Below are 72,089 nucleotides of genomic sequence, written 5' to 3' on the forward strand. Positions count from 1 at the left end.
AGCCAGAAATAACACTCAGTGGCTACAGACAACTACTGTGGTAGGGGTAAAGTCCATAAAAGTTCCTTGAAGCCACAAGTCCTCGATGGCATCAAACCAGTCCTAGATGGAGGAGATTCTTGGTATCAGCCACTGGTCCTGTAGCAGGGACTCTAGGAAGTATTGGAGGTGGCTTGGTTGAATCCAGTAATGTTAAGGGTGACAGACCGCTTGCAGCCAGTGGAAGTGCAATCGCCTTGACCCATAAACTGAGAGTTGGTGGTGTCATCCTGGTGTTATGTCGCTTGGATGTAGAAGCCAAGCCGTATCTGTGGTTTGAGATAAAAACTTGAGAGAGAATAATGATTAGTAAAAGAAGAAGAGGGTTGGAGAGAAATTTTGAGTTTGGTGGGCATGGTGGAAGTCCAGGACTGGACATTTGGAACAAGTGCCTTTTTAAGGTGGGAGACATGGTGGTACCAGGGGGAGTTTAGGTTTGATGCTTCCTTGTATGGATACTGTAGAGCAAACAGAATAAGCAGAGTGGACGTGCTGGAGAGTAGTTCTCATTCCTAGGAAGTGAAAGAGGGGTTGTGAAAATTGGAAAAAGGGGTTAGAAAGGGTTTTAGATGGGAACAGAGTCTCTGGAGCCAGAGGAGTTGGTCATGAGTCGTAGGTGTCCATCTTGGGCATCAGGGATGGTAGTCTTAAAGAAGTAGTTGATTGAACAGCTTGTTGATGAATTTGTGTATCTGATCTTGCATGAACCTCTGTAGTCAATTTAATAGACATGGTTCTATTAGGAGAAACATAGAGAGAACTAATAGGGGTCCTGTGAGGGGGAGGAGCCAAGGCCATACTTGAGTGAACATTCCCCATGGAGCCTGTTGGCTTAGTTGCTGTCTCCTCTTTTCTAGCTGTTCTTGTCCTTCATTACTCTCAGGAATGACTGGTTTTGGCTTAACTGGTTTTGGCAGGTGTTTAAGATCAAGTTGGTCAAAATTGACTTTGTTTCTATCTATTGTTAAGAGTCAGCTGAGTTCCCATAGGGGTAGCTCATGGGGGAACCTGAAAGCAGCTTCTTAGTTCTGCTAGTGCCATTTGTGCTAGGATGGGTTCAGGTCTTGCTTGACCATGTGGCTTCCCTTGGAAGCATCAGGGATGTCTCCTGTCTCCAATGACCCTCCTATTCACAGCAAATGCACTGATTGGCTTTTCATTCTCCAGTAGTCTCATTAATCTCCCTGATCAGGAGGTTATGTGGCCCAGAGTTGCAAAGCTCTTTAGAGAAGTTCCTTGTTTCCTGAATTCAGACTGACTCAGAGGGCCAGAGCCAAATATTGGTTTTCTTGGCCAATTTAGTTTAACTTTAAGTCTTGATCATAAACATCCAGCAAAGTCAGTTTCACCCTAAATTAAGAGTATTGGGCTTTAGCTGAAGTCTGGCCTACTTTGGAGTCATTCTTACACGTAGTAAGATGGGAAGCACAGCCTTATCTCAGGTAAGGCTAAGATTTATAAATCTTAGGTAAAGTGTTCTAGTATTGAAGCTGATCTCTTTTTTTTAATATTATTTTATAAAGTTTACATATATTGTTGCTTGATGTCACATGAATACTAGGTAATACAGTATATTACATTTAAATTGTACCCAGTGTATAGAACTTTATATTAATCTTATTGATAACGGGTCCAGTTATAAAACATTAAATGATATAAATAAATCTCCAATATGTTATTTTTATAAGCCTAAAATAACCATGCAACCATTTGGAGAACACTAGATTGATATACTTTTTTTAAAGCTTCTATCTTAATGACATATACCTGGAAAATACGAAAATATGAACACATTTAATATACAAAGAAGAGTAATAGTACCACAATTATTATTGATGTTTTTATATTAGTCAAGTTTAGCTTTTAGAGAAATAACATATTACAATATTGCAAAATAACAGTTGTTGTTTAACCATAGTTGTATATACAGACCTTCTTTAGCACTTACTTAAACCCTCTTATTTACTTAACAGACTCTCTTATCCAGAAACACATTTTCCTTCTATTAAATCCATATCTAGAACCTTCTAATTTCTCTTTCCTATTTGTTAACTCTTTGTTTTTTTTTACATTTTTAAATAATTCCTGTAAATTTCTGAATTGAGGCAAATTATTTCATTTTAATAAGATATATTTTGTTATTTGCAGTACACAATTAATCACATCTGTTGAACATTTCATGAAAACATGAACAATGTTTAAGTATATACAATTATACCGTTGTAGGAACGGACAAGGCAAGGCACCTAAGATAGCACTGAAGATAGGGAAACAGTTTTATTTGGTTGCAGCCGGATTTAGAGGGCACATCTTCTGCTATAATCAATTAATCCCTGAACCCCAAGTTTAGGTTGTTTCAGAATTTTGTACCCAACATGTAAGGGTAGGGGCTCAGAAGTTCACAGTCCCCAGAAGTTCACAAAAAGCAGTTTTTTTTTTCCCTCTGTTCTGGGCAAGTTAACCCTTCAAGGACATTTGGGAGGGGGAGAGCTTTTTCTTCCCTTTCTCTCCTCTTCCCCCCACCCTCCCCACCCCTGCCAGCTGTTATCATGGAGCCCAGTTGGTAACCTCCTTATCTTAGACATGTAGCCTTCTCTGTGAAGCCCCAGCTCAAAGCCAGAGGCCTTGTTTTACATATTTTGTGAAAAAACTAGTAAGGGGTTGTCTAACTTTTTGAGTGCTGATTTTTCCAGCCAGTGACCAAGTAAAACAGGGCAACAGGAAAATAGGAAGTTTATCTACATTGAACTTTTTGTAGAGATTCTTTTGCTGAAAGTCATAAAATCAGCCATGGTGAAGATTTCTGGAGAAGGTCAGTTAAGCCTTTTCTGTGGACCTGGGTAAGGAGGGGAAGATGGGAAGGTGGGGCTGAGAGCAGCTAGGTGGATCTGAGAATGAGGAAGGAGTGATGTAAAGGAATAGGATTTTCCCTAGCAAGGAAAACTTGAGCAGTAGAACAGGTAGAGCAGAGGGGAGGATGGGAGTGAATATCACAAAAAGCTTGTAAGGGACAATTCTTAGTAACCTGTTTTCAGTGATGACAAAGCAACTTTAAAGGCCATTTTCACCAGATCTCTGATAGGAGTCCAAGGGCTCTCCTCAGCTGACCTGGTGACACCTGGTATGGGCGCTGACAGAAGAAGAGAGGAGTGAGTGGGTAGAGGGATTCCTTCAGTACTTGCTACCTCAGAAAAGAGGCAATGGTTTGAGGAAAGACAGTTGTTTAGGTTTTTGATCTAGTGAGTGGAGAGGAGAAGTCAGGTTGTTCAGGTGGGGGAGACAGTGGAGGGGCTGGGGCAGAAGGTTGAGGGTGAGGACCTATTTGAGCCGGGCGATAGGGTGGAAATTCATCAGTAGGGTCAAAAGTAGTGGATGAGTCCGGAGGAGGAGGAGATTGGGGATCAGTGGTTGTGGGTGTTGGTTTGCAAGCTAGAAGAATTTGCAGAGGTCTGCAAGAGATGCAGAGAGCACAAGCAAGAAGAAAGCTTTGATATAGCAGCTTTTTACCCATTTTTTCAAATGCTCACAGTAATTGTAGAGATCCCTTAGAATGGAGGGATCCAGGGACCCAAAAGGGGGGCCATCTGCTTTGGTTGTCTAAGGGATAAGTGGGCCAGGCCTGGGTGCTATATTTGATCAATTTTGGGGGTTTGATGTCTGGTGTCAAGGAGAGGGTTTTGAGGTTATCCAAGAGGCATTGTAGGGGAGAGTCGACCGGCAGAGAGGACACATTACCCAAGTCGCAAAGTAGTATAAGGAGGAGGGAAGGAGACGCAAACAGTTTAGAGGAGAAGGAAGAGGACACAACCGTAGTATAAGAGAGAAGGAGGAAACTGATTTATTGGCAAAAGGGGCGTCCCCGCTAGAGCCAAAAATCAGGAGTGCCTTAGTGGCAGGTTCGAGCTGCAGAGATTGGTCATCACCGAATCCTGACAGTCGAAGCTCTCGTCCTGGACGGAGCTGGAGAGACCTTGGCCAAGGCTTTTCTTTTCGGCACCCCTCCTGGAGAGGCCGGAGACTTGCAGGGCCAGAAAGAGGGGAAAGAGAGAGACAGGGGAAGAGGGAGGAAGGGGAGGGTAAGGTTATCTCTAGCAGCCGAGTCTTGAAGGTGTGAGGACTTGGATTTTAGGAGAGCCACCAAGATGGTGAAGGTCTGGGTGGACTGTGATGTTCAGTTCTCTGTTATGTGTCCCTGGAGGTTACACAGTCCTTTGAGGGAGACCTACAAAGCCTATGCTGGTAACTAACAGCTGGGAAGGGAAGGGAATAATTTTGAACCCAGGAGTCTATTCTGCCCTTGGAAGGAGTCCCTGAGGGCCACCGTAGCCTTAAAGGCTGTGGTGGGGTGTTTTCCTCCCCGCAGGTGGGCAAAGAGGTTTGCCGGACAATCAACGGTCAAATGCTCCTGACACCACCATTGGGTTTAGGACTCCAGGAAGGGGAAACTCACCAATCGAAGGCTGGTGGTGGATGGAGTTCTGGCAGTCGAGAAAATGGGTTCAGGCCTGCGTTCAGGCCATCTGGTGAGTGGCACTTCCGAAGGAAGAGGGACCCAAAAGTGGGTTTTAACCCTCTTCCGGGTTTCGGCACCAATGAAAGGAAAGTGACCACAACACTCGGAGTGACCAAGAGATCTTTATTGCAGCAGTGCAACAAAGAGAAAAGAAAGAAGGAGAGAGAGAGAGAGGGAGAGAGAGAGAGAGAGAGAGAGAGAGAGAGAGAGAGAGAGAGAAGAAGAGAGAGAGAGAGAGCAAGAAAGAAAGAGCAAGAGAGAGGGGGGCCTGGCAGGAGGGAGTTTTTATAGCCCAAATCTAATGGGGCCTCTGGGTCGGCAAGCTGCCTTGTTGGCCCAAGGGGGGGTTAAGTGTTCAGTCTTAAGCAGGGTTGAATGTTCAGACTTGAGGCAAAGAGGTGATAAAGGACCAGATAGAGGGGGGTTTGAGTGCGTGGGCTATCTTGCAGCCAACATCTGTTCAGCCTGCCCTGCAGACAACACAGTTCAGCCTGCTCTGCACCCAACAGCTAGAGATGGTGAGCATTTTTTCATGTACTTGTTGATTGATTGTATGTCCTCCTCTGAGAAGTGTCTGTTCAGGTCCTTGGCCCATTTCTTGATTGGGTTATTTGTTATCTTATTGTCTAATTTTTTGAGTTCTTTGTATACTCTGGATATTAGGGCTCTATCTGAAGTGTGAGGAGTAAAGATTTGTTCCCAGGATGTAGGCTCCCTATTTACCTCTCTTATTGTTTCTTTTGCTGAGAAAAAACTTTTTAGTTTGAGTAAGTCCCATTTGTTGATTCTAGTTATTAACTTTTGTGCTATGGGTGTCCTATTGAGGAATTTATAGCACCACCCCACAGTATGTAGATCGTAGCCAAATTTTTCTTCTATCAGACGGCGTGTCTCTGATTTGATATCAAGCTCCTTGATCCATTTTGAATTAACTTTTGTGCATGGCGAGAGAAAGGGATCCAGTTTCATTTTGTTGCATATGGATTTCCAGTTTTCCCAGCACCATTTGTTGAAGATGCTATCCTTCCTCCATTGCATGCTTTTAGCCCCTTTATCAAATATAAGATAGTTGTAGTTTTGTGGATTGGATTCTGTGTCCTCTATTCTGTACCATTGGTCCATCCGCCTGTTTTGGTACCAGTACCATGCTGTTTTTGTTACTATTGCTCTGTAGTATAGTTTGAAGTCTGGTATCGCTATACCGCCTGATTCACACTTCCTGCTTAGCATTGTTTTTGCTATTCTGGGTCTTTTATTTTTCCATATGAATTTCATGATTGCTTTCTCTATTTCTACAAGAAATGCCGTTGGGATTTTGATTGGCATTGCATTAAACCTATATAGAACTTTTGGTAATATCGCCATTTTGATGATGTTAGGTCTGCCTATCCATGAACAGGGTATATTTTTCCATCTTCTAAGATCTTCTTCTATTTCTCTCTTTAGGGTTCTGTAGTTTTCATTGTATAAGTCTTTCACCTCTTTTGTTAGGTTGATTCCCAAGTATTTTATTTTATTTATTTTTTTTTTTGAGGATATTGTGAATGGAGTGGTTGTCCTCATTTCCATTCCAGAGGATGTTTTGCTGATATACAGGAATGCCTTTGATTTATGCGTGTTGATTTTATATCCTGCCACTTTGCTGAATTCATTTATTAGCTCTAATAGTTTCTTTGTAGACCCTTTTGGGTCTGCTAGGTATAGAATCATGCCAACTGCAAATAGTGATAATTTAAGTTCTTCTTTTCCTATTTTTATGGCTTTAATTTCTTTCATCTGTCTAATTGCTCTGGCCAGTGTTTCCAGAACTATGTTGAACAGAAGTGGTGAGAGAGGGCATCCCTGTCTTGTTCCAGATTTTAGAGGGAATGCCTTCAATTTTTCTCCATTCAGAATGATGCTAGCCTGAGGCTTAGCATAGATTGCTTTTACAGTATTGAGGTATGTTCCTGTTATCCCTAGTTTTTCTAGAGTTTGGAACATAAAGCGATGATGTACTTTGTCGAATGCTTTTTCCGCATCTATCGAGATGATCATATGGTTCTTATTTTTAAGTTGATTGATGTGGTGAATAACATTTATTGATTTCCGTATATTGAACCAGCCTTGCATCCCAGGGATGAATCTTACTTGATCATGGTGCACAATTTTTTTGATATATGTTTGTATCCGATTCGCCAGAATTTTATTGAGGATATTTGCATCTAGGTTCATTAGAGATATTGGTCTGTAGTTTTCTTTCTTTGAAGTGTCTTTGTCTGGTTTATGAATCAGGGTGATGTTGGCCTCGTAGAATGAATTTGGAAGTTATCCCTCTTTTTCTATTTCCTGAAGTAGCTTGAAAAGTATTGGTATTATTTCCTCTTTAAAGGTTTTGTAAAACTCTGCTGTATACCCATCTGGTCCTGGGCTTTTCTTAGTTGGTACTCTTTTTATGGTTTCTTCTATTTCCTCAATTGATATTGGTCTGTTTAGGTTGTCTATATCCTCCTGACTCAATCTGGGCAGATCATATGACTTAAGAAATTTATCGATGCCTTCACTATCTTCTAATTTATTGGAGTATAAGGATTCAAAATAATTTCTGATTATCTTCTGTATTTCTGAAGTGTCTGTTGTGATATTGCCTTTTTCATCCCGTATGCTAGTAATTTGAGTTCTTTCTCTTCTTCTCTTCGTTAGCACAGCTAAGGGTCTGTCGATTTTATTTATTTTTTCAAAGAACCAACTTTTAGTTTTGTCAATTTTTTCAATTGTTTCTTTTGTTTCGATTTCATTAATTTCAGCTCTGATTTTAATTATTTCTTGCCTTCTACTTTTTTGCTGTTGTTTTGCTCTTCTTTTTCTAGGATTTTGAGATGAAGTATGAGATCATTTATTTGTTGTTTTTTTTCTTTTTTTAAGGAATGAACTCCAAGCAATGAATTTTGCTCTTAGAACTGCTTTCAATGTGTCCCATGGATTCCGATATGTTGTGTCTGTGTTTTCATTTATCTCTATGAATTTTTTAATTTCCTCCTTGATGTCTTCTATAACCCATTGATCATTCAGGAACCTATTGTTCATTCTCCAAGTGATGCATGATTTTTCCTTCCTTCTTTTATCCTTGATTTTCTGTTTCATTCCATTATGATCAGATAAGATGCATGGTATTATCTCTACTCCTTTATATTGTCTAAGAGTTGCCCTGTGACATAATATATGATCTATTTTTGAGAAGGATCCATGTGCTGCTGAGAAAAAAGTATAATTGCTTGATGTTGGGTGGTATACTCTATATATGTCAATTAAGTCTAGGTTATTAATTGTGTTATTCAGTTCTATAGTTTCCTTATTCAACTTTTGTTTGGAAGATCTGTCCAGTGGCGAGAGAGGTGTGTTGAAGTCTCCCATGATTATGGTATGGTGGTCTATTAGACTCTTGAACTTGAGAAGAGTTTGTTTGATGAACATAGCTGCACCATTGTTTGGGGCATATATATTTATGATTGTTATGTCTTGTTGGTGTATGGTTCCCTTAAGCAGTATGTAGTGTCCCTCTTTATCCCTTTTGATTAACTTTGGCTTGAAATCTATTTTATTTGATATGAGTATGGACACTCCTGCTTGTTTCCGAAGTCCATATGAGTGATATGATTTTTCCCAACCTTTCACCTTCAGCCTATGTATGTCTTTTCCTATCAAATGCGTCTCCTGTAGGCAGCATATTGTTGGGTCTTGTTTTGTGATCCATTCTACTAGCCTGTGTCTCTTGATTGGTGAGTTTAAGCCATTAACATTTAGGGTTATTATTGAGATATGGGTTGTTCTTCCAGCCATATTTGTTTATTTCTGTTACTAAACATGGTTTGTTTTCCTCTTTGATTATCCCCCCTCCTTTACTGTCCTACCTCCCACTGTTGGTTTTCATTCTTATTTTCCATTTCCTCTTCCTGTAATGTTTTGCCGAGGATGTTTTGAAGAGATGGTTTTCTAGCTGCAAATTCTTTTAACTTTTGTTTATCGTGGAAGGTTTTAATTTCGTCTTCCATCCTGAAGCTTAATTTCGCTGGATACACAATTCTTGGTTGGAACCCATTTTCTTTCAGTGTTTGAAATATGTTATTCCAGGATCTTCTAGCTTTCAGAGTCTGTGTTGAAAGATAAGCTGTTATCCTGATTGGCTTACCCCTAAATGTAATCTGCTTCCTTTCTCTTGTAGCTTTTAAAATTCTCTCCTTATTCTGTATGTTGGGCATCTTCATTATAATGTGTCTAGGTGTGGATCTCTTATGATTTTGCACATTCGGCGTCCTGTAGGCTTCTAGGATTTGGGATTCTGTCTCATTCTTCGAGTCTGGGAAGTTTTCTCATATTATTTCATTGAATAGAGTGCTCATTCCTTTTGTTTGGAGCTCTATACCTTCCTGTATCCCAATGACTCTTAAGTTTGGTCTCTTTGTGTTATCCCATATTTCTTGGATGTTCTGCTCATGGTTTCTTAACAGTCTTGCTGAGCTGTCTATGTTCTTTTCAAGTTGAAATACTTTGTCTTCATTGTCTGATGTTCTATCTTCTAAGTGTTCTACTCTGCTGGTAGTATTCTCAATTGAGTTTTTAAGTTGGTTTTTTGCTTCCTGCATTTCTAGGATTTCTGTTTGTTTGTTTTTTATAAGCTCCATCTCCCTGTATTGTTGATCTTTTGCTTCCTGGATTTGTTTGTGTAATTCATTGTCAAAGTGATCTTTCATTGTCTGATTTTGCTGTCTAATGTCTTCCTTGAGACTCCAGATCATCTGAAGCATGTATATCCTGAATTCTTTATCTGACATTCCATCTGCTGCAGCTGTTATCTCTTCTGAAGTTGAGTTGACCTGCATTGCTTGTGGTCCTTTCTTTCCTTGTCTTTTCATACTGCTTGTGTTTCTTTCTGCTTGGTGAAACTGTTGTGTTTTTGAAAAAAATTTCCCCCTATATATTTATATTGCTCTTGTATAGTTGAAAAGTCTCTCTTGCAGGGTCAGGCGGCGGTCTGCCTATCTTGCAGGCGTGGGCGCCGGCTCTGCTCTGCCCCTCCTCCAATTGGTTTGACATGTCTACCACGCCTATGGACCCCTTGGCCTGTTCTGCTGGTCGGTCGCAGGTCTGCCTACCTTGCAGGCGCGGGCAGCGGCTCTGCTCTGCCCTTACTGCAATTGGGGTGACGTGTCTACCACGCCGGCAGGTCGCTGGGCTTGTTCCGGGCGCGGGAGGCTGCTCTGCTCTGCCCCTACTCCAATTGGGGTGATGTGACTACCGTGCCGGCAGGCCGCTGGGCCTGTCCCGGGCACGGGCGAAAGCTCTGCTCTGCCCCTACTCCAATTGGGGTGACTTGTGTACCATGCCGGCAGGCCACTTGGCCTGATCCGCCGGTCGGTTGCAGGTCTGCCTACTTTGCAGGCGCTGGTGGCGGCTCTGCTCTGCCCCTCCTCCAATTGGTGTTACTTGTCTACCACACCCATGGACCGCTGGGCCTGTTCCCGGCACGGGTGAAAGCTCTGCTCTGCTCCTACTCCAATTGGGGTGATGTGCCTACCACCCCAGCCGGCCGCTGGGCCTGTTCCACCGGTTGGTCGCAGGTCTGCCTACCTTGCGGGCACAGGCGGCGGCTCTGCTCTGCTCCTACTCCAAATGGGGTGACATGTCTGTTGCGGCGGCAGGCCACTGGGCCTGTTTCGCTGGTCGGTCACAGGTCTGCCTACCTTTTTGGCCCGGGCGGCGGCTCTGCTCTGCCCCTACTCCAATTGGGGTGAAGTGTGTACCACGCCGGCAGGGTGTATATTCATGCTATGTTTCTCACTGAGTACAGAAAATTATAAAAACTGAGAAGGGACTGAAAGGCAGGTTGACCGTGAAGGGCTTTTGTGGCCACAGAGGGCCAGGTGGTCTTTCCATGGTAACATCTTCTTTAGGGGAGAGAAAGTTTTTGGTGTGACTGAGTGAGTTTATAAAAGAGGATAGTGTGCATTCAAAATTCAGTTTAGATTAGGTTTGGCTTTCTCAATGTGTGTTCCAGAATTGTTCTGAGATGAACCTTTCTCAGAAATTACTGATGAAATACTAGCCACAGACAATCTTTTGTAAATAGCTGATTGGTTATAAAGGAGACTGCATTCAGACCTGAATGTCCATTCTAAAGTTCACAGCTAGGCTCTGCCTTCAGTTGAGACTTGTAGCAGCACAGAACAGAAAGAATATATTCCAAGGAATAGCAGCTGTGCTCAAGGTTAGGAGCATTCTCAGAACTTCCTCACAAACCTGTGGGATGAAGGCAAGCAATGGGTCTTACTTATGAGTCATATAACTATGTACCTATATAATCTATATAGCCATATGACACAGTGCTAAAGAGCTTCCTAGCCTTTGTGATAAAACTTTAATTTTTGTTCTGGTTTTGCCAATTTGTATCTTGGTGATCTGGTGAATATTCCCAATGCTTCTAAGCCTCAGTCTGATGTTTACAAAATGGGGATGATAAATGGACCCTTGCCTTTGAGTTCTGTGGGGGATTAAATGTGAAGATTATGGAGAAGAAAATATGCCCTCTGAGCAGGATCTGAGATGCTCCGTTTGAGGAGCACATCTCTGTGGCAGTGACTCCTTGGATAGTGGTTCCTGAACATGTAACCCCTTTTCGCTGGTCACAGAGCTAGGTAACATTCCTCAGCTTCTATGACAGTTGGATGAGGCTATGTGCCCGAATATTAGCTAATGAGATAAGAGTACAATCAAGGTAGGCCCCATCCAGCCCTGTCCCTCAAAACCCCACCCACACTTTTCTGTCACTTCTCCTGTACTGTGTGCCTCAGCTGAGCCTGGCAGACATGTAGCTGCTTGAAGGCAGTGGGTCAGTGACCGGGAAAGAGACTGCATAAGTGACCTGGAAGAGAGACCTTGTAAGACTAAAGCATCAATTCTAATTCTACAAGAATGATAACTACATCTTATCTTGTTTTAGCCAGGACACCAGTCTCCATGCATTTGGAGCAACATCTCACTTTATAATACAGCACCCATTGCTCTGATGAGGAGGGCAGGTGATGGATCTTTTCACTGCTGAGTGGAGCCTTCCCCACATGTCCAGTTGTGTCTGTTTATGATGAGGCCTGTGTTATGAAAGTTCTCTGGCTCCAACTCAAAATTCAATATCAACACCTCAGGGCAAGTGTAAGCCTCATCCCCAGTAGAAGCTGGAGACTACTGACTACAGTGGTAGATGTTTAGGAGGCAAAGCACCAGCCATATGACTGAACTTTGAACAGAGACAGTGATGTGATCTACCTCAGATACACCTCTTGTAAATCATCATCATCCTCATCATCATCATCACCATCACTGTCATTGTTATGTAACATTCATCTTCCTCATATTCATCATCACCACCATCATCATCACCATCATTACCACTACCAGCAGCAGCAGCAGCAGCAGCATCATCATCATCATCATCATCATCATCATCATGACTAAATCTATACACTTGTGTGTTCACTCAGTAAACAGATTTTGAACAGCTACCAGGAACAAGAACATGGTTCATGCTCTGGGGGAACCTATATTAGGGAAGGGAAATATCAATAAACACATAATCCAGGGAATGTGAGATGAAGGTTTTTGTTGTAAAAGTGATATAAAGAAATAAAGCAGAATAAGGGTATTATGGAGGATTCCATTATTTTAAATAGGGTGGCAGGAGGGGATCTCTGAGCACAGATCTGGAGTCAAGGTAAAGTGCAGCTCTAGCATGATGGACAAGCATTTTGACATCAGTACTGTCAAGGTGTGGGCCATTTCTGTCACCACTGTTGGCAGTGATCATGCTTTTATCTTATACCTAGGGTAGAAGTAGGTTTATTCATTTTTACGCTCACCCCATTGTAGTGATTCCATCAGTGTGTCTGGTTTTACATAATCATCTATCCACACAACTCCACATATGTTAAGTTTATGATCTAACCCAATGGTATTATGCATGATTGGTTGTCTGTAAGTCTAATGTGTTTTTCATGTGTATTGCAGGTATTTGGTCACACATAAAGAATACAGATAACCTGGATTGCATTTTTTTGTCACCTATACTATGGGTTGTATCCAATCCATAAGTTTTTTTTAACTTTTATTAGTTCTTTTAAAGACATGACCAACAGTGTATTGTATGTTTGGGTTTATATTTGGGGATCATATTGTAGGCTATATGGTGTTATGAATAATGCATTAGGAAGTGCTGTATAGTCCAAGAATGTCACTATACTCTTTTCTAGAAGCATGGAATGTGGCTTAGGTGAGTCTCAATGTGTAACATTGTGTGCCCAATTCCAAAAAACTTTATAAGTTAAGTGTTCTCCTGTTGTATAGTTTATTTAAAGTTGAGTTTTATTCATGCTGATTCTAGTGTATAGTTTTTTCTTCTTATCCTTGCAAAGATATGATTTATTAGCATAATGCGTGAAATTATTGAAATGTGTGAAGGTGTATCTTGTGCTATTTTCTTGAGAAATTATATTTGGTGTCTATTGCTTCAAGCACATCTCCAAAGTTGTTTGTTTTTATGTTCCTAGACATTGTTAAATTTTAATGATTGTAATTAAAGCAAGAGTTTCCTAAGAATGCTTGTGAGGTTCCTCTTGTATAAGGCTGTACACCAGTGGTGCCTGAGGGTAGAAACTGTGCAGTGTACCTGTCAATTAACACTGTTTTGAAGCAGAGGTAATCCCAATGTAGAACTCCCTATTTTGAAGATGGCCAAATTTGTTTCACCATTTTATAAGGCTGAGGAATGGAATCTGTAATAATTATAGAAAATTTATATGTTTGTGTACCTTATGGTAATTGGATCTGACCATGTCTCAGCTTTTGGAAATAAATCATTATCTCTCTAAAAATCTCATGTTACATGTACTAAGTCAAATTTACCATATTATGGGATGTTAAAAATATCTATTACACACCATACTGTGGTGTTTTCATTATAACCCCCTGGAATGAAGTTCCATACATCTTCAGGAAATGAGAACATAAACGCTGAATGATGGTAATGATGAAATTTTGCCTCAGGATAATAGGGTTTGATTATGTAATTGGTTTGTATAGGAGGTTCTTGGAGATTTTCCCCATTGAGGTATGTGTATGTTAAAATACATTGCTTATTAGTGATGTCTATGCATGAGGTTTGTGGAAACATGGGTGAAAAGAAGAGTGATAGAAATTTTAATTTTGTAGCCCTTTTGTATTTTAATTCTGAAGGCCTTTTCCCCCAGTTTCCAGGGTGCCAGGCCAAAGCTCTCCTAGGAGAAAAGCTGGTTATTTCTCAGGGTTTGCTTGGTCCATTCCTTGGCCTGGTGTGGGGGCAGAAGTCTGCCTCCTTGTTGCCCCTCTCCACATGTCTTCACAAAAAATGAGTCATATGACTGCCAACAGGACTTATTACGGGGCTATACTGTGCTACCTGTGGCAGAAATTGGTGGTGACACAACCCTAGTGGCCCTTGTCCCTGGGCAATGGAGAGCGCACCACCTTCATACTTCAGCAGGAGATGGGGAATGGCAAGGGGCACATGGATGGTTGTGCTCTGGGCCAGACTGGGCTTAGCTAGGTGCCAATGTGTGTTTTAGCTTCCTTGAAGTGAACCAGGCTTCTATGTAATGCTGAAAGTAGTGGAAAGTGGGCACCAGGATGTGAGCCATAGGCCTGAATAGACCCAGAGATCCTGGGAGCTCAAGGCAGAGTTGTTTATAGCAGGGTGGCTCTCCATATTATGGCAGTAGAGGGGCTGTGGTTTATCTGAGAAGGCCAGGGTCATGGCCACTTCCTAAGCCACAGGGTGGGGTGGGATGAGGGAAAGGAAAGTAGATGTTATGGTACTCAAAAAAATTATGTGTTGTAGGAGGGCTTAACATAATATTCAATTATGTAAATGTACATGAAAATTTTATCAGGATTTCATCTCACTCAAAAAAGAAGTAGTATTATGCAAACCAACTTATATAATGTTGGTGGTTATATAAATATTTTTAGTCAGAGTGGAGAATATATATATATATATATATATATATATATATATATATATATATATATATATATATTCTAGATATATATCTATGTATATATCTTTGGGGAAAAAGTCATCATACAAATGAGATACCTTTATAAACATGTTTATTCTGGTACTATTCACAATAAGAAACACAATCAACATAGGTGCCTTTCAAAAGATAAATGTAGAAAAATTGGGGCGTGTACAAAGGTTGGCCTATATTTTGTCATAAGGAAGAAAGAAACATCTCATTTGCAGGACAATAAATGGAATTGGATATTACTGTGTAACATAAAATTAGTCATGGGAACATTTGTACCATACAAATTTTCTCACTTGTGGAATCTAAAGAAAAAGCAATAAGGAGAAGAAGGATGAGACAAATTATTTGTAAAATATAATGGGATGCGTGTGTGTGTGTGTGTGTGTGTGTGTGTGAGAGAGAGAGAGAGAGAGAGAGAGAGAGAGAGAGGGAGAGAGAGAGAGAGAGAGAGAGAGAGAGAGAGAGAGAGAATGAAAGTATCAGAAGAAGTGTAATCATTCAAAGCTTGATATATGCATGTGTGCAAATAGAATAGTCAAACCCACTAATCTAGAATTGATGTAATTGAAACATTAATGTAGAAATATAAATAAAATGCAGATTCAGAAACTTTAAGAAAAAAACTTATATGCAAGAACTGAAACTAAAACTGGTACAAAAAACATACTTGAATATTTTAATAGTAATTATATTGATAATGATTTCTGGGAAATGACATACATTAGTTAGTTGCACATTCTACCATAAAATACCTAAAGAAACCATTTTATAAAGAAAAAGGACTCAGGTACCTCAGTTGTTTGCATTGAATTCCATGGTGCCTTTCTTGCTCAGTTCTAGAGAGGGCTCTGAACTGTGACACACCCTGACAGGAAAATGTGTGCAAAAAAATGGTCACACCTCAAACCAGGAAGCAAATAGAGAGCACAGTTAGGTTACACAATCTAATGGGCATGCCCACCGACCTATGGGCCTATACATGAGCCCATCCAAGGGTCTCACCATCATCCATTTGCACCACTGGGAGATCAGACATTTAATAAATAGGCCTTTAAGGGAAATTCAACATTTGGTATTTAACATTATACCAAAATCATGAGCCATAATACAGAAATAGACAAGCAGGACTATGTCATAACTTCAAGGTCCTGTTCAGCAAAGAATACAAGAGTGAAAAGTCAAAAGAGTGAGGGAATAAATTCCCAAACCCGATATATGACAAGGAATTAATAAGTAAAATACATGATAGGCAGTTCCAACTCAAGAGAAAGTAATAAATAAAAACCCAATTGAAAATGGTCAAATAATCTTAGTAGATATTTCTCCCCAAAAGCATAGAAATGGAAAAATTGTATAAAAAGATGTTCAGTATTAAGAATCATCATGATAATAAGTATCAAAATGCCAAAGACAGTAAGTAAAATCTGGTAGGAAGGCTATCATTGTAAAACAAGTGTTTCAGGTTTTGGGGAAGATTGGACACTTCTTTACTGGACTTTCAGTTTTGACCAGGAAGGTATTTACATATTTATGTCACATATACTTTTTAAGAGGACAGATCTCATTAAAATAATTTTACAATGATGAAAAATTACAATCAATAATGTAAAGTTAAGGGAATATATCCTCAGGAGATAGATCAGATTGTGATTATTGTACAATTTTAAATATTTACAAAACATGATTTTTTGGGGCTGGGGATGTGGCTCAAGTGGTAGCGCTCTCGCCTGGCATGTGTATGGCCTGGGTTCGATCCTCAGCACTACATACAAACAAAGATGTCGTGTCCGCGGAAAACAAAAAAAATAAATAAATAAATAAATATTAAAAATTCTCTCTCTCTCTCTCTCTCTCTCTCTCTCTCTCTCTTTCTCTCTTTAAAAAATACATGATTTTTTAGATTGTGTAAATATTGGGATGTGTAAATTTCAACTCAATAATCTGTTTTAAAATATTTAAAACAACTTACTCAACATTCCTACTTCCAGTGGAAATAAAAACATGTTTGTAAAAGAACATATATATGTACAACTATTCATAATTATTTAAATATTTTAATTTTAATTGACACATGCATTTCTTTTTAAATTTATTTTTTAGTTGTTGATAAATACAATACCTTTATTTATTTCATGTGGTGCTGAGGATTGCACACAGTGCTTTACACATGGAAGGCAAGAACTCCACCATGGAGCCATCACCCCAGTCTGACACATGTACATTGTTATGGTACAATATAATAATTCAATACATATATTGATAAAAATGGACTAATTAGTATTTTACCTCCTCAAGTACTTATAATTTCTAATTGTTGACAATATTTACTTTTTTCCAGTAAACTTGAAGCATATCATAAATTGTTTTAGATATACAACAGAATACCAGAACTAGTCACTCCCACCTGTGTTTGTGCTCATTTTAAAATTTGCCTAAAACTGAAGTTTCCAAATGTTTAACACATTTTTTTATATATATTCATAAAATGTCAATTTATTAAGACATAAAAAAGTGATGCTTGTAATCTTAGCAGCTTGGGAGGTTGAGGCAGGAGGATCATCATTCAAATCTAGCCCCAGCAATTTAGCAAGGTCCTAAGCAAATTAGAGAGACTCTGTCTTAAATAAATAAATAAATAAATAGTCTAGTAATGTGGCTCAGTATTAAGTGCCCTGGGATTCCATCCCTGGTGCAATGAAAACTAATTATTTAATTAATTAAATAAAATAAGTAAATGGCTTTTCCACAGAAAAATGAAAAAATATCAAAACACTATTCTAAACAAAAAAGTAGACATCAAAGTGTATATCATGAGGGGCTGGGTTTGTGCCTCAGTGATAGAGTTCTCACCAGGCACATGTGAGGCACTGGGTTAAAACCTCAGTGCCACATATAAATAAAATAAATATATTATATCCACCTACATCTAGAAAATAAATATTTCAAAAAATGTATGTCATGAGTTTTTCTAGTCTGTTTCATAAGTAATTAAATTAATATGTTGATCAAAATCAAAGCAAAGCTGCCTATGGTCAAGGCAGGTGTGAATTATACAAGATTTTTTTTTTTTTCATTAATGAATATGACTCTTATGGTGAGGATGTTGAATCCTGCAGAAGAAGAAGAGTTACTGATTGGGTTAGGTTCAAGGTGGAATGCTGGAATGTTCGCTTGGATTTATGTTGTAGCTAGTGGATCCATGGTTAATTTGCAGAGTCCTGTGGTGAATAGATGCCTTAGAGGAGCTAAAATTTTCTGTGAAGATTGAATTTAGGCTAAAGTATGACAAGCTTAGTAATGTGGGGCTGGAGTTATTTTTTCCCAATAACCTGAGGCCACAACTCAGTTTTTACAAACTTCATAGAAGATGTAGGTAGACCTACCTATCATCACTTTGTTGGTAAGTGTTTTATTTTCACTCAAAACTGCTCCATCAGTTAGAAGTTGACTTGTAGGTAAGATGTGAAAAGCATTGTGAAGAAAAGTAAAAACCTCTGCATAGATAAAGAAAAATGCCAATTCATCGACAAGCTGAATGCTGCTTAAAAGAGTGTGAAGGGGCTGTCATCTTGAAGAATGGCAGGATAGAGGAAGTGCTTTTCAATATCCCCAGTCTTACAAATGCTTATAGAAAAGTGAAGATCATCAAGTCAATGCTCATGGAGGAATAGCCTTTCCTGGTACAAGGACTAAGTGAACAAATATCGAAATATAAAAGATGTGGTGATGAAGATGTTAAACATACTGACATTCATTAGAGGTCAGGAAAGTTTGAGGTTTCTTCAAACTTTCAAAAAATACAAGTGCTATGCACCGATGGTTGTGTGGGCCCTCTCTCATCAAGCAAGAAGGTCCATGGAACAGTTTAGAAGAGACTGTAGTTGTGAATTTGCTAATAGAGACCTCCGGAGGGAGACCGAGCAGAAAGCAGGTCTGATTTTATTGTGCAGTTACCATGTATGTATACTCAGGCACCAGCTAAGCAGATTACAGGCAGCCACCAATACAATTTCTGGCCAACTATCGATGCAGTGACCAATTGAGGTGTGGGCCATGGAGAAATAGCAGAGACTGCAACACATAGATTTATGCTCAGAGCTGTGCCTACAAGTAAGTGGTTTGCCACTCACACACCTAGCATGGGGGAGTTGTTTGCCACACAGATGCCCTTAACATATGCCATGTATGCAGTACTCCAAGCACTTGTCCTCACAGATGGTCTCTAAGACATCACTGTGGCCTTACCTCTACTAAGGTTTCTTTAGGTGCCAGGCTGTGCCCCTACCTCTGGTCTCCTTCAGATGAGATAATTGTGGTCAGGTGATGCAGGAGTGCATCAACCTCATGAACAGGAGATTTGCTACCTTCACATGAGGACACATAATTGATGCTTGAATTCTCCTTTGACTTGTATTCTTTATCATAGAGCATAGAGTTATCACTCTCTGGCAGTAAAATCTCATCTTTCTGGCAGTAAGATAAATATGGTGTATTAAAGTGTTAAACATTTTCATTCAAAATTAAATTTAATTAAACTATTCAAGACAGCATTTTGTAATTATTAGTTGTATTAGATGTATAAATTGGTAATTTATGATATATGTTTTTTTCAGTCACAGAACAGCTGGTCCAATGACCTCATGGGCCTTCTTTGCCTCAGGAGGATCCAAGTTCTGTGCAGTTCTGACTTGAGAACATGTTCAGCAGGAGGAAAACTCATGTCTGTTCTTGAAGTCTGTGGGGGCTCTTTGCTACAGCTTCATTAAAAGTTTATCTTAGTAATCTAGCAAAAATATGCTCACATTCTGGACTTTTTCCATGTGTGTTGCTCTTTACTTCCTCACAAAATATTTCAGAAAATCTTCTTTTATAAATATATTTATCCTTTAAGATAAATGGGTAAAAGCCATATGGTGATGTGATAATTTTTACAAATTCAGGGTCATTTTCATGGAGAAATCCCCATATAGATGCATATGGTAAAACACATATAATATGGAACAATATACTAATACCAAGATTGTTATTTCAATGAACTGGAAACAGGCCAGTGCCACCTGAGCCATGTTGGGGTATAATATGAATGGCAAAAATATAAATATTTTGTAAATAATATGGTATAAATTTTAAATGAATGATTTATAATTTATTTTCTCTATATATTACAATTATAAGATGCATGATTTCATCAGTAGTTTTAGTAGCCAAGGACAAAATTGTTTTTCTAGAGTTGTTTTCTCAATGGTCACAACTCCTAAGTTAAAGCAACACTTTTCTATAAGAATATATGATTGAAGAAAAGGGGGGCAATAGATGTTCTTTAAAATGAGGTTTAATATTTCTTAAAGGTCAGTCATTTCTCTCTTAATATACTAGTGGATAATATTAAGACATAACAATATGTGCATTTATTGGTGGTGGATTTGTTTTACTACATGATTACTGCAGGGAGATATTTCTGCTCAAAGGAAACTGCAGAAAATCACATCACTTTGCCTCATTCCACTGTCTCAGCACCTGACACCTCTCACAGTTAGTGAATGGTCTCTGAAAGTTTCTCTCACACACTCATAATATTATTTGCAGAATTGACATGTTTAGGCTTAATGGTGTCTCCTATTTGGGGAATGAGCAACTGGTGGTTATTATCATGATGAAAGGGCACAGCAGTTGTGAGTGCCTGAATGATAGGTGGCACAGTGATGGAAGAGGAGTGTATTGGAATGGGGAAGTTGAATGCAATTTTAAGGGAGGAGACTTGAGAGAGCAACAATTTAACTGGAGTTTAAACACTAAGTGTGGTGGAGATCATAAAGATCTGCAGTTGAGGGCAAGCAGGGCTTTAGCTAAAAATGGACTGGGTCTTCGAGGGGTAAGGTTATTGTCACAGAGCTTTCCAACAAGTTGTTAATTTCACACAATAATACACTGGGCCCAATAATGGAAAGAGCACTCAAGATGCATTCTCAACCATACCAAAAAACTCTTCCATGGTGACATACCTAATTCTATCCTCACATATTGTGACTTTCATTGTGCAGAATCTCCATGATACTGTTTTTATAAACATGGACAAGAATACCTCAGATGGCCCGTGACAGAGCTGAGGGGTTTGATCAGAATTTCCTCAATATCACAATGCAGGTTGGAGTGTTCCTGTCCTTGACTCTGGGAAGATAAAGTCAACAATTATTTGACCTGAAGACTGGCACTGCAATTGAGTATTTAATTCTGCAGTCTGTTTAATGCATCTTATGTTCCTCACTATTGGAATACCTTGAGACAATTAAATATTTCATTAAAGCAAAGGCTTCTGCGGTTCTTTCTCAAAGTCATCATCTTAGAAACCACTGACTTCAAGATCCAACATGGGAATCAACCCTGGTGATGCTCATCCCATGGCACTTACTCCCTCCCTGGTCATCAAGCTCACCTTCCAAGATGTGAAATGTGTCAGATACAAAGTCTTTCCAATGCTTGCATCTCCCCCAAATTCATGCATTGACACCAAACCCCAGTGAGGTGGCCTTGGAGGTTTGGCTCTTTATGAAGATAATTAGGTTTAGATGAGGTCAGGAGAGTGGGGCCTTCATAACAGGCTTAGTTCCCACACAAGCGACAGCAGGGATCTGGCTTTCTCTCTCCCCCAATGTGAGGACAGCAGAAAGGTGGCCATCTGAAACCCAGGAAGAGCACCCTCACTGGGCATCAAGCAGCCATCACCTTTATCCTGGACCTCCAGGATCCAGAACTATGAGAAATTAACATCTGCTCTGTGACCACTCGGTCTCCGGTGTCTCCTCACAGCAACCTGAGCTAGATAAGGTGCGAACCAGCTCAAAGTTGAACATGGTCTGTGACCTGCTGGGGCCTGTGAAAGGAGAGTAGAAGAAACACATCACCCATGGCAAGAAGCATCCAAAGTCGGTGGTTGCTCCGCAGATCTGTCTCCACCCAGCAACACTGTTCAGCTATATGCCCACTGACAGTTCATCCTCAGCCTGGGACCTGGAGTGAAGGCAGGCATAAAAAAATCCCCAGTCCATTATATTCTAAAATTAAAATACTTTACATATATTTTCTTTGCAAATATACAATATGACAGATGTGGTGAGTTTGCAAGTTAATACTTCCAATTCCCCAGTGAAGGCATGTAGGCAAAGAGCTCAGCAATGGCCTCAGGCTTTGGAGTGCCCTGGCCATAAGTACCAGCCCAGTTAGTTTCCACTGCTTCCCTCTGTGACAGGACTTTTTGGTACCCTCATTTTGCAGAACAAGAAATGAAGATTCAGACAAATTAAGTCAGCACAAAATGTCACAAAATTGATCCATGGCAGAGCTGTAAATCCTACCCACATCTTGTAGAAATCTGTAACCTAACATCTTTATCCTCTTTTGCTCCTACCAGAGAGCTAAAGCCACTCAAGGTCCTGCCTGCACATTCTTGGCAGTGGCCAAATATCTTAGTCCATTCAGGTTGCTAGAAGAAAATAACAGTTCTGTAGGACATAAAGTCTGACATGGAGGGGCTAGAAGATTGGAGTTTAGTGGGAACCCACTTCCTGTTTCCTAGGTGTCTTTCTGTTGTGTCCTCACATGCTGGAAGGAGCAAGGAAAATCTCCAGTGTGTCATTTATAAAGGTACTAAACCCAACCATGTGGACATCACACTTATGTCACAATCACCTCCAAAGACCACATTTCTTGACACCATCACACTGTGGGGAGGGGGGGGAAGATTTCAACATATGACTATGGGGGCCCCACATTCAGATGACAGCCTCACATCAGACCTCAATTTTACCATCTATGAAAGGTGAAAGGATACGTGATACTAAGCCTGGATAACCTCATCATGTGTAATGGTCACCATGGCAACCAGGTTGGACCCCTCCTCCAGACTTCAGCCCTGGGGTTTCTGGAACCATTTGTGGACATGCTGATGGAGGCAGAGTAATTGAAGGACAGTGGCCAGGGGCTGATGATGGCATGGCTACTTCTTTCCTGGCACAGACTCAGGATGTCTCCCTTCCAGGACTAAAGAGCCAGGCAGCATTGCACTGACCCTTTTGGGCCCCATGTGGCAATGTGGTAGAAAGAATAGCCTGCAGAGCCAGAGATGGGCCCTGGTGCTCTCATTTCCACCTATGAAAAGCAGGTGGGAAACTAAATCTGTCTTCTTGTCTGTAAATGGGGTGCCCACAGTATCTACCCCAAATGCTTAAGAATAAGAAACTAAACATGGGTGTTCCAAAGCACCTGGCACCATGTAAGGGCTTATTACCACAATCAGCTTTTCCTGGTGGCCACAGGCCCATTATGAACCTCAGCTCTTCCTCTGGACAAATGGCCAATTCCCTCTTTGGCTTTCCAGTTACACACTCAACATGGGGCAGCTGCCATCATGTCAATTCTAAACCAGCATTAATTAATGGGTACATGGAGACACTGGTCCACTCACCAAAGTCCATGTGAAAGGATGGAAGTGATAACAATTTGTTGGCATCTTGTCCTCTCTCCCTCTTTCCACTAAACGCTCCCCGCCCTCTAGTCCTGATGCTTGGCTCCATGCACTTTGTGCTGCCTGTATTTCTCTCCCACCAGACTCTCCAAAGATCACTGCCTCCCACACATCCTCAGTGATCTTACTGACCTTAAATAATTTATTTTCAGTCCTCATATTTGTCTCTGAAACTAACCCACCAGGATATCATCAAAGTGTGCTTGAATGGGAATGGGGTTTAGAAAGCATCAGCCACACAGTGAAATTCAAGAGTGGCCCTCCAGGGTGGAGCAAACCACAGGCATGGTTTTGATACTGTGCTGCAGCAAAGAACTTGGTTGGTTTTGCTGCCATTTGTGGCTATTTCCACACATGATTCACAGAGCGGGTGGGAGTCTCAGACTACAAGTTCAGAAGTGTGCCGGGCACACCGCTATATTCATCTGCCACAAAACCTTTCCCCACTCCTCACTCAAACGTGAAATACCTCTCCTTATTGGGCTACCAGAATTGTTTTTGAAGTGGTGAAATATAGCCCTCACACAGAGAAGAGCGATCACGGGCTCCCTCACCCAACACCCAACACCAAGTTCCTGTGCGGCACATCCCCAGCGGCTGAGCACATATTCAGTAATACAAATGCTTTCTACAGCCTTTGTGGTGAGCTTATTGGCTTAAGAAAACTTGGTTTTAATTCTCTTCCAATGCTCCCCTCATAACTGGAAACACTCTGTGTGGCTTACTAGTTAAATGTCACGATAAGGTAATAAGAATGAGGGAGAAGGATAAGTCAAGAATTACTTGAAAATAACAAATTCTTAAAAAAATTCATCCTGTTATCTACAATTCCCCTCTCCAAGTTTGCAGCCCAGCTAGGATGCTCAGCTCAGCTGCAGTGGCTGCTACTAGGAATGATGGTAACAATTTGCTCTCAAAGGGAAATCTCAAGGAAGATTCAAATACCTTAATGAACCTTTCTGGACTCTACCAAAGGGCTCTTTGTCCCGCCACCCCACAGTCTGCCCTGCTTACCAGATGGCCTGTCGACCAGCCCCTAGCCCATTACTGCTCCTGTGTAGGGGGCCCACCAGGCCCCACCCCGCCCTTCGTGCCCTCCCATTGCGAGCACAGCCTCTGACATGAGCTAAGCAGGCCTCAGCTGAGTGGTGCCCTTGTTGTTCTGGCCACAGACGCCATGCCCAGGCAGCACCAGGTCCTCAGGGGACCCAGCATGACTCCAGAGAGACAGGGGCAGGACGTCTTTACTCCCAGGCCTGAGGCCCCTAGGAGTGGGGCAGGTGGACACCGAAGGACACACACAGATGCACATGGGCTGCCGATGCCTGGAGACTCTGTGGACCCATGTGGACCAGCGGGTGGCCGTTGTGGCCCAAACTGGACCAAGCATGAGTGGTGTGAAAACCGGGAACCTGGAAGCCCACTGCAAGCATCAGGCATTCCTGATGGGGAACAGGCCGATGACCCTGGTGCTCTGCACTCCCAGGGGCCACCAGGTGCACATAGTGTCTGACACTATGCATCTCTGCCAGAGGGCTCTAAGGTCGAGGCCACCTCCTGGGCTGCTGCAGGGGCCTGGCTCCCACTCTTCCCAGAACCCAGCTGCAGAGCCTGAGGGTTCCCAAGTAGAGGCTGGGTGAGAGCATCGCTGGCGAGAGGAGGTGGACACAGGTTAACCCCCATGCAGTGGGAACACTGAGGCAGCCTGTCCTTCCACCAACTAAATTGCTAGGGCTCCCAATGTGAGGATGATTGCCAGGTCCTCCTCTCCATTGGCTCTGAGACTCTCCAAGTGTAAAACAGGAAAACAACTGATTCACAAACAGGAGATCACACTGTGGGACCACACAGCACTGCCCAAGAGTTTCAATGAAAATGGTGCCGAGTTCTAAACTCTTCCTCCTGCTCTTAGGCCTGACTGACTCCTGTGCACTTACTCATCAGGCCTCAAGCTCCCCAGCTCCATCAGAACAGCCCTTAGTGCATTCTCCATCATGTGCTGGAAAATACTGGATGAGGAAAAGATCGTCCAGTATTTTCCAGCACATGATGGAGATCCAAGAATATGGAATTATTATTTTTAAATGTCGGTTTCTCTGCTCCTCATGTGATAGGCAGGCTTGAGTGCAGGGCAGACCTCTACACAACTCACTTCATGCTGAGTGTAGAAAGACCCAGAATGGTATAGCCAGGAGCCTCACAAGCAAATTGAGGGTGCCTTGACCAACCAGAACCATTAATCCACTTTGAGAGAAGGAGGCATATGAAGGTACATAGGATAACAAGGTGACTTGGAGAGAAGAAGACTTAGGGAACACAGAGGTCAGAACATAGCAATTTCACCTCTGCTCTCCTTCATCCCTCTGCCCATCTGTGAGGTGAGAAGTGGAGCCTTAAACATGATGATCATGGTATCAGGCAAAGTGCAAATTGTGATAAATTGCCTTCTACAATAAATGGACTCATCTAACTTTAACTTTGCTTCATTAAAAACTAATAATTGTAGGCTTTTATGCCTAGTTAATTTTCAGTTCACTAGAACATGCTGTTCTCTGAGCATTTCAGTTGATTAAATTTAACTGAAATGTTCACATAATTGTCTCCTCCATTTTTATACTTATGAAAAAATAAACCTGGTGTCCTTCCAACTCAAACATGTGGTGAAGCAGAATCAACATTTCACTAGGAGACTGAATAACAGAACTTGAAGTCCTCTGGTATCTACCATCAATAACAATCAGCAATGTTTTCATTTCTCTGAACTTCCATATCTACAACTATAACATGAGTTTAGACCCTCCCTATGGCTAAAATCATCATAATAAATGGTTTTACACTGCAAATGAATTAATGTACATGAGAGTCCTTGAAACTAGTTATTTAAATCTGCCACTTATTAGTTGTGTGTGCTTAATGTGACAACAATAATAGTCAATAATTATGGGGTTATGAAGTACCATGTTCCACACAGGTTTTGAACATAGAAACTCATCTAACTTCAAATGAATGACAACAAAGTGCTATGAGATGGATGTTGTCTAATTGTACCGATCAAGAAACTGAGTCATGGGTTAAGTGACTTACCTTGACAAGGACATGTAATTTACTTAATGGTGGACATGGAAACCAAGCTGGGTAATCTTATTTCAGCATGTATAAATCAAGGTCTATAAAATATTGAAGTGTGCTATCATTAAATGATTGCCAATTATAGATGAAACACTTTGGATGTGGTATTTTATCCTATGTGAATTTTTACACAATTAACCCAATTATGAAGCAGACTGTGTTTTGGTCAACATATGTCCTGTTTTACATACAGCTCTCTCATCAGTGTGCAAGAGAAAGCTCACCCAATGATCAGATCAACATTTTAATTAAAGTGCCCTGTCATAAGCAGTCAACTTAACAGAAAGCATTCAGTACCTGTGGATTGAGGGTCTCTGGCAACAGGATTCCATAGATCCAGATTTCAAAGCAGATGGACCAACACATTTGGAAAGAACCCATGGGATGTACTGAGGGGGGAGACTCAAGTTGAAGAGGGTACCTCAGAAGTTCATCACTTGGTGACCTGTTTTGTTGGTGAGGAACAAACTTTGATTGGCCTTCTGTGGCAAGTAGGGAATTCACTTGGAAGACACACGAGTGGACCACACACTCTAAAACTTAAAGAGCACCTCAATATCCCACAGCCTGGGTTCAGAAAGTAGTGTTCACAGTGATCATGATGGCTCCTCACTCCCCGGTTCTGTGGGTTCCTAGTCTCTGTGCTCCACTTCCCTCTGGCTCCAGTCCCTGTTCTTACCTTTCTGTGCATGTATGCTGTCTCTGAGCCAGTGATTCTGACCCAATCATGGCCATCCCCAAACCTAACTTTGTGATACATTTATTTGTGACTATCCAACAGAGGCTGGACGAAAAATCTGAGTCCTCATTCATATTCCAGGAACGAGCTTGGGCCTAGCCCAACTCTAGCCCAAGTGTTCACTTTGATCTGATCACCTCAAAACAAAACCAGAATCACTGCACAGCAGCAATCAGCAAAGCAGGTGGTGAGTGACTCTGCGCAGACCACTAGGCCTCAGAGGCAAATGGCTAAAGCTAGAGTGGCACAGCGGGGCACAGTGGCCCATGCCTATAGCCTGTACTCTCAGCAATTGGGGGCTGAGACAAGAGTATTGCAAGTTTGAGGCCAGCCTCAGCAATTTTGCAAGACCCTGTCTCAAAATAAAAATTTAAAAAGGACTGGAGGCATGGTGCAGAGGAAACATACTCCAGGGTTCACTTACCAGTATCCTACCACCCCCAAAATAGAGCAGCACAAATACCAAAGCACCTGTCCATCAATGTTTCTACCTGTGGAGGGGTGTCATGAAACTCCTGATGAGCAAGAGTCATGATTGGGGCCAGTGAAGCTCTACATCAATCCATGTTGGTTCAATCACTTGAATCCCCAGCCAGATACCTGACAGGATAGTTTATCCACAGCCTGGCTGCCAGCCAGTCATCTAGAGATTGTGTCATGCACAGAAGGGAAGGGGCAAGTCATAGCTTTTAGGAATGTGTGCTTATTTTTTTCACATATTCTTCAAGTAAGGGGGCAATAGAAGACTTGCTGGGTTGATAGTTATTATGCTTCCCTTACACTCAGAAATTGAAATGATTTGATGTGTATGGAAATACCCATTTTTGGTGACTTTAAGATGACAAGCATTTATTATTTTTCTGCTATATCTATTCACAATATCTCCTGAACAAAAATGTTAAATCCACATCTAATAATAAAATTAAAGAAATATTAGGGCTAGAGGCAGATCTCAGTGAGAGAATATGGCATTTGCAAGGTCCAATCTCCAGGACCACAAAAAAATTAACATCATTATTTTCTACTTATTCCTCAAAACCCCAAGAGATTTAGACTCCAATACAAAATGTTGACTGAGAATCTACTCTGTGCTAAAAAGAGCTGAGTTCAGTTGCAAGGAAACATGTGCAGCAACAAGCAGTGTCTCCTAGTGCCAGGACCTGGGGGGATGGAAGCATCAGGGGACCAAGGGAATCCCAGGGCAGAGCTTAGTGTGGAGGAGTAGAAGAATCCAACAGTGGACAAAGGAGAGAGCGCAATGGTGATTTGTTTCTCCAAAGACCTCATCTATCCATTCACCAAGTCAGCAGCAGCTTCTGGGATCCACTCAACATAAACAGAGACCCTGTCATCCCTGGGTGGGAGTGAGAAGCCTGGGGAACTAGGCTTGTAATATATATATATATATATATATATATATATATAGAGAGAGAGAGAGAGAGAGAGAGAGAGATAGATATAGATATAGATATAGATATAGATATAGATATAGATAGTGAGGACACCTCCATTCTGGCACCAGCTGAGAAGTCCTTGCTTGCAGGCAGATTCTGGACCCTGCAGTAATTTAAGTTTCTTAACCCAGGCTCTGCCTGTACACTGCAGGTACTTAGACTGATGCCCCTCCCAAACAATGGGTTTTACATTTCTCTCCAGAATTTAAATAGAACCTGAGAAGCTTCTCCTGAGTTTGCAAAGAGTAAGTTTCTGTCACTGGTTGAAGAAGGGGCTCAAGAGAGAAGTAAAGAAAATAGTTCCTCCACACCTGAGATTGTGGCCTGTGCCTGAGAGCTGACTAAGCATGGTTCACAAACTCGGGATTAGGACCTCAGTTAAGGAATCTGGTGGCAGTTTCCTTTGAGTGAGAGTGATCATACGGCAGATTGCCTAGCCAAATGTGGATAGCTACCCTGAGCAAGTCCCTTTTGTGAGTCTCAGTGTAAAACTGGACAGGAAAATTAGAGCTGACTTCCTGGTCATTTTATGTGAAATATGTGTGATAATATATGTAAATGCCTAGAGTCGCAGAAAATATGCAGGAAGAGCAGTGAGTGCCGTTATCACTATCACTACCAATGTGTCATCATCTCTCCATGGGATTAAGAAGGGCTGGTGATCAAGTGTATTGGTTTCCTATTGCCACTGTCAAAAATAGCTCCTGACTTGCTGGATTAAAACAAAATAAACTTACTATTTTATAGTTCTAGAGGACTGAGTCTGAAATAGGGCTTGCTGGGAATTACAGACTGAATGTGTGTTTCCTCCCCAAATGCGTAGGTTAAAACCCTGACCCCAGTGTAATGGTTCCAGATGGCAGGGACCTTGGGATGTGATTGGGTCATGAATGAGAAAAATACCATACAATCAAAGCTTGCCTGCCCCCCTTTCTGCCATGCAGGAACCAGAGGAACTGAAAGCCACCTCACAGACCAACAGCATGACCTCCATCCTGCCCCAAGATGAGAAGCCAGCTTCTTTTGTTAACATGTCCCCTCTCTGTGTTCCTGGGGCTAGCAGCCTGAACCTAGTCATTGGTGAGGCTGTGTTCCTTCCAGAGGCTGTGGGACAAGAGTGTTTCTTGCCTTGGCAGTTCCTAAGGCATAGCTGCTTCGTTGTTTCCTAGCCAGTCCTCTTACTCCCACCTTAAAAGCCAGGATCTCAGCAGTAACCAATTCTCCCTCTCCTTTGTTACATTGCTCTGCCTCTGATGCTCCCATTTGTAGGGACCTTGTGATGACCCTAGGCCATGCAGCTAATGCAGGGTGACCCCACCTCAATAGTCTTGCTTAGCCATATCAGCAAAGCACCTTCCATGGTGTGAGGCAGCATTCCCTGGGTTCCAGAGCCTGAACACCCTCATCTGTCTACCACAGAACAGCAGACATAAAATTAACCAAGACCAGAAAAGAACTGCAAACAATGTTCATTGTGGCTCCTTCACCCTGACTCTTCAGTCAACCCACATCCTGGTGACTCTCCAAGATGTGCACCAGGAGAGGCTCCAATCTGTCACTACTTGGGGCTTTGTGCTGAGGCACCATGGGAAGACACTTATTGTCTTTCACACCAGTCCAGCTTTCTCTTTTAAATAAATAAATATCCATCTGGCACCTGAGGGTGCATTGCACAAAGTTGGTAACAATGGTCTCCCTGTTGGGTTGGTGGAATAAAACAGCAGGTGAGGAGTAACAGGGATCAGCCTCTGGGGGTGGAGTTATTGGCAGAAAATAAAAACATGGGGGCAGAGGTGTTTCTAAAGTTCTGAACAGACCAATAGAGAGTAAGAAAATTGGGTTAGTAATCAAATATGTCTCAACAAAGACAATCTTAGGACCAAAGGGATCCACTGGTAACTATAGATATGTTCATAAGAACTAACATGGTACTTCTCAAATGCTTTCAAAGAATCAAGGAGACAATTCTTGCAGATTTTTTTTTTATGAGGCCACCCCTGGGTTGAAAACACAAAAATATCAGGTAATGTGATAAGCCACATAAACAATGAGGGTGAACTTCACACAATCACCTCAAAAAAAAAAAAAAAAAGGCAGGAAATATATTTGATAAAAATGAACACATTTCATGAAAATAAAAAAAAAAAAAAAACACTTAGCAAAATATGTATTGCTGGGTGAGGTGGCACATGCCTTTAATCCCAGTGGCTCAGGAGGCTGAGGCAAGAGGATTGCAAGTTCAAAGACAGCCTCAGCAAAAGTGAGATCCTGTCTCTAAATAAAACACAAAATAGGGCTGGGGAGATAGCTCAGTGGTTGAATGCCCCTGAGGTCAATCTCTGGTGCACCCCCCCCACAAAATAATATGTATAGAAGGAATTTACCTGAACATAATGAGAATTTCAGAGGAAAATTCCAAGCAAACACACTTACTTGTGGAGAACAAACTTTTTTCCCTAAGTTCCAGAACAAGGCAAGAATACCTGTTCTCAACACCCACCCTTACCAGTCAAGGAGATTAGTAAAGGAAAAAAAAAAGACATCCAAATTAGATAGAAAGAACTAAAGCAGTCTCTCTTGACAAATGACATGTTCTTATGTATAGAAGATCCTAAATGTGCCATTCAAAAAATTTGTTATGATTAATAAATTCAGTAAAGTTGAATAGCAGACTTTTTTATCATTATCAATGCCAAACAAGGATTTAAATCAATTAAAATCTTTCATTAAGCATAAAGTTACTTTCACATTTGCTACAATTACAGTAAATATGTTTCTTTGTATAAAGGGACAGTCTTTGGAATTTAAAATATCCCCAACTGCAAGATTACATATTTAAAACACTGTTTGTTGCTCATATAATAGTGGATTACTCAAATTACATGTTATATTCTCTTGAATAAGATAAAACGGAAATAATTCACTCGTAAGATTCATAAACCATCTTTATTTATAAAATACTATCCTAAGAATTATAATTTCATTAAGCTTCAATTGGAGCAAAAGTCTAATCACTTAAGTAAAAGCACTTATGTAAACTAAAATTGAGAGCTACATTATTTTTGAAGGCAGATAAAAAGTATAGTCAGGTTTCTTGTTGTGCTTCTTGATGTTCAGTAGCAGACTCTTTTGAAGGTGGAATCAACCCTGAAGGGAACTTACTTCTACTTTCAGAATGCAGGGGAGGGAGGAAATCCAGCTCTTGGGGGGAGATAATGAGAAAACACCATGGTTCCATTGAGAATGGAGTGGGTGGTGGGCCCAGTGGAAAATATTCTTGAGATGCTCCATACATGTTTCCTGGAGGAGGTGGAAGGAAAAAAAAAATTCTTCTCATGAACTGACTCCTTTGATCCACTGGAAACAGTGGACCTCTGATTGGAGGGAAAGGTAAGAAAGAAAATCCAGAGCCAGTTGCTTGGTTTTTCAGAATGGAGAGATGAATCAGTTGCATTGGAATCACCAAGATTGACTTTGGTATCACTTCTACTGGTTTTAATTTCTGAAGATGAGGCCCGTCCAATTTATCCAAAGGCGTGGAACTTCTGAGTTCTGCTGATCCGGATGGTCTACAACCATAATTAGAATAATGTCCATCTTGCCTTTCTAGAGGAAGATGTATATCAGAATAATATGGTTGGCCTGGTGGAAGGATCATTATCCTATGGCCCTGTTCCCATGGAGGTGCCAGGGTCCCAGCACCAGAAGCTGCTCTCTGCTTTCACTTAATCTATCACAGCTTGATTCTCTTCTTGCACTTCTGGTTGGATGGTCCAGAGGATTCTCTGGGCCCCTTGAGCCTCTTTCTCCTCCCACTGCCACCAAAGGTGAGAGTATGACTGGATCCTTCTTTTCCGCATGAGAAGGTCTTATTTCACATGAAGGTTGACCAATGGTGAGGAACCATTTGGGAAATTCTGTCTGCCAAGGCTGTGTTTGAAATACCAAGCACAGAAGGATCAGTTTAAATTTGAAATCCATTTCAGTTTATTTTTGTATATTGTGAGCATTTTTTTTCCTTAAATCATTAAGGTATGTTTCAACACTCCGAGCTGCCAACTCATTATCATGTGCTTTTTTCTCATAGTAAATAATGTGTCCCTGATGAGAACAAATGGTTCTTTCCAATTCTTCAAGATCTTTGGCTCGCTTTTTTAGTTCTTCAGTGGTTTAGTTATATGGCTGATCTTTTCTTCCACTTTGGAACATTTCCCCTCTTACACTACATGGTTATTTTCCTCTCATTAATTTTCTTTGGAGTTTCATTACATTTTCTTGATATAGTTTCATCACGACTTTGAGTTTATGCTAAAGATTCTGATTCTCACTTTCAAACTGTATTTTCTGCTTGCAAAGATGTTTGTTCTGTATTAAGATCTTTAATATATTTTATAAGGTCTTCCTTTGTTTTACCTTCCTCAGATAATAAAGTAAATTTTTTACTTCTTTCTCTTTCTAAGCTTTTAAAAGAGGCATTTAACTTAGCATCATGAACCATTTCTTTCAAAGCTCCTTTTGGCTGATCTAAGTGAGCACAAATGTCTGATTCACTTTCCATCTCCAATTCCAAGTTACCACCATCTGTTAGGACTTCTCCAAGTACAGGAGCCCAATCTTATCTGCAGCAAGTGTTCAGTCAGAGACATAATGTGATTTTCTTTATCTCTTAGAACTTGTTCTGCATGTACTTTAGAGTGTTCAAATGCCATTTTCTGCTTATTAAGGCCATTCAATTTTTCTTTTCATACTTCAACTTCTTGTAAAAGCTATTTCTGACTTTCCTGAAGTTGGGAATTTTCATTCAAAGCCTCTTTTATTGCTACCATAACTCTTTCTTTATTTATTTGACATATAATCAAGTTTTTTTTTTTACTTTCAGGTATTTGTGATTTGAGGAATTTTTATTCATCTACTAGGGACTTAATTATTTTTTATATATCCCCCTATCAAATCATCCTGTTGAGAATATTTAGTTTTCTCTTCTTGTAGCTCTTTTTCTAGAAAGATTGTTTCATCCTCATGTTTAGATACAGACCTATCCAGGTTTTCATATATTGCCTCCAAGTTTTCTGCTTCTATTGACCCTTTCTCCAAAATGGCATCCTTTAAAGACGACTCTAAGCCTTCATACTTTTTTAAACATGGATAACTTTTTCAAGTAGTTCACATTTTTCTTCAATTCATCCAGAAAGTTTTAGAGCAAGCTTTTCTTCTCTTCTAGTGTAACACCTGCTTCTCACAGATTGATAACTTCTCCACAAAAAAAAGAGAAGAACAAAAAGTCCAATAGTTGTACATATCACCAACTCCCATGGACAGCCATAAGGACTAGAATGTGTTTCCATGTCTTCAGACAATGCAAACAACAATCCTGCTTACTGCTTCCTCAAGTATGGCTGAGGGGCAGCTATTGCTCCACCATCATAATAAGGCTACTTTAGCTATTTCCTCCACAACCAACCCATGCCTAGCCATGCCCAAACAGGCTGTGAACACTCAGGCCTTGTTCAGGAACAAACCTGCACCAGTCAATGAAGCAGACCATTGTGAACCAGCAGGTAGGGGTGCCTGCATACATGGGCATAGGGAGCCACAGTTATGGCCTCCCAGGGGCCTAGCACACTCATGCTGCCTGTCAGAGAAGTCTTGGCCCCTTCCCTATGCCTTGAATCCTGAACCAGTGCAGGTTCAAGCCTGTCCCAATCAAGCCAGAGAGAAGTCCTCTCCAGGTCACCCACACATTGGTTTGGTTTAGGCGAAGCCAAGGCAGAACTTATTATGTACCATTTTATACAGTCATAATATTAAGGTGTTATACAGTCACAATAAGCAAAGTTGGTCATTATAAATATATAGAAAAGAAAAGGATAAGATAAGTGAGAACTTTTCTCAAATAAAACAAAATTAAATTTTTCATGGGATTCCTCACACAGAGACAGGAGACACCAGGGTATTCAATAGGAAGCAGTGTTTATTTGTGTGAATCCAGCCTCAGTGGACTCATATCCAAAGGCTGGACATTTAGTGTGGGGATTGATCCCTTATATATTCTGGTTATTTTCCTTTTATATACTAGCATTTGTCTTCATATAAGGTAATTAATACACATTCCTGTTTGGCATTCTATTTCTATATTACAAAGTAGGAAGAATGTTCAAAGCTGGTTTCTGGAAGGCTCACAATGATACAGATGGCATCATGTTCTCTTTCCTTTGTTCTGAGAAATCTCTACCACAAAATATAGCTCAGTGGTAAAGCACACCTGGCTTCTATTCCCAGTGCCAAACCAAACAAATGTCAGATGCACTTCATTTAGGGCAGAGAATTAGCATTATAATTAGTTAGGGTGAGCAAAATTTACCCTGGGTCACTTAGAAGAGGAGCTGTGTATCTTTGGCTGGTTTACACTTGTTCTTCCAGGCCTTTTCTAAAGAGATATTTCTGAAACAAAGAAACAATTTCAAGTGCTGTTATTGGTGAGCAGCTCTCTTCCTGCAATTGCAGGTGTTCCTAATTTCCTGCATGGCAGTTCACCACATTGCAAATTGTTTCCTGGTGGGGAGAAAAGTCAGAAGGGGGGCAGAGCTTGACTTCTTGGGGGATCCCTTTCCTCTTAGCCTATTCTAATCAACTTCATGGCAGCACCTCCAGTATCTGAGATGCAGAGAGTTTAAGTGGCCACCAAATCTAGATATTTTGTTAGGTGCAGGGCAGGATCTCTCTCCCTGAGGTAGTAGTTACTCTTTGAGGGAGATTGAAATCTATCTGAGTGCCAGCCACTCACTTATCTCACTTCTTCTACCCACTGGTATCAGAATCAGCTTTCTCTCTCATAGCCCATTGCCCAAGGCCCAGGTGACCCAGGAGGCCTTAAAGGCTAGTTCTGTGGGAGTGGTGGAGTCACTCTGCATTCTGGAAAGGGACACCTTTGTTCTGAGAGGCTGCAGTGATAGGAATAACCTGCATGTTTTGTTCTAGACAATCTTGACAGTGGGTTTGTGATGGATGCAGTCAGGAATTCCTTTAAAGCAGCTGTTATTTGAGGCTAGAGACAGACCCAGAAGCCTGTAGTCCTGGACTAGAGAGGAGAAAGCATATTTGGGCACATTGTAGAGAAATTGCTGGTTATGGGTACAAACAGAGTCGGGCAGCTTGAAAATGCCTTTGAAGATCTTCCTGGGACACTTGGTGAGAGGTTCCAAGAGGAGAGACAGGACTCCTGACCCACCAGCTAATGAGCCATCACTGCTCAAATGCCATAGATTCAAAGCATATATTCAAAGTAAAATATGCTCAATCTACCTACTTCCTTTGGAACCAGAACACATAGCTGGTGTTGTGATCCAAATGAATGTGCCCACAGGAAACTGGACAGTCCCTGAATGCACAAATACAGCCATCTAGGAGTTTTCTGTTATTTCAAGAGCAGGGATTCTCTAGATCTTTCTGAGCCCTCAGACCATCTCTGAGCAATTAATTGGAACTCATCAGATACAATATTGAATCAGAAATGTTTTAATAGGTAGAAATGTGGGTGGGAATTATCTCTTTGCAAGCCAGAAGAAACTAACTAGGGTTAATCTGAACAAGAGGTGATTAGACAGAGATCAAAGCAGGAGTGGGAAGCTCTGTTTTTGCCCAGGATTGGAAGTCCAGACAGCCATCAAGACAGGAAGGGGCCTCACTCAGGACCACTGTCATGACATATAGGGATGAGAACCAGGATCTTCTGCATGAAGCACAACATAAGCTCTTTCCAGTGATTTGTCCCTCCATTAAAAAGGGAAAAGTTAACTAGCCCGGTGTGGCTTTTACAAGCAACAGAATGGACTATGTCTACTGTGGAAGAGTATTTCTAATTTAGGTAAAGAATTAGAGTGCTAATAGAAAAGAGTAACTGTGCTAGGAACTTCAGGGAGGCAGACAACCAAAAAAAGGCTATATACTATATATATATATATATATATATATATATATATATATATATAGAGAGAGAGAGAGAGAGAGAGAGAGAGAGAGAGAGAGAGATGTGTTCTCTACCACTGGTATCAGAATCAGCTTTCTCTCTCATAGCCCATTGCCCAAGGCCCAGGTGACCAAGGAGGCCTTGAAGGCTAGTTCTGAGTTCATTTTGATGTATTCATAAAGGCATATAACATAATTCACTCTATTTCAATCTCCAGAACTTTTTCTTCTTTCCCCTCCTCCTTCTCTAGACCTCCTTCCTCTACTGTATAGGTCTTCCTTCTATTTATACATTGTTTCTAATTATGAACTATAGTTCACAATTAGAATTTATTGTGATATGTCTGCACATGCACATAGCATAATCAGAAAATTTCATTCTGCACTTTCTCCTCTTTCCCATTCCTCCTTTCTTCCAATACACTCCATTCACTCCATTGTTCTCTCTTTTATTTTTATGAGATCCTTTATTTATTAATTCCCTTTCTCTCTTTAGCTTCTGCATATGAGATAAATCATTCAATCCTCCATTTTCTGGGTCTTGCTTATTTCACTTAAGGTGATGTTCTCTAGTTTCATGCATTTACCAGCAAATGACACAATTTCATTCTTCTTTATGGCTGAGTAAAACTCTGTTGTGTATATCTACCACATTTTCTTTATGCATTCATCTGTTGACAAACATCTGGGATAGTTCCATCACTTGGCTATTGTGAATTGCACTGCTATAAACATTGATGCAGCTGTATCACTATAGTATAGTAATTTTAGTTCTTTTAGATTAATACTGAGGAGTGGGATAGCTGGGCCATATGGTCGTTCCATTCCTAGATCATTGAGGAATCTCCATACTGCTTTCCAGAGAGGTTGTTAATTTGACGTTCCAGCCACAATGGATGAGTGCACCTTTATTCCTACATCCTCTCCAGTATTTACTGCTGTATGTATTCTCGATGCCTGGCAATCTAAGCAGAGTGAGGTGAAGTCTCAATGCAATTTTGATTTGCATGTCCCTGATTGAAAAGGATGTTGAATATTTTTTTTCATGTATCTGTAATCCATTTGCATTTCTTCTTTTGAGAAATGCCTATTTATCTGCTTTGTATACTTATTCATTGCGTTCCTTTTTTTTTTTTTTTTTTTTTTTTTTTTTTTGCTCTGGTGTTAAGTTCGAGTTCTTTATATAGTTTGGATATTAATCCTCTGTCAGAGGAGCAGGTGGCAGAGATCTCCCATTCTGTAGGCTTTCTCTTCACACTCTTGTTTGCTTTGATGTGCAGAAGCTTTTTAATTTGATGCTGTCCAGCTTATTTATTCTTGGTTTTGTCTCTTGAGTTTAGGAGTCTTATTAAAGAAGCCATTGCCTGCCTCAAGATGTTGGAGTGTTGAGCTTCTAGAAGTTGTGAAGTTTCTAGTCTAATTTCCTGGTCTTTGATGCACCCTGAATTGACTTTTGGGCAGGGTGAGAGTTAGAGAACTAGTTTCATTCTTCTACATATGGATACCCAGTTTTCCCAGCACTGTTTGTTAAAAGGCTATCTTTCATCCACTGTATGTTTTTGACATTTTTGTCAATGATAAGAAGACTCCATATGGGTTTGCTGCTGGGTATTCTCTGCTATTCCATGTGTCTTCATGTCTGTTTTTATGCCCAGTATGCAGTCCTTGTTCCTGTGGCTCTGTAGTAAAATTTGAGATTAGGTAAGGTATTGTGATGCTATCAGCATGGAAATTATTGTTCAAGAGTGCACATTTCAATGTATGTGGTTCTAGCTTCTATCTTCCTCTCCCTATCCCTCCCCCTCTCACTGAATGCAAATGCTGATGAAGATGCTAAGAACCTGGATCACTCAAACATGGCAAATTTAAATGGTACAGCCATTCTGTAAAAAAGTTATGTAGTTCCTTTTAAAACTAAAAATAAACTTACCATACAACATAGCCATTGCATTCTTGGGCATTAATTCCATATAAATGCAAGCTGATTTATCTGCAAAAACTTGTCCATTAATGTTCTTAGCAGCTTTAGTCCTAATGGCCCTAAACTGAAAACTACCCAGACAAACTTTATTGGGTAAATAGTTAACCTGTGTTGTAGCCATAGGGTAGAATATTAGTCAGACATAACAAAATGAAGTCTTGACACATTCAACAGTTGTTTAACTATTTAAAAAAATAACTTGAGTGGAAAAACCGTCTTCAGGGATTCCAGACTGCTTATGATATAGCATTTGTGAGATAACATTGCACAGATGTGGACAGGTAATAAAGATGACAACCATGGCTGGAAGAGGTAATGAAGGAAGGAAGGAAGAGAGGGTGAGGAGATTTAGCCTAGGTACAGTTTCCTGCCTTGACTGTGCTGGTAGCTACTCCAAAGAACACACATGATAAGCATGCAGACACCTGCAAACACACAGAGAAACACATGGGACATGGCAGAACATGCATATAAAATGCACAGTGTCATTTTCCTGATTTTGATGCTCTCTTGAGTTATGCAAAGTCAACTTATCAGGACAAATAGACTGAAGAGTTACCAACCCCCTCCATGCTTCTTTGCAATTTTTTAAAGCATCTATAATGACTTTAAAATATATTTTAAGAAGAAAGTACCCTTGCTCTGCTAAGACACAGCACATGCTTGTAGGAATCCCTTTTTCTAAAACCATCATGCTGCTCAAGTAGAACCTTAAGGTCAAGGTAAGAACATGATGTTTGAAGGGCCATCTCTATATCACTCAGAAACATGAATGTGGCTGTAGATATTTAAGGCATGCTGTGCAGCACGCCTTAATATTAACTCTTCAACTGTCTTTTTCCCCATGTCACTACACACATTTCTGTGTTATTTCTTAAAGTCCTCTCCATTTCCCCCATACTGGTAAACTGACTGCTCTCCTATCCTGTCACTGGACATTCAGCTGTCTCATCTGCATTCCTGTCCATACTACTGTGATAAGCCTCCTTTGGGATATGAAGATTAATGACTTTTCTAATTATTGTTCAGGATAATTTCCTAGAAGCAGAATTTATGGCTCAAAACTTTGCCCGATGCATACTATTTCTAGTGGATATTTACCATTTTCCTCTCAGGAGGCTGTAGGGCTTCCTATCCAGGTCAGCTCTTCCTCTTGGCCCAGAACTGCCCCAACTGAATTTTCCCTCCCCAGGTGCCTCCTGCTTGTAGTTGAATAGCAATTGAAAATCCACAGGCTGGAATCCCCAAATCTGGATGACCTTCAACAAGGAGGACCCCCAATTGGCACTGGCCAGAAGTGGGCCCCATCCCCAGCTGCAGCCTGGAGACCTGGTGTTCCTGCTTAGGTGATGAGGCCCCTGGGACACCCTGAGCCAGACAGGACACAGGAGCAAATTCAGATGATCGTCGATCACCACAGCAAAATCCATTTTTTAAGGAAGAAGATGAGAAAATAAATTAAAAGTACTATTTTTGATATCACTGAATTCTCAAAAAAAGAAAACAGAAAAAATGAATAGTAAACACACTTGAAGGCTACTGTGGGCTCAGGACCAGGCAGAGACAAACACGATGGAACCTGGATTTGATCCTGTGCTCCAGCAGTGGCCACTGACATGAAAGAAGGGGTCATGAGCTCCTGCAGATTGGATTTCGATCCATCTGTGTGTCCTCACCTGAAACCCTGGTTGCAACAAAAGATTAACTGCACAAACAATGAGAAAATCAATAAAGTTTACCATATTGGGGGAGCAGGGGTTTAATCTACAGCCAAGGTCATGGCACTAACACCTGCTTTCCTGAGCTTGGGTTGCTGGCCTCAGCCTGAGGAGTTCACAATCTGCCTTCCTCTCCTGTGGCTCAGAGTTGGCTCAGGATTGTAGGTCATACTCAAGGTCCCTTTCCTTCTAAAGTACTTTTAGAGTCAAGACAGAATTCTGCTGCATTGAGAGTCAAGACAGAATTCTGCTGCCTTCATTTAGTTTTAGAAACTAAAAACTAAAAATTAAACTTCATTTAATTTTTAGAAAAAAATAAAATGAAAATGACAACCAAGACACTAAGTCTTACCATGTGCATTCCTAAGAAGCTTTTGCTTTGAGGATGATTTATAAAAGTACTTTTCCCAAAAGTTGATTCTGCAGAATTATCCCAGGCAAAGCAGACGTGTCTTGCCTGCTGGGCCATTGTCTGCTGGGCCATTGTCTGCCTTGAGCTTGCTGCACTCTGTTCCAGGTCTCCTGGCATCAGCTGCCTTATGGCTTCTGTTGCCTGGGAATTTGTTCTGATAGCTCTTCTTGCATATTTATTTCTTATTTTGCATTTTTGATTGCCTTGACCAACATGCTACATTTCAATGCCTGGCTTACTCTACATGTACATCATTCTAATGTTTAATTTATAGGGGATGCTTATTTTCTGGATTGGTTTCTGTCTGAATTAATAGAGTAGTAATCTAGTGGGATAAGAAAAGTTACTTTGCTCTGTGGGGTGAGGGAAGCCTATGATGACTGTCTATGGGCATCTTCTGCCACTCACTCATTAGACTTGAGGGATGTGGTTCCATCTATACATGCCAAGTTGTTTGGATGCATAAGAACTGCCATTGTGGAAATTCCTCACCTGCTGACATCTGCAGCATATATCAAAGCTTGAGGGCCCTTTTCTCTTCTCCTGCAATGCCTAATGCTCACCTTCCCAGTGATTCAGTTAAGCTTCTCATGCTCCAGACCATAGGCAAATCATCTCTAGCTGCCCTATCTATTCTGGTCAATTGATTTATCTGCACAGGGTGAATTCTGAAACTTTACAGTCTCCATGTGCATGTGAAAAGTGGTCAATCATGCATGCTCTCTACATCAGTGGAAAACCACAGGGGAATCTTCCAGAACTACAGGCAGAGGGAAGCACCCCCAGGGGTGTTTTGGCATAAGCCTTCATATGGATTCAGGGCACCCGGATCCCCTCCTTCCCTGCACTTCCCATGGCCATAGATCAGCAGATGCTGTGCTCTTCTCTGTGGCTACACACTTCCACTGCATAGCTGTCCTGGAGTTGTCCATCTTCTGTCCCCCAGAACCTGTGGGAGCTCACAGGTGATAGCAAGTGTAGGACTGTGAGAGGGGAGAGATGGCCCCAGATGGATGCAGTCTCTGCTCTCAGCATCAGTGTTATACAGCAGGAACAGGTCTTTTTTGTTGTTTGGTTAGTAAGACCTACAGTTATGGCTTCTTAACATGTTTTCAGCCAAAGTGGATTCATTTTGCCCTTTGTTCGTTGATTCAATTCATATGTATGACACCTATGTGGGTCCAAACACTGCCCTTGGCCATCAGTTTGCAGAAGTTAATGAGAAAGGCCCCAACAGCCCTCAGGGAACTTAGAAGCAAGAGGAATGTATGAGTGTTTAGTAGGTGATATAACAAATTAATGGAAGTGCAATGGCTTACAACATGGATTTATTATCTCATATCTCTGGGAGTCAGCATTGAAACAGATAAGGGTGTAGCCAGGCTGGTTCCCTCTGGAATGAAAATTACCTCCCTTGCTTTGTGCAGGTTTTTGGATGTAGCTATGTCCCTTGGCTGTTAGCCAAATCAGTCAACCTCCTTATCAGTTATTGCAGTGTCCTCTCACCTGATCTCTCTTGACAGGAGTCCCTCTGTGGTTATGTTCTTCCTACCTGAACTCTCTGAGGCCATCTCTCCCCTCTCACAGTCCTACACTTGCTATCACCTGTGAGCTCCCACAGGTTCTTGGGGACAGAAGATGGACAACTCCAGGACAGCTATGCAGTGGAAGTGTGTAGCCACAGAGAAGAGCACAGCATCTGCTGATCTATGGCCATGGGAAGTGCAGGGAAGGAGGGGATCCGGGTGCCCTGAATCCACATGAAATCTTATGCCAAAACACCCCTTACAACATGGGTTTTGGTTTGAGCTGACACTCTAAGCCCATTTACTTCTTAGCCTTCAATTTAATCTCACTTTTCCTATGAATGTTACCTATTCCTCACCACTTTTGTTGAATTTATGATGCATTTTTATCCTGGGTATAAATATGTAAAAGTGCTGATAAACTTCATTAGGGAATTTTTAATGGCTATTATGTGGTTCTTTCTGGCTAGGGACATGATGTCCCACCCATCTTCATTTGATGATGTTAATAATATCCTGATACAATAAATCAAAGGAAAACTTCTACAAACAGCAAATATAGAGCTGAAATAAAAATTAAAAAAAAAAAAAACTGGCCTTTTGGTTTGTATGGAAGAGGCCAAGGGTTTCCCTTAAGGCTTCTCTTGCCTTGTGGGTCATGGGAAAGTGGGGAACATCTCCATGGCACAGTGGGAAAAACCCAGCCTCTGAGCCTGTATATTTGGGGCCTCAAGGTGACTCCTTCCATTCTACCTAGCTCCACATTGATGAACTTGAATGGGCTTCCACCAGAAGCTGAAGTATCATGAAGAAATAATACTATGTCAGTGGCCACATCCAAGGCACAGGTATACACATGGTAACCATCACAGAGGTGACAGCAAGGTTGGGAAAGTTAGGGATGCAGGCCTTGGTCTCCCAGTTTTAATTTGCCCCTTACATGCTGTGAGAAGCTGAGAAAGTTACTTAACCTCTCTATGCTTATTTACTCAGAGCTACTGTGAGAACAAGGGTACTCACTGTGTCAACCTCATGTACTGTTCTCCTGAGACAGCATTTATTCTCTGGAACAGAGTGGGTGCTGCATAAAGGTAAGCAATCATATAACAGGAATGCTAGTCAAGGTCTAAAAGAAGGATTAAAACAGCCAAAGGTATCTCACCCTTGTAGACTCCCACAAGGATCCTGAGGCAATTTGGGGTAGAAGCATCCTCTGAAAGTCACTTGGGCAGGTAGAACAGTGGCTGTAGCTCCTACAGTCCCAAATCCATTCTCTGTGGCTCCCAATCTGATGCTCCCTTCCAGGGCCTGAGCCTCTGCAGCAGAGAACCCTGAACCACAGAAACCCATGAGAGGTGGCAGCAGAGCCCCTGCAGCCCTGGAGAGCCCAGCTGGACCTGGGAAGTGGAAACCAGGTGCCCATCTTCCCCACATGCAGCAAACAGAAGAGCATGGTTAGGAATCAGAGACTGTGCACACTCACTCCCAGGAACATAGCAAGCTGGATTACCTTTGGCCCTTCACAAAAAACACCCTTTTTCTAATTAAAACATTTCAACAAAAAAAGTGTATGTGCATATGCACACACAGACATGTGGAGTGCACATACATATGCATATATGGCTCCTTTGACATTAGGTAAATCACACTTTGCAGGACCCTGGAGATCCACTCAGAAAGAGCATTTGAAGCTGTCATGGCCCACGTGCACATATGGGAAAGGATCACCAACTGGGGGAAAGTGTGCGGAGTTCTGTGAGTGAATCTGGGGTTCCAGCAAGGCAGCAGACACCAAGCCACACACTCAGTGCAGAAGAAGCAGATGAGACTCCTTGGAAGGGGGCTGAGGAACACGGGAAAGTCAGAGGTGTCCATCTCACATTGGGAAGTAACACTCTCGTAATATCAGTGATGACATCTATCCATTAGCCACTGTCTCGCCACAGTGTGCTGGCACCCACTCAGCTACAATGTGGGCTAGAGTTTTTGAATATGTCCACATCTGGGCAAGAGAAATTCCATCTTTGGCTCTGATCTTGCTGAAGAGCTGAGCACGAAGTTTCTAGACTCTGCTGCAATCATACCCCTGCTGCTGGTTTCCTTTCATTTATGTAAGAAAATGCAGGTAAATCTTTGTCCCCAGCAGAGCGCAGATCTCCTGGCAGCCTTCACTGTTCAGATGAGGCTGTTGGTACCCACTACAGGTGCAATTTCCCTCCCAAGGCACAGTGGCCACACTGGTGTAGGAGCCCATCAGGGGTGTTGTTCTGTCCAGTGTTTCCCTCTCCAACCAGGACCCCTGTGCCTGGGTACTTATGTCCTCTTTCTCACTTCTGGTTGCTGTCTTCAACAAGTCACATTGTATCACCTTGCTAAGGTTATATGTTCCAAATACTTATGTTTAATGGAAGGCAGTTATTTTCCGGATGGTTTTTATTTGAGTCAATAAAGATGTAATACTTGAGATGAGATGTATTCTCTTCTATTCTAGTTACAGAATCAGTCACATTGACAACACTGGGCCCCCTTTGAGCTGCATCCCCAGCTTTCTAGGGAACTGCTATGTAGTTTGTGCAATGACAAAATCAACTTGCAAGACCCTTTTAACTTTTGAAGCACAACAAAGAAGCCCAGAGCCCTTCTCTTTTCTTCCCACTTGCCTAATAATCACGGTCCTAAAGCTCCATCTCTGCATGGAGCCTCTGCAGAGGGCTGGAGCAGCATCCCTCTGCCCCATTGACTGTCAGACAAGGGTGTCTATGTAGGCTGTGCAGCTCACAGGGGTTTTGAGGCCTGGTCCTACCTCAGTGGTGGCTGTGTGATCCATCAGATGTCTGTCTTGGGGACAGGGGATAGAAGGGAAAGTGATGTAAGCAATCCCAAAGCTCATCAGATGTAGTCTCAGTGTTCAGACTGATTCCCAATACCCATGGTCCTAACAAAGGCCTGAAGCTAAAACACATCTACAGGTTCCTTTATGAGCAATGTTCAAAACAACCACTGTGATCACATCTCCATCTATGTATCCACAGGTCTTATTACTTCAGCAAGCCTTTCTGATGCCTCTGAGATTCCAAATGCTATCTTGGCTGGGAGAGCACAGAAAGGGGCAGAGATGTAGCCATACCCCACAGGACTGCAGTCCATCAGGGACAGTGCACAATCCCTGTTCACAGCTGGGATTGGGCTCAGAGCAGCCAGCAGGGGGCTCCATGCCCATGTCACAAGGCACCTCCTCACACTGGGGGATGGCTTCACTAGAAAGAGGTGTATTCCCTCTCAGGTCTACATTTCAATGCTTTTGTGAAAATATGCTGTGATCATGGAGTTCTCAGTCCCTCTGTTCTGGGAGATTCAATGCTCTTAATCCACATTACTAACAATGAAAGGGGGCTGTTAGACATCTTTATGGAAGTTTTAATGAACAGCAAGCTAGATGCAGTGGGTCTTTTGTAGGCTGGATGAATGCCACTTGCCAAACACAATGGAGAATATTAATACCCACTGGCAGAGTAATTAAAAGAATATTTCTGAATGTACCAACCAGAAATTTTAAAAAGTAGAGGGGTGGGGAAATGCATGGGAGGCGGGGTATCCAAGAGGCTAATGGTGATATTTTACTCTCTGAGCACCTCCAAATAACAAAGATGTTCAGAGCCTGAGAAGGGAGGCAGTGCTGCAGGTAGTCACAGATGAGCCCAGCTCTGTAGCTGGAGGTCCTGGATTTAAATCTGCCTCCACCATTAAGGATTACTTGGGATCTGCAAGTTGCTCCACCCTCTGTGTCTAAGTGACCTCTGAAAGGGGGATGAGAGCAACACACACAGGGATGCACGGAGGTCTCTATATGTCTGCACGGGTCTCTACATGTCTGCAAGATATGAATTACACATATTTCATTTGTATGGGAGTACATTACACACATGTTACATGGGCAATACATCTACTTTTTTAGTGTGTGTGTGTGTGTGTATGTGTGTGTGTGTATGTGGGTGTGTGTGTGCTGAACAAGTATGTCTGGAACATTGTGTCTATTTTCTAAGGTGTATCTATGATCATCATCATTTTCCACCTTTTGGAAGAAGCAAAATTTAGTGAGTTCAGGCAGCCATCTTTGGCCAGGTTGAATACTTTGCAAACTAACCCCTGGAGACCATGGGTCCTTCCAGTGGGAGCTCTGACTCTGCCTGGGCCTCGCCCAGTCTTGCATGTCCCTCCCTTCAGACATAGACCTTCACAATGGGCATAGTTAGAGCTTTCCTGGTGGAACATTAAGTCAGAGCCAGTGACTTCAAGGGACCACACAAAAGTTGTTCTGAGATCTGGCAGCTATGTACAGAGGCTGCACCAAATGTGGTGTCATCCATGACACCAAATTCCCTTTCCAAGCTTGCACCCATCTCTGCCTCACACTAACTGCAAGGGCTTGGGGGCCAGTGGCTCTACCTCTGCCACAGTTCTCTCCCCTGTAAGTGGCATGATAACTGAGCCTCCTACTTAGAAGCCCACAGGGATGGAGTGGTACACTGGGAGAAAGGCACTCAGGCAGTTTCTGGACCAGAACAAGCATGAGGCCCTGATTTTATAAACCCAGAAAGACCCGGCAGGAACCAAGGAAGGCTGGAAGGGCACCCTAGACTTGATACTCATTCTGCACAATGTTTTGCAAGAGAGTTTGAGCCCTGAAGCTCCTTAGTCCTGTCAACAAATAACAATGGGTTCTTCAAGCCATATCCTGGGGCTCCAGCACTTGGTCCTGCCTCCTTCACAGGTCCAGCTGGCTCTCGCTGCATGCAACCCCAGGAGTCTAGAAAGTCACTGAAAACATCTATCCACCTGAACTTGTCTAGAACCCAGATTGTGTCAACAGAGTTTGTACACAGCAAAAATAAAATATATATATATATATATAAACACCAACACCTCCTCAGAACTTACCAGATAGAAAAACATTGGTGGAAAAAAATAGAGATGACTTGAACTTGTCCCTCCAAAATAAAACAAACTACATTGTCTAAAGTTCTCTCCAATAATCAGAAAATTTCCAAATGCAGAAAAAGGACTTCTGAATTTCCTGTCTTGATACATTAAATTATACACACACACACAGTAGAAACACAGCAGAGATGAAATGTTGCTATGTTATTTTTCAGGAGTTGCATTGATCTCAAGTGAAGATCATACCACCTCCAGTAGATCATTTCCAGGAACATCTGTGAACCAGTCTCCTCACTCGTGGCTGATGTATGTGCCTAGAAGCCCTTGGTTTCACTCTTTCAGGACACTAGCCTATTACATTGGGTGATGGCTATCGTGATTTCAAGTCTCATTCACCGTGGTACTAAAAGCCAACAGTGTTACAGTGAAATCCAGCCCCATCAGAAAACTGTGCTGTAGCAATGGTGGCCACAGATTTGGGAACAAAGAGCCTTGCTATCATCAAATATGAAGACTGGATGCAGTGGCTCACACTTGTAATCCCAGTGGCTCAGGAGGCTGAGACAGGAGGATCTCAAGTTTAAAGCCAGCCTCAGCAACAGTGAGGTGCTAAGCAACTCAGTGAGACCCTGTCTCTAAAAACTACAAATCAGGCCTGGGGATATGGTTCAGTGGCTATGTGTCCCTGAGTTTAACCCCCTATACCAAATAAATAAATACATAAAGAGTTTATATCCTTGCCATAACCAAACACTGAAACAGGACTGCCAGCCTGTCCTTGACCCTCACCTGCTGGACACCCAAGAATGGGAGCCAATTCTGCTGGCATCAGAAGACTGCATGAGCCCTACACCCTGAGGGGTGGGCAACTTGCAGCTCAGGTCCCAGGGATCGGGCATTTGCACCATCCTGTCCACTTCATAAGCTGGAAATCAGGGGAGTCCCAGACATCCAGGCAAGGTTCTGAACATGCTAGGTCAGGGATCCACAGAAGACCCTATTGCTATTTCAGGGAGTGATCATGATGATGCCAGTGGCTTCCACTTCAGTTTGGGAGGGAGTACGTCCCCTCTGGTCTGCGAGAAATAATGTCAGTCACCACCTGGCTGGGACAGGCTATAGCGCTCCCACTGTGTGGTTGGGCAAAATGAGAGCATAGAGGCTTTGTGCCATTCCCAAGTTAGCACAGTTCAAGAGGGTGACATTCTGCCAGGTCTCTTCACTGCCAGCTGAGGCTTTATCCACCAACCACAGAAATAATGAGGAGTAATTACTGGATAGAACTAACAGCAATAACCAGGCTGACTGATATTGATTATAAATATCCCCACAACAGCCCTGTGGCAGCTGCATGCCAGGCTTACCTGGCTGCTATTGGATCCCACGTGGTGTGCATGAGACAGGAGAAACCCTGCAGATTTCTTGCAGGGCACAAGAAGAGACATGTTCAGTCACTTGCACCATAACTAGCCAAAGTAAAATGAGCAAAATTTAACTGATCATTGTGTTAATCTAATGCAAGTTCCATACCCAAGTCAGTACACTAATTAAATGCATTTGTTGAAAAGCACAGAATCAGCCACTGAAGAAGGTATCCTCTTAATTACGGAAGTAAAATGAGTGATGGGCAAAGGCTGAGTCTGAAAAACATAGAATCATGCCATTGTGCAGCCTTGATTGGTCACTCAAATTCCCTGAGCAAGCCTTTGCTCTCCATGGCAAAAAAAAAAAAAAAAAGGCTTCACAGGCGGGGCCATGGGAAGTGAGTGCATGATCTGCAAGTGACTGTCAGATGTTGGTGGGCTGAATTCTGGGACACAGAGAGGCTCAGGTCTATGGGCTTCACCTGGGCACCCTTGATGTGGTGGAAGGAAGGGTCTCAACTTTATGAAAATGCCCAACCTGTCCCAGGCTCTCCAGCATCACTTGGTTCCCAGAAACTGAATGTCAGGACACCTTCCATTTGTTGTGACAACTAGAATTGTTCCTGCACACTTACAAGTGCTCTCTGGGATTCTGGCCCTCTGTAGTTGAGAATTGCTGTAGTCTGTATGGCATTCTGTAATGGACAGTCCTCCTGGGTGGCAGGAGAACATGCAGGTGAGGGCAGACACTGGTGCAGGTGATTCGTGGTGCTCCTGGAATGGAAAATGTCTGTTAGGTGCCAAGTTAGCTCCAGCTTTTCCTCCATCTAATGGTGAGTGGTCCCCATCTGGACAGAGCTTGGAGCACTCCCTAAAATAAAAGCTCATGCTCTCTGAGATGGCCCACTCGCTCCTTCAATTTATAGAAACTAACATTTTTATCCAGTATGGGGAAGGGAGACTAAAATGACCCCAGATGCCACATCTTCTGGAAGGTTCTATCTTATTCTTTGACTAAGTAAAGCACTTGATATTTCAGTAGGGAGTTTGCTGTCTTTGTTCTCTGAATCCACAATGACTGGCACCTTTAGACATTGTGTAGGTTTGAGAGGGAAGCTCCCCAAGCTGCTCCCAGGAGTGGGCAGAAGCCCCTATGTGAACTCTGCTATGACATTTTTTCAAGTCTTTCCTGTGTCCTAGGTTTTTGGGCCTTGAACATGAAGAAGTTATGTATATAAAATATCAGATTGAGCAGGATTTCTGCAGATATCTGAAATTATTGAGTAAAGACTGCCAAACGAACGTTCTGAGTAAAAGTGGAAAGATGTATGGCCTTCTTGCCGAGGCTGAGATGTGGTACCATGATCTGCAAGGGACAATGAGGAGGCCAGTACTGGAGGGTAGGGGAATGGAGGGGGAGAGGTCAATGCTTCCCAACAGAAATAAATGATAAATTTTGAGGAGATGGATATGAATGCCCTGATCTGACCATTATAAACTGGGCATATGAAATAGGTACATGAACCCCACAGTATATACAATTATTGTGGGTCAATTAAAAATGAAAACATGTTTTAGGAAAGATTGTCTCTTATGATAATGACACTCTCCACCCTGAAAAAAAATGCTAATAAATACAATTGAATGTTATTCAACCTAAGAAAAAAAGAAATCCCTCCTTAGGCAACAACATGAATGCACCTAGAGGTCACTATGCTGATAATCCAGTCACTGTCCACTCACATGGGGCATCTCAACTGGTCAGGTTCCTAGATAAGTAATGTGTAACTGATGGTACTAGTCCCTTTCAGAAGGGTACCCGTCCCACTTCTGTGGATCTGGCACCTCCACAAAGGCCTCACCCCTGGGATGGGGCCTTCAACATGGGAACGCTGTGTTGCAAACATCCAGCCCTCTGCACTCACAGCATCTTGGGACCTCCCTACACACAGGCCTTTGTTTCCTTCTAGTCCCAAGTCAGATCCCAAGGTAAACTCATTGGTCTGAGCAGGTCTCATTAGTCAATTTACCAGCTTGCAGAGAAATGGGAGCTGGAAACCTGGCAGGGCCCATAGGCAAAGAAGGAAGCTCAGCCAGGAAAGGAAGCCAGCCTGAGTGGAGTGGAGTGCCCGCTCCCTGACCTGTCCTTCCTTCCCATATCCCTGGAAGCCCCACCTGGGAAGCCCTGGTGGCCAGACCAGGGCTGGGGAAGTGCAGAGAGAGAAGCCAAAGGTCAGAGTTAATGCTCCTGTGTGTACAAGTCTGACACAGCAAGGACCAACAGGGCATTTTAATTTTGGCAGGACTCAGAGAGGCTTTGTTTCAGCAATCATGGGGTGGCAAGTACTGAGTTAGTAAGGTTGCAGCACAAGGGAGAGGGCAAGGTGTCCTATGAGTGCATTCTGACTGCATCCCCTAGATGTTCTCATGGGGACTACTCCAAGTGCTCCTTCCTCACCCATACTTCCTCCTTTCAGAAGGGCTTTCTATCTGAGTGAGAGCTGATTTGGCTCCGTGGAGGAAACAGAGTCTCCGCTGACTCACATCCTTATTTTACAATTCAAAGTGGTGCCCAAATACTCTCACTTATTCATTTTGATTTTTTCCTTTGAATACAAATGTCCTCCTTGAGGCTGAACATGGGGAACCCTTTCCTGGAGATGCGTGGGGTGCATGGGAACACCAGCTTTGCGCTCCTTGCAGTCTTCTGGAGCTCCCATCTCCAGCTCCCTTTAGTGTTTTCTTAAAGCATCTGGCTTGGAAGCCATGTGGGGCTGGAGCACAGCCACTGCAGGTCCTTCCTGTCTGCAATCAGCTGTTGGGGGCTTCACCCAGTGCATGCCCTGGAAAGGATCAGAAGATGGCTGGGGGGGGCAGGAACCCTCCAGGACGAGCTGGGGCTTGAAGGCTTCTGCCCACCATCTTTGTCAAATCCGGCTTCGATGCTGCCCTGAAAACTGCCATCACTGAGGTGTTGGTGGAACTCTGTGCCATGTATCTGGGCTTCTCATATACAAGGGACAGAAACACAGGAACAGCTTAGAACCTAAAGGAAGCCTTGGGCACCTGTGTTTCAAGGGAATACACTTGAAACGAGACCCTAAGACAGAAATTATCTATCTATGTCACATGACTCTGTTAACCACCCTCTCCGAGGGGCTCTGAAAAGGAGTTTAACACTTGTTGCCTTCCGACTTGATTTTCAGCCCAGGAGCGCATTTTTCTCAAATCTTGAATTTCCATCAGAATGAAGTATCCCTGTGGTTTGTGGCTCATCCCCCTGATTTCTGGACATCCCATGTGTAATCCAGGTGATTCTGGGCCAGGGGTTCTCAGGGAGCAGCACCCACAGGTGGCCAGGCCTCATGCCCTGCCATAGAGCACTTTTTTAATGCACACGTGGATTTTAACCAGAACATTCCCTGGGCATGTGTGGAGAGCGAAGTCTTCTCTGAGCACTGTGCAGCCCTGGACTTGCTGGTCTGTGAATCACACACAGTGGTCTTCCTTTCATCAATGGATGAGTCCACTGCAGCCCTGAAAGGCTGTTTCTTGGCTCCTGTGTGGCTGCTACCTCCCACCCCTGATGTCACATGTCCTTCTAGTGAGGCAAGCCTCCTGCCCTTCCAAGGACTGTGTGGTGCCTTGGGCCTATCCAGACCCTTGATACAATCACTCCATCTCGAGGTTTTCACTGGCATCTTGAAGTCACCTGTCATACAATATAATGCACTTGCAGGTTACAGAATTTAGAACTCCTTGGTGTGCCAACCACACCCACCCAATAGGAATCTCAGGCAGTGTCAGAAGCCCACCCTTTTTATAAATTCTGTATTTAATATATATATATATATATATATATATATATATATATATATATATATATATATATATATATATAATAGTATTTGAAAATTATTTTCCTAATCAATATAGGGAACCCTGGACTCTGACCCAGCTTGGCCCGTGGGGTATTGCCTTTGAGTCCGTTGACATTTGTTCTGAACCTAGATATCATTTACAGTTATTAAATCCATCAGACATAAACTAAAAACTCTGAGCTTCAAAAGGGAAGGGGCTCTCCCCAGTGGCCAGTGGGCTCAGGGTAGGGGCCTTGGTGAGCCCCTTGGCAGTGGTGGCCTGCAAGAAATATTCTGCCCTGAAACAAGTTCTTAGCTACAATGAATACTCCAAGAAGAACTAGCCACTTGACTCACAAAAATGGAAAAAGTGTTAATTCCTGCTTGACCAAGCCTTTTCCATATCCTTTTCAATTAAATTTAATACCTGTTTTCTGTCAGTCTCAATGGCAAGACCAGGACTGCCTATCTGGATTTCTACAGAACTGAGAAATTTCCAGTCACCCAGTCTCTTATGAGAGAGTAGGTTGTCTTGGGATTTAAACACACACACACACACACACACACACACACACACAATTATAAACATATGCATATTTATTTATTTCTCTAAGTATGCCTTTAAATGCATTGGCTTTGTTTGGGCATTGTTGCTCATAGACATTTATATATAAAACAAACACAAAGAAATGCGAGGAATCCTATATGATTCCAGGGAGAGGCAACAAGGAGGAAGAGATGGAAATGTCAGAAGTCCATGGTGCTCCATGTGCTGTCTGCCTGAGGAAAGACAATGACATACTAATCAGACGGAAAACCCCAGCCCTCTCTAGTTACAGCCTGCCCAGGTTTCACTTAGACCATGGATACAGTGGGAGTAATTTGCATCTAAATTAAAATTGAAGTTCAAAGCAATTGGATGAGGTGAGCACTTCTATGGAGAGAAAAAAATGTGACAGACAGGTTAGTAATTACCAGGGAGCTCTACACCATGGGCAGAAGAGCAGAAAAAGAAATGATAATGAAAATAAAACAGGGGAGGGTGCCCTTGGCCTGAAGGAGGAAACTCCAGCTCAAGGCCAGAAGCTGACCTTGGAACACTTGCTATTCTGTGCCACACTTGTGAGCGTGGGTGCTACAGATGCGTGTGTTACTATGTAGTGTGGTTTTTACATTATTATTGTTAAATATGTATGTAAATATTTAATATATATATATATATATATATATATATATATATATATATAATAAAATGAACAATATTATTATAGTATAAAGGGAGTTAGGGATGTGCCTCAGTGACTGAGCACTTGCCTATGATGTGCAAGGGCCTGGGTTCAGTCCCACCACCAAGAAGAAACAAAAAATAACTCATTTCCCTAGAAAGGGTCTGAGTTTGACCTCAGCAGCTGCATGGATCTGGTGTGGGCCCCCTTTGATGCTTGCTTTGGTCTCCTAAATTTCTATGGAGTCATTAACAAATGCCTGTGTCCTCACCATCATTGTGACAGGTCAGGGCATGATGTAAGGCACAAAACTGACTCAGTTTTAGGACTCTGTTTTCTGTGTATTAAATTAAATTTGGCCTGAGGATGCTTCCACACTCAAGTCTGTAAAGAATAAACTGCAACCTAACTTGGTGGACCAAGCAGCTGAAGCATCCCTAGAGCTTTACTCTCCAAACACTGGCATCTCACCCAATTGCAGCAGTAGGAGCTGGTGGGTCCCAGGAACTGCTGGTCAGAGTGAGGGAGAGCGCAACTTAGGGCCAGTTAAACTATCCATGCCTCTCTTCTGTTGTGTGTACATAATGCAGCCTGACCACCCTTGCTCAAATAAACTCTGTTAAATATAGCCTACCTAAAGTTTTTTTTTTTTTTTTTTTTTTTTTTTTTTGTTTTGTTTTGTTTTGTTTTGTTTTTTTCTAATAGTTACTTCTCTAGATTAAAAGGTGCAAAGTTGTCTGAGTGACTTCAGAACCATTTGGCCATGAGGCAATGCTGACCATCAGATTCATATTCCTTCCAATGGGAAGCCTGGAGTCAGGTACCTGGCTTCTTCAGAGGGCTCAGATTCTGTTCACCTGCAAGCCATGATCACACCTGCAGAATGTGTAGGAGTGAGGACCCACCCAATGGCAGCAATGCTCCTGGGAAGGATGATCAGCCAGGCCTTTCCTTTTCAGCCAGCACACCCTTTCTCTTCTACTTGACTTAAACATAGGGAATCACAGGCATGGAAGGACACCTGGCATGCTACCCCTGTCTGTCTCCTCCTCCTGAGTTCCTGAACTTGGTTTGTCCAATTTCTCCAATCTGAGGACAGCCAAAGACAGTATTTATGGCTTATCTGGAAAGCTGCTTTAGCAAGTATAATGATAACACCCTCATCCTGCCCACCAGGACAGTCTCACATGTGAACACCGAGGAGGTGGCTGTCCAAAATTGATGTCTGTTTCTTTTAGTAGATTTTTGGTTAATGAAAGATGCTTCCCTCCATCTATAAAAGCTGGATTCTTCACCATACATCAGATAGTTTTCTATAAGATACATTGTGTGCATGCCCAGTGTACAATGCCACACGATCTTGAAAAAGCAAGTAGTAGGACCAGATCTGACCATATGCAGGCCTTACACTTCCCTCAAGGTTGCTGCTAAGTACCTATGGCTCTCTTGAATTTTCTTGATCCTCAACTCCCTTGGTAAGAGATGGCTGGAATAATTGTCCAGGAGCCCAATATCTGGGAGATAGAAAAGGATCCCAGGTTCCAGATGATCTTGGGAGGAGCTTTTTGCCTGTGACATGCTCTACACATGCTTGGGGAGTTCTGCTGGAGAAAAATCCAGCTGCTGTATCTGCATTCCTGACTGTATCTCCATGTTGAACAGACCCCGTGACCCCTCCTCACCTCTGCCTCAGGTTGCCCTGACCAGGGAAAGACTATGCACACTCTACTGGCCCCTGCTTTATGTCATAGATGACCATGGCTGCTCCCCATCCACGGGCTCCCCAGAGATGCAGGCTCACCTCCTGGAGGGGGTCTGCTCCCTTTTTATGTCCATGCTCTCAAGGATGGCAGAATCTTTCAGAACCTTCATTCCAACAGTTCTGCCACTTGCAGGTACCAGAGAACCCACACAAACCAGATCCATCCAAACTTAGCTCAATATAATTAGATGCAAAAAAAAATCTTGCAATTCAGGGGCCCAAGTGAGCCATCAACATCATCTGTGTCTCGGCCTTTGGCAAGCCTAGCTCCTACCATGGCCTCAGGTCTTTATCATCTCTACATTCCCATCTATAAAGTCAAAATATAAAACATTTTCTAATAATTTCTTCAAGAGACCTGAAATCCATGCAGTTTTCACCAATTTGTATCCCCAGCTCTGTGGTCCTAGAGCTTGGTTCTACTGTTTTCCCAAGAGGGTTCAGTGTTATGAGCAACCAAAGCCAGAGGTAAAGGCACAGGCCCACACCAAGCACATGAGCACCCTCCTCAGGGATGCACTCCCAGAAGTGTTCACCATCTTGATCAGGATTTTGGGGGCCTGGGTGTGGGTCGTGTGGTACATGAGTGTAGGTTGGGTGGGAAAACAGTCATCAACAAAACAACAAACAAACAAATAAAAACCCTTGGTAAAAATCATTGTCTGTGACCAGACTTTTCTCCCACCCTTCCTCCCTAATAAATCCAGGGGAGGCTCTTGTGGAAGGAACAGTTACTTACACAGCCTTTGCAGGCAGAGGAGGGCCTCAGAGCTGCAGGAATGAGAATCTGGGCCAGGAGAGGAGAGCAATGTTCCCCCTGCTGTGGGCATGTGCCCCCTGCTGCAGAGCACCCTCCTGGGCTTGGCACAGGTGAGATCTGAGGACAGGCAGCATGGAAGGACTGGCTTGGCTCCTCTCAACTTCCCAGGGGGAAACTGGGTCAGCTGGACTCCTGGCTGGGCCACCCCTGACTTCAGTGTCCTCATCCATTCCTATCTATGTGCTATATGTCCCCACCATCTACATCTACCTTGACCACAGAAGACCAGGCAGAACTTGTTCATCTGGCCAGGCTACCTCCACCTCCAGTGACATCCATCCCTGGCTGCCAAGTGCTTCTTTGGTTCCAGACAGAACCCTCTTCTAGGTTAGCTGTGACCTGTGGAGGCCCTAGCAAACAACCAGCATCCAGAGGCCAAGATGCAGGGTCCCTAAGGGCTGACCTCCAATCCCACCTCTTCCAACCTGTCTTGAGAAACTGAGCAGGTCTTCGGTGAACTTTCCTGAAGACAGCACCCAAGGCCCAGGTCACTGCTGTGTCCTGGGAGAGGAAGGCAAGCAATGACTTGGTCAATATACGGTCCACCCAGAAGAGGCCAGGAAGAGCACTGGCCAGAGGTTTTCTACTTGAGTGAAAGAAAATGATCAAACTAATGACAAGCTCAGCCTGATTCCCAAAGCCCATAGGCATCACAAGCCACCTTCCACAGAAGCCAGCTCTTTGAATGTGTTCTATGCTGTAAGTTCAGCAGCAGGAATTAATATCTGGCCAGGCCCACCTCTTTTTGTGAGCCTAGAAGAGGCCATCTCAAAGAAAAAACAGAAAGAGGGGCCTGAGCTTTCATTTGGAACGTGGTATAGGCTCACCTTTAAAGATGAATGTCAAAAACAAGAAAAATTCAAAGCCTTCTGACACCAAGTGCTTAAACAAAAATGCTTAAATTCCTCTCCAGAAGAAGAAAGATCAACTTAGCAAAGCTAATGCATAATATGGATGAAAATGCTGATATCCAGGAAAGGTCTGACAAAATCCTGCTCTCCCTAGAAGCTGAATGGTGGAAGGAAAGGGAGGGGGACATGAATGAACAGCAAAACCATTCTTGGTGTCTCTAACAAAGGCACAGTCCAAGTCCCAAATGATAAAGGTGAGTTCATTCATTTAATCCTCTAATGGAAACATGCAGAAAATAGCATGTGTCACACTGTCCTTCCAGAGGATGGGGGAGTGGTGACAGGGCAATGGGTAGAGAGTGAGTTGTAATGTAGAGACACCCAACCAATGATGTAAGGTATTTTGTAACAACTGAATGCTGCTGCTAAGCTGCCCACTTCTGTAAATACCCCATAAGAAGAAGGACAGGAGATGCACAAGGAAACATCTAAAGAGAAGCACATCATCAAAGCAATGTGTGTTCAAATTAAAATTTCCAAATTGAGCCCACAACTCTGCCATCAGAAAATGAAATTTGAAAACTGCAGCATCTGAAATCCAATAGGAAAATGTAAAAAAAAGAAACACTTCAAAGAGATTCTAGAGTAAGACTTTACAACTTAGAGAATCAAAAGACACTTTCTAAAGTACATAAAAACATCAGCTAGACCCCTAAGTACTTCTCAGTGACCAAAGGCTGGCCAAAGTCCGGCCAAAGTCCTTGAAGATAAATTTAAATGGTCCACTTATTTCAACACTGTCAGACGACCCCCTATGGAGAAGAAGCTTGAGAAAAGTGGCAGAGAGCAATGTCCCCTGATAGAAAGGGCAGGCACCTAAGGAGAGGAGATGAGAAGGACTGTCACTCATTAGCTAAGTGAGGCTTTGCATCCAAGCTTTGTGCAGGTGCCAGGAAAAGGGATCCCCTGGAGGACCAGGGCCTCATATTCATCAGAAAGGACCTCCTTGCTGGAGAATTCTTGGGGATATCTAATTTTGTATTTTTTTTAATTTTGTTGATGGGAAAGGAAAAGCAAGACATTGTAATGAGAACCCTGGGTGCACTTAACACATAAAGAATCAAACCTCCCATTTTCTCTTTCACAGATTTTGAAAGGAAAAGAAAGAGTAAGAGAGAGATTGAGAGACAAGAAAAGAGAGAGTGAAAAAAGGGAGAGATGGAGGTGGGAGAGGAGAGAGAAAGGGAAAAAGAAGGAAAAGAAGAAGGCAGTGAGGAGGTGGGCAGGCAGGCCAAGCAATGCAAAGAAACTGGCAGGCAGCAAAACTTGAAATTACAACAATTTGAGGGACACTGTCTTGATTATGGCTCAACCCAAAAGCTGGTAGCTGCCTCCTCCTAACATCCAGAGAGTTACCAGAAGCTACATGGTATGGCTGGAGAAGCTGGGCCCAATTGCCATTGTAGAACTTGGTGCTTGCTGACTGAAGAAAGGAAGAAGGGTTGCAAGTGTCTGAAACTCAACTTAATCACTGAAGGAAATTGAATTTATTGGATCCTGACGGTAAAAATTCAAAATTTGGTTTCAGGGGTATCTTGCTCTAGGCAATCAATCTAAGTCCATAGAAGCCCTTGTTTTTGTGTTGGATTTATAAATTTATAAGTGGACTCTCCATATGTCATGGCAATTTTTTTCACCCAGCTTCTCCAGTCATACCATCCAGTATGTGGGTAATATCTGGTCAGACCTCACAGTGCGCACACTCAGAAGAGACACTATTTCCAGTGATTCCAAGCAAAATCCTAGGATAGCTTTCAATGACTTGTGTTTGGTCACATACCAATCAGGAAAAGGATATTTGGTTATCAAGGTCAATATGATGGTGTGGATGGACATCAATGTGAACCCAAAACTACAGATAATAAAATTGAGGTTTCCTCAAAGAAAAAGTGAGGAAAAGGGAGAATAAATGCTAAGCAAACAAAAACTCTAGGGGATGACTGTAAAGGTCCTTTAAAAACAGCATCCAGTGTTCTGGCTCATATTTAAACTACAGTCACTGCTTAAATAAACATTGTCATGTTTTGGATATAATGTGTCCCCTAAAAGTTCCCATGTTTATACAAGAAGTAAAATAATTAAATTCTGAGAGTTATAAACTAATCAGTGGATTAAAGTCATTTAAGGGATTAATAATTTGAATGAACTGACTGGGTTGTAACTGTAGACAGGTACCATGAGACCACAGGAATCGAATCACTGGGGACATACTCCTAGAGATTCTATCTCCTCTCTTTCCCTTTCTCTCTTTCCTGGCTGCCATGAACTTATCAGTCTTCCTCTGCCCAACCCTCTGCCATGATGCTCCATCCACCCGGGGTCTGGAGCAATGCAGCCAGCCAACTGTGGACTAAACCTCTATAACAGAAAATACACTATAAAAAATCTCTCCTCTGAGTTGTTCTGGTCAGGGATTTTGGTCAAAGCAATTAAAACTTAACTAATACAGAAATTGATACAAGATGTGGGGTTGCTGTAGTGACTAACCTCACCATGTGGTTCAGAAGCCTTTGAAGCTGTTTTGTGGGAGGAGTTGGAGAGCCAGGAGCTAAACACTGGGGGAGCCTCAGGCTGTTGTCTGCAGAGCTTGATGGGCAATTCTGGTGGGAGCTTAGAAGACCCAGACAACAGAGTTTTCTCAGGATGCAGGTCCATGTCCCATCCTTATTCACACTTTGTGGGAAACAGTGGCCATGACCATGGACCACCCATGACCATCTTCAAAAGGGCCCAGCTACTGCACACTTCCACAGGGGAGACTAACTCAATAAAAAGGAAGCACCTTGGCTCAGGGAAACAAGAGCTGAGCCAAGTGTTTTAGTCAGTTTGTTGATGCTTAGAGTTTCAGAGGTTTTAGTTCAAAGAAGGCTGGCTCCATTCCTTAAGGCTCAAGGTGAGGCTGAACATCAAGGTGGGAGAGGGTGGCAGAAGGAAGAAGTCACATCATGGTGACCATGAAGTAGAGAGATTCCACTTGCCAGATACAAATATATACACAAAGCCGAACCCTAATGCTCACCTTCCCCAGACACACCCCACCACTTCAGTTGCCACTCAGTTAATCCCTATCAGGGAATTAATTCACTGATTGAGTTAAGACTCTCACAACAAAGTTATTTCCCCCTTGAATCATCTTGCATTGTCTCACATGTGAGCTCATGGGGGACACCTCGCATCCAAACCATTACACCAAGGATGCAGGAGGGCAATGTCACTGGTGATGGCCTCTTATGGCTTTGACTTCTCATCAGGGCTACCAGCTTGCCATACAGATCTTGTCATGATGGTAGGAACAAACTTGTCACCATCACTGAGTGTACCCTGTGCTCACATGTCCCTGGGCCCTGCTGGCCTTTCACGCCTAACCTCCCTCTACCCTTTGTTTGCCATACCCCAGTGACAAACTTGTCCCCTCCCACAGTGCATCTCCTTCTTTTCTGCCTTAGGTCTTTTCAGAAATTTTCTCCCTGGCCTGGGAAGCTCCATTTCTGCTCTTTGCATGTCTGGTTTCTCCCTGGCATTCGGGTCTATGTTCAAAACTCATGTTCAGAGCTGTCTTTCCTAAAAACCTGTTTGCAGTGGCACCCCGGCTGTAGTCCCTGAAACCACTCAGTTTTGCTTTCTTCACAGAACACACCAGCAGGGCCTTTCCTGGTTGTTAGCTTGGCTGTCATCTTTGTCTCATTGTTGGAATACAGTCCTGCTACGCAAGGCTGTCTGTCCCACTCGATGCTGCTCTCTGGGACCTAGGCAGGGCAGAAAGACTGGCCCTTTGGGTCAACGGCATGCCCTTGATCTTACCTGAATTCCCACCATGAAACCATGGAAAAAGATGCACAGCATGGATGTGGGGTGCACATGGCACCCTTGGAGAAAATGACAGAGATGGAGTTGAAGCCAAATGTAGTTTTCCACATCACTAGAACCATATGTCTGAGCATTTGATGCTATATTCCATCCAGTTTCAGGAGAGGCATCTTCTATGGCAAACCAACCTCATTGTTTTGATCAATTCTAATAAGGTACATTTTACAGCAGTGCCGGGCATGGCCTCCCTATGCCTGTCTTTTCTCTCTGACTCCTGCACATGGGCCTCCACATCTGCCTTTGGCATTCCTTTTGAGTGTTAATGGGAAAGATTGGGAGAGCCTTGCTGAGCATTCCCCATCACTGTGTGCTCAGTGCAGTGGCCTCCTAGGTCCCTGACATGGCAGCACCTTGCCTTCCCCATCCCATGGTGACTCTTCCCCACTTGCAGGTGAGGGGCACAGTCCATCTACTTCCCCACATGCCTATCACACCCCATGAATCCCAGTGGAAGGAAGTGACTTGTACAAACTCAGACTAAACTGAAAATTAAAGGAAATGGCCAACACTTTGGGCTCTGATTTTCAGGCACTCGTAAAAATAACAGGACACTTTGTTTTCAGAGAAAAGCCACTCACAGTGTTCTTACTGTCTTCTTGGGGGAGGACAGTATGCCCACACTCTTCACTATGGGGTCGTGTTGCCCTGCAGAGTCGACCTGGGATATTTTCTTATACATGTTGTTTCCTACCTCACAGAATTAAGGTGGCAGCAGGTGTGAAGATCACAGCCTTGAGAATCAGCAATGGAGACCAGTGGGCAGTGGACCACAGCAGCACCCAGATGATGGCCACCCTGGCCTGCGTGGGCCACCAGACACCCAGGGCAGGTGAATGCTGAGAGGCCCAAGGCCCAAGGCACTTGAGGGACTGGGTACTGTGTGGGAACCCAGGACTGGATGTGGTGTCTAGACAGATCTAGCTCTTCTAGCCCAGTGGCACAGCTTCTGAAAGGCTGTGGTGCAGGACACATAGGGCAGAGCTTGGTCCTTCTGCTCTTCATGCACAAAGGCCTAATGAGGTGGACAGTGTCCAGAGCTGCTTAGTTCACATTTATCACAGTGCAGGGTTTAATATCTAGTTTCAGATCATCTTTATTATTGTTGCTATTATTGTTTTTAAATAAGGGTTGATGAAGGTAGTGGGAAAAGCAGAACTGACATAAGAGGTGAGAGGAAAGAGAATATTTTATGGCAGACAGAGGGAAGCTCCGGCTTTGGGTCATTGTTCCTTTCCACCTAAATAGTCATTGTTCTGATGTCACACCTGGGGATTGGTGCATTTCTTTGGTCTTAAGCTAGGTCCCTGGTGCTGCTGGCTGGCTGCCTCTCTTCTCCAGCTGGGGCTTGAGCCTCTGGTATGTGGGCTGTGCTCAGCTGTGCCACAGAGAGAGGTCCTCACTGATGATGTTGCATCAGGACACCTGGTGGGTGACAGGATCCCTTGCCTGAAGTCTCGGCCCCTGTACCCTCCCATGTGTGGAGCAAGCATCTTCAGTGGTTATTCAGGTTAATGACTGTGACAGCTGTGCAGCCACCATCACAGCTCAGGCCTCACCCTGGGTGAGGCACCAGCTCCTCATCTGGACACAGGAGCCCCTTGGGCAACTGCTCTGTCACCCTGCATTGTCATAGTCTTTTCTCTTTCCTTTCTTCTCTGTTAGACTCTTTCAGGACCACAGGCATAGGAGCTTTTGTGGGTTTGTGGGTGGTGGGAACAGCCTGTTCTCTGTAGTGGCATGGTGTGGCTGCCTCTTCCTGGTGACCCTGACAGCATCAGCTGGAGTTTCCCTCTGCCTGCTCTTTCAGGGGCAAGAGGGGCTCAGATGAGTACTGGTCAGAAGCCTGTTAGGAACAACTTTCTGGGTGACCTGGACACCTCTCCCTTCAAACTCATTCCACAGCCTCAGGTGACCACAATGTCTCTGGAAATCTATGTTTATTTGCTGAGCACCCCCAAATGCTGGGCACCCCAAATCCAGATCATCCCCAAATCCTGAACATACCCAAATGCTGAGCACCCCCAAGTCTTCAGCACACCAAATGTCTGAGTTGTTAATATTAGCTTAGGGGATTCAGCTGCAAATAATAGATCATCTGCCCACAGATGGCTGCTACAAAAGAATTTGGTCACCTCACATCACAAGCAATTCATAGCTGGTTGGTTCTATTATTGGTGACACAGTGGTACCACATGTCTGTTTGGTGTTTCTATCCTTCTACAACATTCCAGCCAGAGAACTGACCACTATCCTTTACCTTATCTCCATCACAATCTGCCTGCAGCTCTTCCAGGTATTAAAAACTCACCCAGAAATATTCAGGGGTTGAAAAGGACTGGGACTTGTCCTAAGTGTCTTCTTCTACAATCAGTCTCCAGGGGAGTCTTCCCTTCAGAGCTCATCAGTAAGCTATGGGATGTCTGCCTTTGCCCAAGAAGCAGGTGCTCTTGGGAAGTACCTGTTTGGTAGTATTTTGGGCTTTGTAGTGGGAGATGGTCTCTGCCATCAGGGAATGAAGAGAGGAGACTGGCAAATAGTACTCTTCAGAGTTGGTGTCTGTCAAGGGCTGTGGCTTTAATATGTTTTGCACAGTGTGTGATGCAGCTTTTAATTACTGTGATCAGGATACCTGACCCCTACAGCTCTGAGGAAAGAAGGTTTACTTTGTCTTACCATGTCAGAGGCTTCAGTTCAGGGTTGGTCAAGTAGATTGCTCTGTGCCTGAGGTGAGGCAGAACATCATGGCTGGAGGGTGTGGTGGGGCGAGCTGGTCAGCCCAGGCCTTGGGAGTGGAGAAGGCAGGAGCTGGGGATGAGATAAACCTTCTCAGGCCATATCCCCAGCGATAACCTTTCTCCAACCATTCTCCCACTCCCAATAATCCATTCCCATCTTCAATCCATCTGGTGCATTATTCCACTGATGAGGTCAGCACCTGGGGATGGAGTCATTTCCTATCAGCCGCACCTCTGGACATTTCTGCACTGGGGACTAAGCCTTAGGTGCATGAGACTTTGGGGGACCTTCCAGACCCAAACCATAACACAGAGCACTGCTGTGTATATTCCTGGTGGAAAAGTTCCTCTCAGGTGCTTGGTTTATTAGGTGGTTTTGTCCATTTGGTACTGTAACAATAAAGGTCTTCAGGCAGGTTGAGTTCATGGTAGATTGGCACAAGGAGGATTGTACTAGGGCTCCAACCTTGTCCTCAGATCCTGTCCCCATCTTCCCATGGTTGTATTCCTCTCTGGTGATCTCCATCCTGGAGAAGGATGGTAGACACTGACTACATCTGCATCCATCTGCTGATGTGGTCACTCTGATAGAAGGTTTTCTTCCCAGACAGGCCCAGCACAGGTCCTGGTCATCCCTGGTGCTGGGGATATAACTATGATCATGTGATCCCCTAAGCAACTGCCATAGCCATCCCTGAAGTCAGGGGTTCCCATCAACCTCAGCTGAAGGCCTGGGAAGGAAGTTGGGAGGAGATCTGGGGGTCATCGACTCTGATGGGGACTTCAGTGACAGTGAGCCAGACAGTCACCACAGTGTCAGTGGTCCTGATACCCCCAGAGCATGCCGTGGGTGCCATCTGTCCCTACATCCTAGGACACTGGGTAGGTGATGGTGTCCAGGTTCCACGCAGAGGGAATTTTGTTAAAATACTTGGTCAAACAGTAATGTTTCAAATGCAGAGAACTACACAAGTTCTTGGAGGTGGTTGTCACTGTTGTTTTCTGAGAGCAGAGTCTGCAGTTCTTAGAAGTGACTGAGAAAGAGTTGTGTAATTGACAGCTCCTGGCCCCACCCTCCTCCCCAGGGCTGAAGAAAGGCAGGGATTGTGGGTGTGGTGTGATAATTTATGTTTATCTAGTATCCCTCTAGAATCCATTCCAAAAATGTAAATAAATAAATGCTTTTTTAATGCCTTCCATTGCGTTGTGATATCAAATGAGGTGTGAAACACAGGCCTGTTGAGGGAACTTTCTGCTAACAGGAATGTGTGAATATATCTCAGCACATCGTCTGGCAGGAAGCTGTGATGCCTGGGTTGTGACAACCTTGAGTGGAAGTGAGTTTTTAATAGAATATAATGCACAAACTGCCTGAAATTCTGTGATAAGAATTACACGTGTTGTGTGGGGAGCCCTGATGCACACAGCTAGGAGGGCAGTGCAGGTCTTAATTTAAAGTATTGTAATGAATACTCATTCTGAGGGAATGTGAGTAATAAAGATGAAACCAGAAGATAATGGGTTTTGTTGCCAAAAGAAGAAAGATAAGAAAAAGAAGCAAATTAGAAAGGTTCAGAACAGATAAGCTGAAGCCATGGGAACAAGACAGAGGACATGGCTCTCTGCATGGAAGCCACATGCCTTTGGCCAGTGGGGGCAAGTGTTTCCCTGCCTTGTCTGGCTCTTGGACCTAGGCCCCAGGAGGTGAGCCACCAGGACCCATAGTTCAAAGCCCTCCTCTTCTGAGCACTGCAGTTGGGGCAGAGGGAGGCTCTGTTGTCCACAGGAAACAGAGAGGAAGCAAAGCCCAGGCTTTCTGCAGAGGAGAGGCCCTCCCCATGCTGTTGTCCTGGTCCAACGTGTGTTGGGAAATGTGACCATGTTTGGAAACCTGGAATCCATCCCCAGCTCCCTTCTGGGATTTTTCTTTGCTGCTGTAGTCCAGACAACATGGTGACAGTTCACTGGCTTCCATTACTGGAACAAACACTTGAGACATCAACTTGCAGAGAGAAGGGGTTTGTTGGCATATAGTTTTAGAGGATTCAGACTGTGGTCAGGTTTGGGGGCTTGTGGTGAGTTAGCACCCTGTGGCAGGGAGCATGGGGTAGAGAAAATGTCCACTCACTCTTGCCCTGAACAAAGGAGAAAGAGGAGGGAGCTGGCTTCATGCAGCCTCCCTCAAGGCCCATGATCTAGATACTTCTGCAAATTCCCCAAAGGTTTCCCAACCCATCAACACCAGACTAGGAACCCCATCAACACCTGGCCTCTGGGGACCACCCAGATAAAAATGGAAGCAATCACTAAAGAAAGAGGGAAGGGCCACCCTTTCAATCAATTTGACAAACTCAGTTGCTTTTTGATAATATTTAACCATTGGCCATGGAACCAAAACATAGTGCTAATTGACAGCCAGCACATCATGGGTCATGGGGCATGAATCAGGCTGTGGCTTCTAGTGGGCTTACACTTCACACCTGAGCTGAGAAGAAGGAGGCAGCTGACGGCCGGTCCTCACCAGGCCACGCAGCACCTCTGCAACTAGCCAGTGAAGCTGCCCCTCCTAGCCGCCATTTGGTGTTAGCTTCCCCTCCCTTCTGTTAAAGGGTTAACTGAAGAATGAAAGAACACAGGGAAGGTTTAGTCTGTCTCTCAGGAACATCTTGTGTGACTTGGTCATCTATACCTTATTTTATGTAAAGATTTTGTTAAAATCACACACACACAAACACATATATAGACCGACATATAAAATCATATATATATATATATATATATATATATATATATATATATATATATATATATATATATATATATATAATCAGGAGCCAGGAATAATTTTTAAAGTCTTTCAGGAGAACAACATTTCAAAAATTAGAAACCTGAGTCCTTGAAGTGTACACCTGTCATTATTCCCACTTGACAACTCTTTGAGTGGAGGCCAAATTCAGAAACTCTCATGGTCCCAAAGCCAGTTGGTGATCAAAGCCATTGACTCCAAAGCCTGTGCTTGTACCACTGCCCGAGGTTCTGAAGATGCTTGTCAAGCGGTCCCTCCATGTGTCCCCATCCTGCAGTTCTCTGTCCTACTAGATGGAATGCTCAGTAGCAGTAGCACCTACAGTGCCAGCAGCCATCTAACACATGGACCTAGGCAACGGAGGCCCCTTCAAAAACAGGCCAACATTCTCATCTCCAGAACTTGTTAGCCTGATCTTTGGTCAATGGGCCTTTGCAGAGGTGGTTGATGTGGGCTATAAGGTGGCCTTCACTGAGGAACTGGCACCTCCCTCCTTGGCTGGATAGGGGAGGGAACTGGCACCATGTCTGGGAAGGAATCCATTGCAGCTTCTCATTCAGTGAGGAGCAGCCTTCTGTCCACAGAGGATCCTGAAAGTTCATCCTGAGATGTGGCCACAGACAGGCCGCTGTGGGCCATGTTCTGTGAACACTGCCATGTGTGGGTCGAAGGTGGCAATCGTTTCCTTGGTTGACAAAGGGGAATGGGCCATTTACTGTGTTCTTGACATTATGCTGAGTTATGTGCTTCAAACTGAACTTTAATATGTTTTTGTTTTCTAGGGCAAATGGCTCAGTCTACGAAATCCTACAAATGGACTTTGGCATCAACAATAGCAGTGGTCTGGCAAGACCTAGCAAATCAGCTGACAAGTGGCGTACCCAATCAAGGACCTCATGAGCGAGCTGGTCATTTCTGAGATCTTTGTCAGCCAGTTGACCTTTGTGGGCATCATCCTTCTTGCAATGGTGAAAAATTATGGCTTTAGGAGAAGAGGTACAGAGAAGTTTTCTTTGAATACTCTGATTACTCAAATGTCACGAAGCAGAATGTCATCTCTTCTCTCCCATGCACTTGGTACATGTTGTTTAAACAAGAAAAATATTCTTGAATTGCATTTCATTTACCTGTTTTCCATAGTGCCTCCTGGAAACTTTGTAGGTCTACTCTGTAGATCCCTTTTTATTTTTGGAGACTGTGGAATGGTTTACTGGGGAGCCCTCATTCTTTATTGTCTCCATCTTTGCGCATGTCAGGACCAAGTGTTGTGCTGAGGGAAGATAGTTTTTTTGAAATATATGGTAGGGTGTGTGCTGGAATAGAGTTCTGTGTGCCCAGTTACCAGCTTCTCATCAATTGGCTTTGCTGTGAGAGTCCCCAGGTGGCCTGGGATTGGCAAACTTTGAAGTGCAGGTGGACCAAAAGAATCTTGTTGGAAACTGCCCAGATAAACTTAGGATCCCAGAGCCCACTAAACTGCCTGTGGTTTTGCTTCATGGGTCAGAAGGTGGCTGGGTTTCTTTCCCTGTATTTGGCTGAAACTCTGTCCACAACTAAGGCCCAGGGACCACACTTGAGGATGGATTCATGGATGATATTCCAGTTCATAAAAAGGAGGGTGCTGTGAGTCTATGGGAGGGTCATGCACTACATGCTCTTCTATCCTGGAAATGATCAGGTACATTCTGCACTGAGTTGAGCTTCCTGCTGGGACCTCACACACAGGTGTTCTAGGGAAATCTGTCGCTGCTTTGAATTATTTGTCAATCAAGTTGGATACCAGAGTTGAGCCAATTGCAAATGAAAACCCTATTCATTAATTAATCTACCATTACTCCCCCATCTTGAGATCCTAGCATATGCCCTATAGCTGGAACACATGTTCCCTGCCTCTGCCTGGGTTGTTCCTTTCCTGTGCCTTGGCTGTTAGAGAGGCATTTTCCCTGACCACACTGGTTTGTGTGCAGCCCTCAAACCCCTCCCTGCTCTTCTGTTTCTGTCCATGTCTTTCTATTTCATGATCCTCACAGATGTCACTGCCGGCCATTGCTGCATTCACCTACTGATTCTCTCCCCAGAAGATGAGATCCTGGCCAGTTTCATCCACCCCTGTCTCTGTTGCACCCATAGCAAGGCCTGGCACAGTTGATGGTTGTTGAATGAATGAATGAATGGACCCTGTACTTGAATCCAAGTTCCAGGGCATTTAGGTTTTGAAACTTATGTGATCCTGTCAGCAGTGATCCACATTTTGGTGTGGTGGAGGCATGACATTGTAGGAAAGCAGCTGCTAAAGAACAGAGGAGGCTGGTGTGTGTTTCAGGGGGAGATGATGCATCCTTGCAGTTCTTCTCCCTGGGAGCTCTCCTGAAGATTCTCCAGCTCAACCTAGCATGGGCCACAGCTGGTGAATATCTTCACTCAAGTCTTTGCCCCTTGTCCCATGCTTCATCTCCAGCCCTCAATTCCCTATTGGTGCCAAAGCCTCCTGACACTTATGAGTGTGGAATTCAGCAGAGAGCTTCATGCTCTCTTCTTGGGAAGGCACCAGTTTCTAGAGTTGCTGGGAAGCAAGATGTGTTTACCTGTCAGAGCCTGGAAACAGAGCAGGAGTGGAGAACAGGGCTGGGCAAGTGCAGAGCACAGGCTGAATCCAGCCTGGTGCCTGGTTTGTATATAAAGTTGTATTGAAATCCAGCCATTATCATTGTCAGAGTCTATGGATGCTTGGATGGTGATGCTGGTGGATTTGAGTATTTGCAACAGAGAGTATCTTTGGCTGAACTTTAATTTTAGCACCTTGTAATAATGTGTGAGGAGGTGGGTGAGGAGAGGGCTGCTATCCTGTTGCTGTTAGGGAACATTGTTCTTGACTCTCAGCATTTCTCATCAGGAAATGAGACTTTGCCAAAAGCACTCCAGCCCTCTTTGACCAGTGATGATATTGTCTTTCATTGGGCCACATGACTCAGGTGCTGGGCTAATTGAGATTCACTCACAGGGTCAGGTCCATTGTGGAGACAGAGCAGAATTGGGGGGAAGAGCTGCCAACAACCTCATGGCTGTGAATGAAGGGCTGGGTGACAGTATGTGGCCTGTGGTCAAGATGCAGGTCAGATGGACAGTCTTTTACAAGCATTGCCACTGTCCTCAGGGGGCTATCAGTTTCTTTGTGACTAGATCAGAGGCCAGTGGACAGAGATGGGTGCTGTCCCCATGGGTGGCTGCCTGCAGCTTGGGTGAGGTACACTCTCTGTCACTGACCTCATCATCCTGTTTTCTCCCTGCTGGTGCAGGCTGAGCATCTTGAGGCCACACAAGGCCATGATCCTGCTGTGTGCTCTGCATCTAGTGTCCATGAGCACCCCCACCTGGCTGATCTTCACTCAGGGGCACTCATGGTGTAGCCATCTGCAGTTGGAAAGTGCTGTGGAGGGAGGGCAGTGGTGTCAGGTGTGATCACACTCATTACCCCAGTGTTTTAGTGGCGTTTCCTGAGGATTAAGTGAGACATTACAGGCAGTCTTTGTACACTGGTCTGCATAGTGCATGCAGTTAATAATATTTAGTTTTTATTTATTTTTTTATCCAATATCATCATCACACTCACACCCACTCACAGGTAAAAGGAGCCATTTCAAACTGTCACGGACAATGTGTGTTCAGTGAGGTCAATTTACACATGGCCAGAAATAACCACTCTTGTTGGTGGAGCCACAAGCTTGTGCAGCTGGTGTTCACACTTGCAGTAGAGTGGGTGCCACATGGGTGTCACGCTGGTGTCCAGATGAGCATTTTTCCAGCACGTGGCTGTAGTGGATAATAAATATTACTGTGCACAGATGTGAGGTCGTGTTCCTCAGGGCTGTGTCAATAGCAGTAATATTTATGACCCACCCACAAAATGGCCATCGTGCAGCTCATCCATCAAGGGCTTCTACCCTGGGAGCATTCAGTTTTGTGGGCAATGAGGCCTGAGTGACAACTTTAGGAGTGATTATGTGAGGGACTCCAGGTTCTGTTTGACACCACCTTTAAGGTGGTGAATCATCAGGAGAGCCTGTCTGGAGACAATGGTTTTCCTAAAAACCAAAAGCCCTATTTGACTGTTGGCAGGTGAATGAGGCTGCTGATCACAGCATGGATCCATGGCAGTAGGAGCTGTCCATGGGCACCGTGGCTTCCAGAAGCCTTCCACAAGCCTTCTATTTCTGTTTGGAATGACAGAAAGTTCTTGCCAACAAATGGCCTTGCAAGTCTCTGCGCTGGCCCTAGGGGGAGAGCCATTCCCCACAGCTGGGGACCAGGGAGATGTCTGTGCTCACACTAAGCCAAGCTGATCTGTTCCTGTCTGACTCACTCTCTGCTGAAACTGTGCCTTCAGCAGGTCTTCCTGGGTTGTCCCATCTGCAAAAGAGTCACATGGACTTTGCAGTGTTGTGTTACCAGTTATTGTGAAGGCGAGACACAGGAACACACCTACACAAATGCCACATAATGCATGTATGGGAAATGCTAATGCTATGTTTTCTTTTTATTTTTGCTTAAAGAGGAAATACACAAGAACAGTGGTGGCATTCAGAATAGTTCCTAATGGGCGGCACAGGCTTGGAACTGCTAGAATAGGTGCGACTTGTAAATAATCCCAATGTCTCTGCCCTTTCCTGGGCCCACCAGCTGCATGCCAGCTTCAAAGCACACAGCAAGTGCCCTCATGCCCCATACTTGACTGGCTCACTGCACAGCCCAGAGAACTCATTTCTAAATTCCAGTGGTCAAGATGGCATTTTTAAAAATCTGCTTTATTTTTTTTTCTTTTCCTAGAAGGGAATCATAGGTGACTGTCCCTAATATACCCACTAGGTGGTGCTGTCATTCCAGGTTGTGGCCACAGATGGGCCCTTCTCCCCTCACCCAGAGGGCTCCAGAACATCTGAGGCCAACTGGCTTTGCCTAGTCTCCCCTGAGAGTGAGCAGAGAAGCTCCCTTCTGTCACCCACCTGGTCCAGCAGGCTGGAAAGGTACTGCCTCCCTTCTCCACACTACTGCAGGCCCCACAGCTAGATGGATGCCTAGTGGACTTTTCCCCTCAAAAGTCTTTAATATTTTTATTTCTAAGGATTGGTGCTCATTATAAAAATTTTAAGCTACATATGGAGAAATTAAAATCCAAGAACCCCCAGTATGACCCCCAGTATGACTCCCAATCCAAATGGTTCATCTAAGTCAATGCTATGCAGACACAGCTGGCTGGACAGAGATTTGGGGGTGAACATCACACACTGTAGCTGTGAGCTCCTTCTCTGCATGCTAGGATTCCAAGAGATGTCAAGTCCCCCATTCCCTTCTACTTAAGAGGAGCCAAGAAATTTAATGTGAGATCCTTGCACTTCAAAAAATCATCAACCACCACAAGGTACTGATTGTTGATAAAACAAAACCATCTATATTTTGCCTAGAAGGATCTCAGTTCACCTCCAAAAGAAACACATAGGACAATAGTGAAGAATAAGAGAACGTTATCTCAAGCAAATGGAAACAAAAATTAAACAGAAGTAGCTATTCTTATATCACAAAAATTACACTTTAATACCAAGTGATTCTCCTGCCTTAGCCACCTGAAGTGCTGGGATTAGAGGTGTGCACCTCCACACCCAGGTGACTTTAGTTTTTAAAGCAGTTGGAATTCAGTCAAATTATGCAAAAATT

At 43.2% G+C, this 72,089-nt stretch overlaps 1 long non-coding RNA gene and 2 pseudogenes across 2 annotated transcripts in view; 1 reads left to right on the forward strand and 2 right to left on the reverse strand.

The window, feature by feature from the left end:
- The window catches only part of LOC139707813 (uncharacterized), a 5,007-nt gene extending 224 nt beyond the window's left edge, over positions 1-4,783 (reverse strand). Inside the window, exons 1-2 of one of the 2 annotated variants that reach the window (XR_011709235.1) lie at positions 4,490-4,783; positions 1-327 (exon numbers count right to left, since the gene is read on the reverse strand). The exon at positions 1-327 is cut by the window's left edge and continues 224 nt beyond it. This is a non-coding gene — a long non-coding RNA (uncharacterized lncRNA). Of the gene's footprint in view, positions 552-4,489 lie in introns of both variants that reach the window. The other variant, XR_011709234.1, reaches the window with a different exon arrangement.
- Positions 4,784-31,574: 26,791 nt separating this feature from the next.
- LOC139707814 (melanoma inhibitory activity protein 2-like) lies at positions 31,575-33,834 on the reverse strand (annotated as a pseudogene).
- Positions 33,835-67,276: 33,442 nt separating this feature from the next.
- Positions 67,277-72,089, forward strand: part of LOC139701343 (protein transport protein Sec61 subunit alpha-like 2) — a 29,109-nt pseudogene continuing 24,296 nt past the window's right edge.

The sequence above is a fragment of the Marmota flaviventris genome, chromosome 12 (assembly GCF_047511675.1).
Source record: "Marmota flaviventris isolate mMarFla1 chromosome 12, mMarFla1.hap1, whole genome shotgun sequence".
Classification (NCBI taxonomy): domain Eukaryota; kingdom Metazoa; phylum Chordata; class Mammalia; order Rodentia; family Sciuridae; genus Marmota; species Marmota flaviventris.